Below are 72,089 nucleotides of genomic sequence, written 5' to 3'. Positions count from 1 at the left end.
AATAGTGAGTTAAACGAAGTTAAATCTGAATTACAATCTACCTCATTAAGCTCAACCAAACTGTTACAAATGCATAGCGCAATATTACAAGTTGCCAATGATCTTCGAATTTTATTGTTAAACCCTCACATTATCTTAAGACTCATACAGTCACTGGGTTTTAATCTCACGGGAGAGTATTGCTATATTCGTAATTCCCGCCTATTCCAAACACAACCTAGATGGCGCCCCATCCCCAGATATCGATTGATTGTAACCCCCATTTTCTAAGCATGAGATATAGGAGAGAACATTCCTCACTTCTTTATCCGCACTCATGCGGCATCCTTGCCACCCAATGTAACGAATGACCATAATCATATGGTAGAATAAATCTTGGATACTGATTAGTATATCTCGCCTAATTAATCCGCCAAGACTTGAACACTACAGTTTATTACTTATTTAATTAAACTGTAAACCAAATTCTTACTAGATTGGTTTTATTCATAATCGGAATGCTATTTTATAAACAATGGAAAAAAACCTGAAAATTTTAAATTTGTCGGGGTCAATGAATTTAGTAATACTAATTCTTGTCACTAGAAGGCGCGAAAAGTGTAATCTGGCCGGGGCCATCTTGTTTAGGATAACATAACCCCGATTTACAGCGGCACGAAGTTCATCAATCACCCAAGTGCCGATTAGTTTTCGCTCTTCGTCGGAATGGCGACAGTCTCCTTGGAAACGTTTCAAGGCACACTCCCGGCAAAGAGTGAAAACTAATTTATTGTTTAACCTTGTTGGCAAAACGGGGTGAAAGAGGCTAATTGGCGGTAAAACTTCGCATTTCAGAAATCCATCGAATGTGAAAATGTCGGGAATATTATCCAGTAAAATTTCTGGGTGCCCGACTGGCAGCTTCTTTCTCTTGTTGACGAAAGGATAGAGACTAGTTACGTCAACGTAATGCATTTTCTCGCTGCCGGATACTTTATGGTATAGTTTAAGTACCGACGTTCTTCCACTAAAAAAGGCATCGCGAGGATTTAAAGGTTCGCGTACTTTTTCTTTAATGTTTTCTGCTTCCAGAAAAACACCAATAGCCGGATTATTGGTTTTATCTTTAGTCCAATCACATTCCCACTTCGTTATTACTTTAAAGCCCGCTTTCTCGATTCGTTCCTTCTTTTTTAAAGTTCTGACGTACAAGGTGTTCAAGGTTTGACCAGGATCACCTTGCAAAGATTGGTTACGGTTGACTTTGTAGCATTTGGGGCAACCATGGAAATAACACCCGTTAAACTCTAGAACATCTTTATCACAAAGACCGTCCACTTTCATTTTCAAAACTTTGGCTTCAGAGCCGTTAAACGCAGACTGTATATTTACGCCGTTTTCGTGAGCATACCAGGATAACCATTCTATAGCCACAAGTGACTGATTATCAATCATTCTATAGAGGTTATGAGGAATAATGCCTATAGAATCTTTATCCATAAAGTGTCTCCTGTATACCCAGCTACACAAACCGGCTATAGTACACGCGACCTGGAAAGGTTCCACCTGGGCAATGTCCAAGAAAATTTTTCTAAAAGCTAGACAACCTAACTTTAATATCACAACATCCTTGATGCAATAAAACTTTAATTCCTCCAGAAAATTAAAGCCTTTTTTCTCCTCAATTTGTTTATCGTACCACTCCATAAACTCTTTGAGATTTTTGGAGGTTAAATTTTCCGACCCGTAAGCTTCTGGAGGTGGTATTTGGTTTTCTAAGACATAATTTGTTGCTAATTGATTATTAAGGTCGAAGACGTGATCTTTAACCACGTTAAATAAAAAATGAGGGAAATAACCCTTTGTCGCATCTTCTAAGCCGAAAGTGGCGGCGAATTTAGAGAGTGGTACGGAGATAAAATTGAAAGAGTCAAGGAAATTTAAATTAAAGACAGTTAAATTTATAATTTTAGTGCCGTTAATTATGCAGTGAGGTTTAAATTCTTCGCCTAGAGCCATAATCTCTCGCAATAGAAACTGATTATCGTATCCGCTAGCATTATGAGCCAATAAAGTTACGTTCTTGACAGAAGCTAATGTTCTTAGAAAAGCTAAAAAATTTGAAACAGGGTTTGCTCCTTCAAAAACTCTCTGTCTCGGACCTAGTGACCCACATTTCCCGCAGACGAAACCAGCCTCGGGCACATCGATACAACTTTCGCAGACCATCTCTGATACGCAAAGGAGAGGCTGGTGGACTAACGCCCCTTTTTTTTCCTCAGATTCAAATACCTGAATCGCTTCAAAATCATAAAAAATATAAAGCAAATCAGGGACAACCTTCTGTTTCTTAGCTTGGCGAACTTTAGGAGGTTCTTCTTTAATTACCTGAACGTAACAATAGTGTGGACTGGGAGTGTATCTACTGCACACAGAACAATAGGTCTCACAGCACGTATGGGGCTGATTTTTACGCTTAAATAAATTTATTTGCGTGAAACATTGTTTGCAATGAAATAGTTGCGCGCAAATACTCTTCCCGTCTACACCATCTTGTTTATGATAATTAAAACATTCATCTCCTTTGAAAACCTTGAGACATTTGTCACACGCTCGGTCAGCACCCGTACAAGTTTGATCTCGTAAACAATTGTAACAATAAAGATTGCAACTATGATCTCTCTTGTTTCTAAATCCTACCAGACAATTTTCACAGTAATGGTCCATCCCAAACAAAGGTCTTAAAGACGTGACGACGTTGTAATGTCTATTTTGATTAATTAATATCAAACGAGGTCTATTGTCGTCATTGTCGATTTCCCCCAAAATCAACTCGGGCAAATTATTTTTAAAAATATATATTAATATATTATATTGCGCTAATTCGGCTTTAAATTTTTGTATAGATTCTACTTTACCGCAGTCTTTCGGGTTAACTTTAGCTTTGCGGCAAAGCTCTATAGCGGCATCTCGTTGAGAGGCCGTATCGCCTCTATCCGCTCGTGTGTACGAAATCGACTTAAATTTGTTTTTAAGCGCGATATTAGTCGGGTTTTTCTTATGTTCCGAATGCGCAATTGCCACGGAAATCGCTCTCGCTAGACACAGATTATCATTGTTCACGATCCTGATAATTCCTCGAGAGTCACGAGAAAAGATATCAAAGGACCGCACTCCTTTGGGAGCAGCACGGCCAAACCCTTCCACCGGGATTCTCACCACGTGAAATTTTAAGACGATGGGTCCCAAAAAGAATCTTTCAAACTCATCATCGTATAAAACTGACTCTATCTCATCTAAAACAGATTTAGAGTCCAATTGGTCAGCTCTACGAAATGAGAGTGATATCTCCCCCCTGTTTGGCAAGCTTAAACTTTCGGCCGTTATCTGAATCATATCAGATGGAGCTAACCTATTAAGAACGGCCTGGACAATATTGGCTAAGCCTTCAACCAAATTATTAGTTATTCTTACGGTGATTTCGAGACCCGTTAGGTTAAATCTAGGGTACATTTGCACTCTTTGATCCGTAATTTCACAGTGAGGTAGAGAATCTATTGGCGTCATAACTGCCCCCCCCCCTCGCTCCGCCTCCAGATTGGTCAGGGAAATTACTAAGACCCGAAAAATCTATAGAAGCGAAATCGTTTTGAGAGGCGAAACCCAGCTCTGGATTATTGTTTAAAAAGTCGCGAGCTATACGATCATTCTGGGAAGATTCAAATTCCCGCACAATTGATTCTTCCTTTTCGAAAATGTTTAAAGCTTTAATCATGTTTTCATCTTGCTCATCAACGAGTAGATTTTCAACTTGCATTTCGTCTATATCGCGTTGACCTATGTCAAACGCCCTTTTTTCGAAACGAGCCATATATTGCTCACTACACGTTAAAGGCAGATTATTAAAGAATGTTTCCAACTCTTTAATGTCGCGGCATTGTTCAGGCTCACGCGGTACGCTTATCATATATTTAAATATGTCTGTAAATGTTTCAAGAATAGCGTATCCTCTATTAGATAAAAATGTCGGTAATATTTCCCCGACTGTAGCTGGGTTAAGTTTGAGTACTGTACATAAATTAAAGAAAAAAGCGTAGATTTTCTCAATGGGCCAAGGTCGTGAAACAACCAACGACTCGATCTCTAATAAAATAGATTCTTGAGCGTCTATATCGCGTTGATTTATTTCTAACGCTCTTTGTTCGAAACGGGCCCTATATAGATCACGATACGATAAAGGCACATTATTATAGAGTGTGTCCAACTCTTCCGCGTTGCGGCATTGTTCGGGTTCACGCGGTACGCTTAACATATATTTAAATATGTCGGTAAATGTTTCAAGAATAGCGTATCCTCTATTAGACAAACAAGGCGGTAAAATTTCCCCGACTGTAGCTGGGTTAAGTTTGAGTAATGTACATAAATTAAAGAAAAAAGCGTAAATTTTCTTAATTGGCCATGGTCGTAACGCGGCCAATTCCTCGATCTCGATTAAAATAGATTCTTGATCCATCTTTACGCGTTTTTATAGTAAAAAAAAAAACTTACGTTAAATGCTATCCCCATGAAAAACAAAAAAGAATATAAAAATACGTTACCTTTCAAATCAAGACGTGTCCGGGCAGGTTTTGTAAAACTTTTCTAAAAGCGAGACTATGCTATTCGTCTTTACTTTATAACTCTGAAGTAGAGAATGAGTTTTGCATACTCAACATATCGCCTTATATAGGTCATAACACTCACCTTACCCCCCTCCTCCCCCCACATGTTGTACGTAACGGCTTTTTACGAAGCAAAAACGTAATCTTTTTTAGATACATCCCCCCTCTCTCCCTCTAAAGAGCCCGTACTATAACATGAACCGACCAACACAGTTTCGTCCAGGCCTGTTTACCCTATATGAAAGAGGCCAACCCATAACTAGAACTGCCACCCACCCTTTCTCCCCAAAACTAAACTCTAACTAGAACTCCCCCCCCTCTCTCCCCCAAGCTAAACTCTAACAAGAACAAATCTTTGCCCAGACCTGTTTACCCTATATGAAAGAAGCCAACCTTAAACTAGAACTGCCACCCCCCTCTCTCCCCAAAACTAAACTCTAACTAGAACTCCCCCCTCTCTCTCTACCCCCAAGCTAAACTCTAACTAGAACAAATCTTTGCCCAGACATGTTTACCCTATATGAAAGAAGCCAACCTTTAACTAGAACTAACCCCCTTTCTCCCCCCTCTAAAGAATGAAGACATAAGCCATGTTAGGGCTCACTTTGATTTTGACAGTCGAATAAGAAGGTCGCTTGAATTGTAAGTAGAATTTTTGCGTAACAGTTTTGGGCGCTCGCTTGGTATAATAGCAACGGTTGCTTTTTTTAAGATAAGAATGGAAGTTGATAATTTTCGTAAACGAAAACTCCCGTCCAAACCTCGTAAAATCAATTCGAGATTTCATTTGGGAGAAGTATTTCTATCTTTCGGATTCACGTCTGATCTCAATATAGAGATTAGAATATGCCAGAAAGAACCAGATTTGTCCACGTTTCGCTTTGATGTTGACACCTGGCAAGCTTTTGCATCCAAAATTGGTCCGCTTAGCGGATGGACAAGTTGCCAAGAACCCACATCATACGACGCTATTTTAGCCGATACTCCATTATCTTCGACATCAGCACACGCAACCTTTAACAATCTAAAGCTGGAAACGAATATCAGGGGTGGAGACAGTATCGACTTCACATTGAACGCTTCAGAAGCAAGCGAGTTAAATCGATTAATGCCATATATCAATGAACATGTGAAAAAGCTTGTATCGAACGAACAGGTCTATTTATTACTTGGGGATTTGATTTGCGCTGAACTTATTACCATATATAAAATATTACACATAGATTACGGTGAATTCTTTTCTTTCGAAGAAATTGAAGATCATATTAATTTTGACCGTGTACTATCATATTTTGGCTCGTACGTTTCACCGTATAAAATATTAATGGCTTTTGAAAGTAGATTAAAGGAACGCGGAATAAGTTTTGATTTTCAATCGTATAATATATTTAATATATTAATGTCTCAAACTTCTTATTTAAAGAAACGTATAAGCGTTGTCAATCTTTTTGGCCTGGTGTAAATTTGTATTGAAATAAATTTTTTAAAACGTAATTTTTGTCATTTGATCTGGATAGGCATATATATTTATAGGACCATAACAAGACGCTTCTAAAGCATTGTGGACAACAATAACTAGTCTACAAAGAAATCGGCTAGGATTGTGTTATTATCGTTAGGAATCATTTGAACTCGGGGTCAAATTCTGTTTTTTTGTGACAGCGTCTAGACTTGTATTATTTATTAATTTATTGAAAGACACGCGGCTAGGGTACATGGAAATCGGTGTTATTATTATCGTTAGAAATAATTTGAACTCGGGGTCAAAATTCTGTTTTTTTTAGATATGTGAGATGGTCTAGACTTGTATTATTTATTAATTTATTGAAAGACACGCGGCTAGGGTACATGGAAATCGGTGTTATTATTATCGTTAGAAATCATTTGAACTCGGGGTCAAATTCTTGTTTTTTTTTAGATATGTGAGATGGTCTAGACTTGTATTATTTATTAATTTATTGAAAGACATGCGGCTAGGGTACATGGAAATCGGTGTTATTATTATCGTTAGAAATCATTTGAACTCGGGGTCAAATTCTTGTTTTTTTTTAGGAATGTGACAGCGTCTAGACTTGTATTTATTAATGTATTGAAAGCTAGGGTACATGGAAATCGGCTAGGAATGTGTTGTTATTATCGTTAGAAATCATTTGAAGTCTGGGTCAAATTCTTGTTTTTTTTAGGATTGTGAGAGGGTCTAGACTTTTATTATTTTGGGGTCTCGTTTGCTTCAATAACAACTTTTGAATATTGGAAAGATCATAAGGTTTTTGTATTGGGGTATATAGAAAGAGCGTCGGAGACTAAAAGAACCCCCCCCCCCGGTTTCTCCATGGGTTCTATAAATACAGCAATTTACCCAATACAAAAATCACTCTCAGCCTAAACACTGACGAACCACTACTACTAAGACTAAATCCTGCACCAAACTTTCAACATGTGAGTATAATGTTTTTTCTCCTGAAATCATAGAATAAGTTTTTTTGTTATTTAGGGCACCCAATCCTTTACCGTTTGGGGATGAGGTATTTGAATTTCTAAACCCACCTGTCCAAGATGAACCTTTAGAAGAAGAACCTTTTCCTCTAGCTGAACTAGAGGAAGTGGTGGTGGTGGGGGGAGGGGAGGAGGAATGGGAGAATGAATCCAATTCTGATGAGGAATTGGATGAGGATGATGAAGATCCTACGCCATTGGATTGCAACATCCAACGGTAAACATACCATGTTTTCTCCTATTTTTTAGTAGCTATATTTCCTCCATAAAATTTGAGCAGGATCTTAGCCCAGATCCATCAGGCGGCCGAGGAAGAAGAATGGCTTGCCAACAACGAAGTACGCACGGCCGTCGAACAAGTGTACGCGGTCGAGACAAATTATGTTATCGAAGCCCTGGGTCAAACCCTGTTGGGTTTCATGGTATTCCCTGTAGAACCCCTAGAAGAGGCACCCCTAGTCGAGGAACAGCCCTTAAACATAGCTAACTGTTATTCCGGCTTGTAAGTTATATAGTTTTTTTCTTTTTTAAGACCTTTTCTAATTTCTTTTTTCTTTACAGTCTCAATACGGCCATCTTAAAGTTTTTTAAAAGGAGAGCCCGAATATACAGGGAATCCGAAGGGGAGGTTGATGTTGACGGCGTGATTGACGCCGCGTCCGTTCGGACAGCAACCGAGCACGACATACGTCGGGCGAAACTGTTCCTCGACAAAGTCGCCTACGGGGTGCTCGCCCAACAGATGGTAGATCTAGGGCTTTTTCGATAACATAAATATCCGCGTCTCGGGGGTCTATTCAATTTCCCGCCCCTAGCCCCCAAAGGTAAGAAACCGTTTTTGTATATTATAAGGGGGGGGATAAAGAGTGTCTGGGTTTCAACGGTCCCCCTCCATACTATATATACGGAGAGTTTCCCAATACTAAAATCATTCTCGCTTTAGCTTCGGCCAGAACATCATCCACCATTATCATGTGAGCATACTGTTTTTTTTTCTGAAATCGTGGAAAGACTAACTTTTGAACTTAATAGGGCGTACAGTCATATTGACGATGTTCTTTTGTACACGGACGACGAGGAGGACCCGAGACAAAATTTTTACTAGTGGCAACAGCGTCAGCCACCCCCACATCAACAGCGTCAGCCACCCCCACATCAACAGCGTCAGCCACCCCCACATCAACCCCAGGAAAACCCGCCGAGAGTAAATGAACATCCGCCAATTGATTGCAGCCTCTTCAGGTAAAGTCTCTATATTTTTTAAAACTTTAATGGCTATATTCAAACATTTTTTATAGGATCCTTGCTGATGTCCATAAGGACTTAGTGAGGATTCGCGCGGAGAATCTCGGACATGGTTTTGATCTCCGCGAGGACGACGTTGTCTTCCGGGAGTTGAGTTCTCGACTCATACCATTCGTTGATATAACACCCACTCCCGGAAACCCTATGCCGGTTTACGTTAACACGTCTCGCTCGGGCTCGTAAGTTAATTAGCATTATTTTTTTAAAGATGGATCCCTAATATCTTTTCTTTCTATTTTTAGTCTCAATACCGCTATCACCGACTATTTCAAGGGGAGAGCGGGTACCCCCAATGAGGGAGTCCTAGACCGGCTTAGGCAAAAGCGTTTCCTCAGAGCTGTAGCCGATGATGTTCATTTCCAAACAGGCCTTTAATCTTTCAATTTTTTTCTCTTTAAAATTATATATATATACAAATAAAACATGGATAAAATATTTAAAATTATATATATACAAATAAAACATGGATAAAATATTTAAAATTATATACAGACAAATAAAACATGGATAAAATATTGAACGCCTCTTGATTTATACATATCGCAAAAGTAAAAAAAATGCCCCGCTTTAAATAAATTTTATTTTGTTATCTTCAGATTCAGAAGCTCAAACTGGGAAAGAATTAAAAGTGAAGAGAACCTACGGTAAGTTGTTCCCGCTTTGAGGATTCCGTTATATATAGATATGAGAAAATGTGTTATTGTACTTTATATTTCAACAAATAACAACCAAATGTTTTTAAGATTCCACCATGCTTATTGGTGAAAGCCATGAATTTTCGGTAAAAATGGAAAACCAAAGTAAGCAAAGTGTTCTATCGGTGACTTGTCTAGGGGTGATTTTTAAAATTTTATAATTTTGTAAGATTTGATTCCAAGCATTTGGGGTTTCGTGGCTGTGGGCGATGGTGTTGCTCTAGAATTCCTAAAACACGAAGGATATTACGAATGTAATATTATACATTGTATAATTTTTCATGTGATTAAACTTTTCTTTATTATTATTATTTGACAGCTGTCAAGGGATGGCAGAAAATAATTGGGCATACAAGATCACACTCGCAAATAAAAAGTCTTGCGGATTATTTTGAGAAGTACATTTCATTAACTGAACATACAAGCTTCGTAATTTCTATAGGAAATTTTGAACTACAAGAGGTAATTATCATTTTATTTTGTTTCTATTTGTTATGTCCGCAGAAGTACGTTGATTTACTACTGGTGACAAATTTTTTCGAGTTATTGTTAAATTATCATTCAAACATTTCGTTATGTTGTCAATTGGTAATTTATAGCGGTAGTATATTACTGTGCTGTGCCTACGGTTCGAAAAAGAAGCACTTCTGGTCAATTGTTGAATGAGTTCAAATTTATTTCAGTTAAGAAAAACTAACAACGACAAACATTTCACTGACTTAAAGACGTACACTGTTAAGTTACTGGAGTTATTAAAGGGGAAAGAGGTTATTTTTTTAACTCCTCTTGAAAAATTGGCATCAAAAGTTGAAGAATTCGTTAGTTTCGTTAAAGGGTACATGGTTTGCGAGAAAGGTGTGTTTTCAAGAATGGAAAAATATTTTCTGTTGAAGTTTTAATATAATATATATAAGTATAAAATAAATTATTTTGTATAGATTTCAACGTAATTCACTTAAAAGGAGAGCTGGTAGACGGGTAAGTTTGATAATTAAATCCGTCTGTATGACGTAACTACTTCAGGCTCAATTTAGAGCAGGCGCACATGCCCTGGCTTTTAGACAATGTTCGGATCCCTAATACTTAGTATTCGCGCAGGCCCTTCAATTAATAATATAGAATTGAATAGAAATAATGTCTTCCAATTTTAACCTTGGTTTTTAATATGGTATAGGAGAGGCATCCCAATTTATCATTTGATAAAAGAGGAAATAAGAAAAATAATGATCCAGAAGACGGGTGGTAAAATAAAGAGGGGTAAAGAGTACTGCAAAGCTGCGCAGTATTTAGAAACTTCAAAATGGATGGACAGGCTTCTACCACCCAAAAACAAAATTATAAACGATAAAGAAGAAGCAATAGCTGTGGGGGAAAAAACCATCAGAAGTAGACAAAAAATTAAACGAGGAAAATGAAGAGAACGAGAATTCGATGGATGATGGAGAAGAATCTATTAGGAATTCCGATTACGATGACCATGATGACGAGGAGTTTGAAGAAAATTATCAAGTTTGTAAAATTTAAATGTTTAAAGAAATGCTAATAATTATTCTTAAAACACTTTCTGCCATTTTATACAGAGATATCATAACTTGAACAACAGGTTCACCCACTACCGCTTTGCTGCTCTTAAAAAAAACATGATAAAGAAAAGAAAAATGTTTTTGAGGGAAGAAAAAAAATTAAGTGAAAGCAGTAAAATTTTCACTAATTTAAAGGAAAAATATTTCTTCGAATTTAAAGCAAAAAAAAGAAAAAAATTGGAAATTGAAGATGTTTTTTTTAGGGAAAGAAAAAAATGTTTAAGCGTAGAATTTCTTTTCTATTTTTTCGTTTCGTTAAACAACTTCTTTTGAACGGGATATGTTTTTTTATTTCTACTAATATTAAAAAAAAAATAAAAAAAATTGTTTCTGGAAGAGAGGGAAGAAAAATAACACTTCAATTGAAAGGAATAAGGAAAAAAAATTAAGTGAATGCAATACAAAAAGGAAAGAACAATTTTTTGGAATTTAAAGAAAAAAAAATATATTTCAATTAAATTTAATAGAACGGAAAAAAAATAAAATTGAAAACGCAAATAAATAATATATGTGATAACTCAGATACCTCTAGGGGCCAAAGAACTTTTAAGAAAAAAGAAATTTCTTATAAGGTGATATATTCAGTATTATAAAAAATGGCTTGTAAATGATATTTTATTATTTCCCTTGAATATTACATGAATAATAATTAAACAGTATTATGAAAAATGTATATTTTGTGTTAAAAATTTAAATTACTTACACCCTTGAAATAATTTTTGTTGTAGTATAACCTTCAAATTTAAAAATGGTTTGTTCAAAAAGGAAATTTTTTAGGGGAGGTCACTTGGTCATTATATCAAAAAGGTAATAATTAGTAATACAATTTAATTAATTTCAGACACTAATTAGTACCATTTCCATGGAGAAAAACTCATTTCTGGAGAAGTTTGTAAAAATTTAAAAGTATCTGCAAAATCATTTTCTTGATTTTTTTCCCATTAAATCCTATGATAATGGTAAAAAATAATTATATATAATTGTTAATTAATTTTAGACACTAACTAGTACCATTTCCATGGAGGAAAACTGATTTATGGAGACAGCCCCCATTTTGCCTGGCAACGGATCGACAGCCCCCATTTTGCCTGGCACCGGATCGACAGCCCCCATTTTGCCTGGCACCGGGTCGACAGCCCCCATTTTGCCTGCCAAAGCATCGCCAGCACCCATTTTGCCTGCCACCGCATTGCCAACATCCTCTTCGACTGGCAACGCATCGCCAGCACCCATTTCGCCTGCCACCGGATCGCCCGCACCCATTTTGCCTGCCACCAGTTCGCCAACATCTTCTCGCCTGCCACCGGATCGTCAGCACCCATTTTGCCTGCCACCGGATCGTCAGCACCAATTTTGCCTGCCACCGCATCGCCAGCACCCATTTTGCCTGCCACCAGATCGCCAACATCTTCTCGCCTGCCACCGGATCATCAGCACCCATTTTGCCTGCCACCGCATCGCCACCACCCATTTCGCCTGCCACCGCATCGCCACCACCCATTTCGCCTGCCACCGCATCGCCACCACCCATTTCGCCTGCCCCCGCATCGCCAGCACCCATTTCGCCTGCCACCGGATCGCCACCACCCATTTCGCCTGCCACCGCATTGCTAACATCCTCTTCGACTGCCACCGCATTGCCAGCACCCATTTTGCCTGCCACCGCATTGCCAACATCCTCTTCGACTGCCAACGCATCGCCAGCACCCATTTCGCCTGCCACCGGATCAACAGCCCCCATTTTGCCTGCCACCGGATCAACAGCCCGCATTTTGCCTGCCACCGGATCCATTGTTGTTTGCAAACCAACATTGTGGTCAAGTTTGGCGTAGAAATTATATTGGGTACTTCGGTTTTTCGGCTTTTGCGCTGAAAGCGCTAACTGTTCTGGTGTTTTCTTTCGAGGCATTTCAATAATAAAAGCAAAAACGAAGTCTCGGAAACAATATCAAAATTCAACTTAACGAAACTTGAAAATTCCACGACGATTGAAACGAAAGAGCGCTAAAGAACAACCGTTAAGCCTAGTTAAGCAGACGATTTTTCAATAGTATTCCAAACTATCTCCATGAGCCGCTACCATCGCGAACTACTTTCCGCTTGTCACGTGACATTAACGATGACCTAATATATCTCTGATTCGATTGGTAGTCGAAAACGAGGCTCACCAACCACCCATTTGTGTCCCCCCTTGCTTCTCATTTTACACGAATACCGTTGCTAAAGGCTCTAAAGGTTTAATGTTCTTCACTTTCTGATCTATGCGCTTTTTTTCATACCAGATCTCCACCTAGAGAGAACTTGAGAGAAAACTTCTTACATGCAGAACTATACCCCTTTAAGCGAGGGTATTTGTCGCATGCAGTGTGAAACTGCATTTAAAGCTGGCCACTTGATCGACTTGTAACCGTAAATTTAAAATGTAGAAAAGGGGGCTTAATTTCACGGCTCACAAAGAATGTAAATTAAAACTAGAAAAACTAAGAAGTTTCCAGGTTCCCGTTTAAAGGACTTATTGTCCATGACTAGCAATATTTACCAGGTTATCCTTTGTAGGAGAAAACGCAGTGTGATAGAATTAAACTCGTATTTATTTTGAAACGAAAAATGCGTCTCAACAGGAGCGCGAGTACAAACGAACTAACAACTGACCCCGTTACAGACGGAGGCGGGGGTTTTTATTCCCGCGAAAACGTTTCTAAGTAAGTTTGAAAGCAGTGGCGCCACATCAGGACAATTTAACATTATACAAAAATAAATGTAAAAAATGAAAAATGAACAAAGCAGACGACGCGGTTTTGTCCCCGGGAAGGAGGTGCTTGGTGTGGACTGTTACATCTCCCCCCCAAAGAAGAGTTGTCTGCTGCAAGGCGAGTTGGACCCGTGTGTGTCAGGCGGCGCAGATTCGGCGCCATCTTGATTTGGCCTGTGTCTTCGGCGGAGCTTGTACGCCTCGCAGTGTACCTTTCATCAGGGACCATGTGCGGTGGAGTAGTCTTGGGCCTCACCGAGAGTTCCACGAGAAACGGCGTTGCCGATGCAAAATTCCCTTGCATAGATACTTGTCAATGAGCGTCCCGTACAGTCTCCGATGGTTCTCGCGAGATTGCTTGACGCGAAAAGTTAAAATCACGAGAAGTCTCATCTGTGATTGCATGCACGTGCAAATATTGTTCTACATACGCGCGAGACCGAAGAGTCTTATGAGGAAAGTTCGCTGGAGGGTGATAATTTATGTCCAGTTCAGGACCTCCAGGCTTTGGATACTTCCTCGTGACTATCTCACGTTTCCATCCTTTGCGGAAAGGATTGACAAATCTCATAGGATTTACGGGAATGGGACTGGACAATTCATTGGCGTCTTCCTCAGAACTGGAATTGTCAGGGTGAGATAGAGGAAAGGGTTGAGGGAGAGACCTCTCCCTCGAGCTCCTATCAGGAGCAGAAGGAGGAGTAAGGTCTGGCGGTATCCGATTCACTCGGAAAACCGCTGAAGGATCTGAGAATTAGGCGAATGCGTCTGGCTCAGATTCCTCAGGTAGATCAGAGACTTCTGGGAAGGACTCTGGTACTTCTTCCGACGGGGAATAAGAGGATCCATTAGAGGCTGAAGATGAGGTTTGCTTGCTCCTCGTTTCTTCTCCAGACGACTCGGTCTGCGCTTCTTGGTCTCTCAACAGTCGTTGTCTTCGTTCTCGTCGAGTCTCACGACGTTCGTCACCAGTACTGACTCCAGCGTCCTGAAGTATAGGTACGAACTGTGACGTTGTAGAACTAGAAGCGGAACTGCTTGAAGTTGAGGATGACTGGCTTCCGTCCGGTTGGCAGACATCTTTATTCGACCAATACAGCTTTAAATGAGCAATATTCTCGATCCCTTTCTTTTCTCCAGTCTCTGGGTCTTCTAGTTGATATCGCAATCGGTCTAGTTTCTTTGCGATTTTGTAGAAACCATCCCATTTGGGACATAACTTAGCGGTGACATTACGTGCCGCTTGAGACAAGGGATGCGTCTCTTTCCAGACAAGAGCACCAACGGGAAATTCAATCCCTTCCCGCCTTTGATCGTAGTAGCGTTTCTGGTGTGCTTGCGCTTTCTTGGCGAGTTCTTTAGACAAAGCAAGTTGCTTCGCTAAAGCTGAGAGCGATGCGGACCTTTCAACAAAGTCCGCCACTGGCATACCCACGTCCAAGTCCCAGGGAAATCTTGGTTCCCTACCCATGTTCAGGTAGAAAGGAGTTCTTCCTGTTGTGGTATGTGTAGTCGAGTTGATGGCAAACTGAATAAATGGCAAGTTACCGTCCCGTCCTCGGTGAATTCGACCAACGAACATCGAAATAATTTCGCCCTGAACTCTGTGCCCTCCACAATGTTACTCTGAGGATGATACGGAGTGATGTATCGTGGTTTTACTTTGAACATCTTGAGAATGTCCTTCCAAAGTTGAGAAACGAATTGTGTCCCGTTATCGCTTACGATGGCTTTCGGGCATCCGTGGCGAACTATCATGGAAATTAGTTTCTTCGCGAACAATCTGGCTGTGATGTTTTTCATCGCGTACAGTTCGACAAATTTGGTGGCATAGTCCGTAAAACCAGGAGGTATTTGTGATGGTGACGGCTTCTTGGTAGAGGTCCTATTATGTCCACTCCCAGCAAATGAAATAAATCAGTAATGGCCGTAGGCTGCATGAGACCTGGACGTTTTCTATCGCGGGCCTTGTGCATTTGACACAAAGGACATCCACGGACGTACTGGGTAACGTCCTGCCTTAACGATGGCCATCAGTATCTGGCCCGTACTTTCTCAAAGGTACGATCCCGACCTCAATGTCCAGATAGAGGGTGGTCGTGAAATAAGCGGATGGCGTCCCGCCGGAACCGCTGTGGCAAATAGATTTTCGCTGGTTATCTACCATAAGGCTTTCGATATAGGACATCGTTCTTCATCTCGTAGTACCGATGTCCTTGAGGATTATCTCCTGATAACTGGACTGTGATGTCATTGGTGGCTTTTTCATCTTGTTGGGCATTTCGGACTTCGTCCAGTGTGAAAGAGTGGTACTATGCGTGATTGGCGGGAGGAGCTAATCCGCTAGTGGTTGAGGACGAAGTCGACGTCATTGAAGATAATTCCGCTGGACTGGAATCTTCTGACAAGGACGTTGAAGTCATGTCTTCCAAAAACATGGCTAATAGAGACACAGGCGCTCTTGATAATGCGTCCGCAACCTTGTTCTTAACTCGCTTTTTGTGTATGATCTTGAAGTCATACGTCTGCTGGTACATTGCTCAACGAAAAAGTCAAGAATTGGGTTCTTTCAAAGTGAACAACCACTGGAGTGCTTTGTGATCAGTGATCACAGTGAACGGAATGTTTTCTAAGTATGGCCGGAACTATACAGCTCCCCAATAGATGGCCAGACATTCCTTTTCCGTAGTTGTATATCTTCTCTGGACGTCGGTCAGTTGTTTACTGGCATAGGCAATAGGTACCTCGACGTCATCTTGGATTTGTGACAGGATAGCTCCATGTCCGGCGTCACTAGCATCCGTTTCAGGATACACGGAAGCTTAGGGTTGTAAGCCGCTAAAGGAAGCGCCATTCAGATCGCATCCTTGATGGCCTGGAACACTTCCTGCTGTTCTTTCTTCCACTTGAACGGAACATCTTTCTTCTTCAGATGATTTAACGGGGCAACGATCTTGGAATACTGCGGGATGAATCGTGAGTGCCATCCCGCCAAATCCAGAAATCTTTGGATTTCTTTCACGTTCTTTGGGACTGGAAAGTTTACTATTCTATGAGAGCGGTAGCTCTCTTAGATAAGACTTCATACTGACTTTAATGTATAAGGAAGGTTATTTTGTTTTGATTTAACGTTTTTTGTATTGTTTGAACTGTTTTTAAAAATTTCCACAGAACTACAATTCGGGTCTTCAATATGTGGTTAAAATTTCAAAAAGATCCACCAATTAGTTTATTTTATAAAAAATAAAGTTGCTAAGGGTGGTTTTCATTTCCATAAAATTAATCAGCCCTTTTTAGGAACAACACGATATTTCCCATAGAAATAACTTGGGTTTTTTTTCCAAAACATCCTTTTTGTCCAGTATCTTATAGACTTAACTATACGTTTGTCAGACTTGAAAAGGGTTTTAAATGAAAGGTACAACAGTTTACTAGGCGCTACGTGATTTTCATTGACTATAATTATGTCCAAGTATGTTTAATTTAAATTTTTTAAAACCATTCCAATCTGCGTAGTTTTAGCATTGTAAAGAGTCAGTTTATGATGACAGCATGTTTTAACCTATTTTTTCCAATTTTCGTGGTGGTGAAAAACAATGGTAAATGGCCTTGTGCGAGCTAACAAGTTAAATTGGAAAAGGACCCCCACACTAATATATTAATTACCAACGGCCTTTGGGACAGTAAAAATAAAAGTGATTTCAGATGATTACTGACTACTGCTAAATAAGCTAGATTACCGACTACTGGTAATTAAACTAGATTACCGGCTACTGGTAATTAAGCTAGATTACCGGCTACTGGTAAATAAGCTAGATTACCGACTATTGGAAATTAAGCTAGATTACCGACTACTGGTAATTAAGCTAGGTTACCGACTATTGGAAATTAAGCTAGGTTACCGACTATTGGAAATTAAGCTAGATTACCGACTACTGGTAATTAAGCTAGATTACCGACTACTGGTAATTAAGCTAGATTACCGACTACTGGTAATTAAGCTAGATTACCGACTACTGGTAATTAAGCTAGATTACCGACTACTGGTAATTAAGCTAGATTACCGACTACTGGTAATTAAGCTAGATTACCGACTACTGGTAATTAAGCTAGATTACCGACAACTGGTAATTAAGTTAGATTACCGACAACTGGTAATTAAGTTAGATTACCGACTACTGGTAATTAAGCTAGATTACCGACTACTGGTAATTAAGCTAGATTACCGACAACTGGTAATTAAGCTAGATTACCGACAACTGGTAATTAAGCTAGATTACCGACTACTGGTAATTAAGCTAGATTACCGACTACTGGTAATTAAGCTAGATTACCGATTACTGGTAATTAAGCTAGATTACCGACTACTGGTAATTAAGCTAGATTACCGACTACTGGTAATTAAGCTAGATTACCGACTACTGGTAATTAAGCTAGATTACCGACTACTGGTAATTAAGCTAGATTACCGACTACTGGTAATTAAGCTAGATTACCGACTACTGGTAATTAAGCTAGATTACCGACTACTGGTAATTAAGCTAGATTACCGACTACTGGTAATTAAGCTAGATTACCGACTACTGGTAATTAAGCTAGATTACCGACTACTGGTAATTAAGCTAGATTACCGACTACTGGTAATTAAGCTAGATTACCGACTATAAGTAATTAGGCTAGATTACCGACTATTGGTAATTAAGCTATATTACCGACTATTGGTAATTAAGCTATATTACCGACTATTGGTAATTAAGCTATATTACCGACTATTGGTAATTAAGCTAGATTACCGACTATTGGTAATTAAGCTAGATTACCGACTATTGGCAATTAAGCTAGATTACCGACTATTGGTAATTAAGCTAGATTACCGACTATTGGTAATTAAGCTAGATTACCGACTACTGGCAATTAAGCTAGATTACCGACTAGTGGCATTTAAGCTAGATTACCGACTACTGGTAATTAAGCTAGATTACCGACTACTGGCATTTAAGCTAGATTACCGACTACTGGTAATTAAGCTAGATTACCGGCTACTGGTAATTAAGCTAGATTACCGGCTACTGGTAATTAAGTTAGATTACCGACTACTGGCAATTAAGCTAGATTACCGACTACTGGTAATTAAGCTAGATTACCGACTACTGGTAATTAAGTTAGATTACCGACTACTGGTAATTAAGCTAGATTAGGGACTGCAGGCAATTAAGCTAGATTACCGACTGTTGGTAATTAAGCTGGATGACCGCCTGCTGGTAATAATGCTGAAGGACCGACTGCTGGTAATTAACTAAGATTACCGGTAGCTGGTAATTAGGCTAGATAACCGGTGGCTGGTAATTTGGCTAGATAACCGGTGGCTGGTTATTTGGCTAGATAACCGGTGGCTGGTAATTAATCTAAATTGCCGGTTGCTGGTAGTTAAGCTAGATTACCAATGACTAGTAATAAGGCTAGATTACCGCTGGCTGGTAATTAGGCTAGATTACTGGTGGCTTGTAATTAATCTAAATTGCCTTTGATAATTAAGCTATATTATTCTCCTACTGTTTCTGAACAATTTTAATTAATATTAAGACTGAAGTTACAGATATTATAATAATATAATGTAATATATATAATATAATGCTGGAAATCTGGCGAATTTATACCTTCTCTCTGAGATACTAGATATAACTTCTTTGTTTTATTTTTTGACTAGCATTTGCTTTTAGGTTGTTCAAATATTTTAATTTTTTTATACATATATTTTAAAATTGGAAATATTGCGAAGCGGCGGAAAATTGCAAAGACCGTTTGAATGTGACGTAGTTATTAGTGTCGAAAAGATCTTTAGATAGATAGTTATCTTAGCACGATTTGTTAAGTTTTTCATATGGTTATTTTAATCATAAATTTTTTCCCAGAATAAAATCGTTTGGAAGTGAGGGCACCACGTGAAATTTCTGCGGTAGTTTTAATTGTCCTAAGCGGAAGTCTATTCGCGCGCGTCCCTTCGTGAAGGTATAACGTCCATCGTCTAACACTATGCATTGAGTCTCTTCTTCTTCCGGAAGTACTAAGTCTGGTTTTAAAGTTCTGACTAAATTTCGCCACTGATATAAGCTGATAAATCATGCATCAGCGCAGAATCTAGTCTGGTTGCGAAAGTCCCATGCGAATACACGGCTTCTATGGCCACGGGAGGATCAACCTCACAGCGATGCACATCCATAGAGCCAATTTCCATAAGGGGTTTTACTTTCTTCGCGCGGCGGGAAGACGATCCCCTTTTTGTCTTCCCGCGTTCGCGTTTTCCGAAGCCTGTCTTTGCGCGACTTCTTGTTTGTCCGGACAGGTTGTGGCATAATGCCCTAAGAGTCCGCACTTATAGCATTCTGGCTTAACCTGCGTAGGAGTCTTTGGTCTATTGGTATTTCTTGCATTTGATGTCGCACCTCCACCCAGCGGTTTAGTAAAAACCGCGGCTGCGGGAGAATTTCTTCTCCCACTGGATTCACGCGGGGTAAACTTTGCCCTTTCGGTAGGATACAATGATTTAGAAGGGGTCGCTCGTAAGATTTCTTCTGTCACGCGGCCTTTTTCTATAAAACTGCGCATTATCCTTATGTTGTCGTTAAAGACATGGATGCGTATTTCGGGGAGGATATTTTTCTTGCAAATACCAACAAGTTCGGAGTCAGTGTACGGAACGCGTAGGTTCTGATTCATCGCGGTAATACTCGCGATGTGCGCGTCAAAAGACACACCGGCGGGTTGTATAAACTGCGCTATTTCGAGGCGGAGGGATTCCTCCGCTCTAACAGAGAAGAAATAGTCTCTAAACGCGCCTTTCACTGTACGCCACGTAATTGTTTGATTAGGCTTATTCATGTCTCTAAACCAAATTAATGCACGACCCCTTAATACTTGGGGGAGAAGCGCGATAATGTCATTGTCTATCATGCTGTGATATTCAGCGAATTCCGTCAAAGTCCGAAGGAATTCCGGCGCGATTTCACCTTCAACACCACTAAATATTAAGTGAGGGGGTGGTTTTGGCCTATTTTTTGCGGCTGGTCTAGTTCCTATGGTCGCTAACGTAGTCGCAAGTGTTTGAATCAAAACATTTGACGCTGCACCTTGCGGTGGCGGTGGCGGCGGCGGAGGTGGGATTCCTCCTGCCGCTTGTCCTTGTCCATGGGTAGGACTAATACCAGGGCTTGGAGGAGGAGTGTTCCTCCTCGGGGGAGTATAGGATCCCGGTAACTGCGCGTTGAGCGCCGCGAACAAAGCTTGCGGGTCGGCGGGATTCATGACGCGACAGTTAATGAGTTCAAGCAATGGCACAAGTAATGTTCACTAGTACGCGTTAAATACAAATGGTAATGTCAGTCTTAACGAGTCCTGGCAAGCTCGCCACTTTATGTAACCGTAAAATTTAAATGTAGGAAAGGGGGGCCTAATTTCACGGCTCACAAAGAAATTAAATTAAAACTAGAAAAATAAGAAGTTACGAGGTTCCCGTTTAAAGGACTTATTGTCCATGACTAACTATATTTACCAGGTAGAATAACAACGTAGTGTGTTATAGAAATAATACTTGATTATTGACAAAAATAAACGCGTCCAGACAGGAGCGCGAATACAAATGAACTTTCCGCAACTGACTACTGACTCCCGATAGACTACCGTTACAGATTGTAGGCGGGGGTTTTTATCCCCGCAAAAAATGTTTTTTAACAAGGTTGACAGCAGTGGCGCTTAAGGCGCCACTTCGGGACAATTTAACATTATACAAAAATAATTGTAAAAAATGAAAAATGAGTAAAGCAGACAACGCGGTTTTTCCCCGGGAAGGAGGTTCTGGCTGTGGACGGTTACAAAGTTTTAACTAATTATCAATAAAGATATTAAAAGTTATCGAAAAATTCTTTAAACCGGCACGCTTTCTTTCCTTCATAATAAAATTCTTAAAACACAATATTCCCTATTATGTCAATCACTTCCTAACTGACTTTATCACGCCATAGGTAATTTTAGAAAAACATCTTGGTTTGGACCATGACTGAAAAAACTAACGATATGAGTGAGGTTTATCAATTGACTGAAGTTCAGATATTGCAGTTTTTCTTCAATTATTTTTATTAGTTTAGTCCTTAATCACTATTTGATTCAATCAACTGGTTTTACTGTTAAGCGATCTATTCCCTCCAAATTTATTAAAAAATTGCATATCTCCGCTTTTTCAAGAACAATTCAATCTTATCGGTATCCTCCCTATGGACCGAATTCCCAATGAACCGAAATCCCATTCAACCGTAATACGCCAACTAGATAAGAAACTAGCGGAACGGCGGGTTTTCAAACCACTGGGATTTGCGTAAGATAAGGAGATCCCATTGATTCGAATGCAACCGGGTGACGTAGATTTAGGACAGGTTAGGTTAGGGTCGGTGTAGTTTAGGTTAGTTATATTTTATAAATAATTTAACAATGCTACGCCTTTTCCAAAATATTGTTGGTAAGCTTCTTTGACTTCTCAAATAATATACCGAGGGGCTAGTCACTTGAGTAATCAGGTGTACAAAACCGCGGAAATCGATTACTTGATTTCTAGAATTCTAGGGAAATCATAAGTAATCATCGGTAATCATAATCAATTTTGTGAGTAATCAGAAATCTCCGATAATCACTGGAAATCACATGGAATATTGAGAGAATCAGAAATAATCACATGATTTCCTAGTAATCATTTGTAATCATCTCGGTAATCACACATTTCGTCAAATAATCACGCATAATCACTCGAGGAATTCGAAAATCCAAAATAAAAATCGTAATCACTTGAAATGGAAGTAATCACTCTATAATCACTGCATTCATAGTAATTCACGAAGAATCTAGTGGTAATCAAGGCATTCACTTAAAAATAACCGGAATTCATTGGAATTCATAGAGTAATGTCAGTTCTACTATGCAAACGTCATACCATAGAGTAGTGTCGGTAGAGGGGGGAGTAGACTGTGTATCCCTCCCTCTAGGCGCGCTTTTGTAAGAGGGGATACTCGGGGATACTGTACGCGCCTAGTAGGGGGATGACACTTAACTAAGAGATAGAAGGGTATGACGTTTGCATACGTAGAACTGACATCTAGCTCTAGCTCAGTGTCATCCCCCCCTACCAGGCGCGTACAGTATCCCCTCTTACAAAAGCGCGCCTAGAGGGAGGTATAAACAGTCTACTCCCCTTTCTGCCGACACTACTCCATATTCCATTTGTGGAAAGCAGACGAAACGCGGACGTTTTTCGAAGAGTTGGCATTCGCTGGGAAAGTACCGTGGGAAAATGCGATTTTTAACACTTTTATTGCTTGGTTTTTTATCCTATACACATTTTTCAGGACAATGTCACTTGTCTACATAAGAAATGTAAAACACATGGATAGCGCTTTTAGCAAAATGGACATGTGACATTGTTTGTAGTTAATTTTGACGATGGTAGTTCCTGAAACTATTTGAATGAGTTCTTGGCATATAGCCTTAGCGTGAACACCAAGCGCTTGGAAGGGGAGGGGGCTCCTTTTGACAGTAATGGCGAAAGGCTAGCCATAATCGTGTCGTTTACGATATATTCGTCGTTGTAACATGTTTTTTTTTTAATTTTGCGTCATCTATTGATTGTATAAACATTTATAAAATTCTCATAATTTTCAATACCGAAATAATGCGCGATTCTAGGCGATTCCATCCACTTGTACCAGAAGTGAGATGAGACCAGAAGTACTGAGCTAACCAAATTCTTCACTCGGCGAAAGTGAATATTCTTGATAACACTCTCAAAAATTAGTCAAACCACGAGCCCTAACCACCTTTCGGCAGACCCATGTTTCTAATACTGTAATTAATGACTGGAACTCCTTGCCCCCTAGCATTATTGCCATTACCAACAAATCTCTGTTTCGTATTAAACTCTCTGAACATTTTAACAACATGATTTAAACCCTGATGCATCCCCGTGTTCAGTTATTTTTTTCAATTATCTTTACTTTAGTATTTTCATTGGTATTTTAGACCTCTGTGTTAACAATATCCTAATCATTATATACTTTTCTTGTCACGGCTCCCTCGCTATAACCGCCGTCTGCTCATAAGACATCAAGCGTTCTTTGCGGATGTTGTATCAAATAAATAAATAAATAAATAAATAAACGTTTGGCCCTCTGGTAGCGGTTTCTGAATTTTCCCTCCAAAACGTGAGACGCTCGTGGCGGTAGACGGCCGAACTAGATTCCAGCACCCGCGTCAGTGTTTCGCGGCTTTAGGTTGAGGGGAGGGGGGTAGGAAATGTTTTTGGAACTCGGCCAATTTTTTTCTCTCTTGTTTTTAGAGCCCTTCACTTCTAGTCTCATCTCACTTCTGCTTTACGTGTAAGCGCGCCGAAGCGCGCTTAAGAGTTTATCACAGAGATTTCTGTTGATATCGTAACAGATCGGTAGTCTGTTGTTTTTAAATCTCAATATGAATGATCAAACTAATTCCACGACTAAATCTGATTCTTGCAATGTAAGTGTTGATTTAATTTACGAATTCATAAACGTTCAGAGTTCTCGAGATCTAGCCTTAATTTCGGAATTTTGAAATCTGTTTAAACGAGGTTATTATTAACCACAGATAATCGTAATTTTCGATTTAGTGTTTTCTCGCTTGAAAGGGTTTTCGGGAAGAAATACAGATACCACAAAAGATTCAAATTGGCGGATTTTTCACTGAAACTTGAGGGATAGAAAACAAATTCACCCAATCTGATGCGAGAGAGATTAGATCGGATTAGATATAGAGTGGTTTTTTGAGATTATCAAACTGTCTTAGGTATTCGTATATCTTCCTGGTGTTTTGTATGAATAACCAGCCTGAGGCTACAGTCACGCCTTAATTTGCATTTAAAGCGAGATCTAATGGGAACCATTAATATGTTCACAATCTTAGCTTTTGAGCGTATGTTCATTATAAGTCCTTTTTGTTTCTTCGCCTCCGTTGTAGCAATCCAGATTTTGGTCCATTGTTGAAAATGGAGTAGGCTCTGAAATACCCAAATATTTGAAAAATTTACTAAAATTTGTTGGGTTTGATAACCCAATATCCCTTAAAAACATGAAAGAAGATAGTGTCGCTCTGGAAACTTTCGCCAGAGAAAAGCTGAAGCATTTTTTAGAGCCTGATGATGACCCACGTGATTATTTTGGCGTGTACCACAAGAAACCAGAACTCTTCGAAATATTAGAAGGACATCGATGTTTATTGAAAGGTGTCCAAGAATTTGTTGAAAGCAAACCAAACGGGTATTTTCTAAAATACGACGAACTATTTAGTAATAAAAATCAACTCGCTGGACATTCGCAAAGAAAGGTGGTTACAAAATATCAAAATAAGACCTTAACGGGAGATCATTGCGTAAAACAGATGAAACAGGTTGGTGAAATAGTGAAAACAGAGGAGAAAGAAGTTTTGGATTTACTAAATAATTACGTAAACAATTGTAACGATGAAACAATGGCGGAAATTATTGAGAAAATCAAGGGGATGGATTTTCAAGTAACGATTTCAATAGATGGCAGCGTTGTGAAGGAAGATGCTTCAAACATTTCCGGAAAAGTTACTTGTCCTGTATGTGATTCACAGGTCAGGATCGCTTATTCCACTTCGGCAACGGGAAAACTCAAACGTGTCATTTCTAACTTTCCAAGACATCTCAAAACGCATTGTAGAAAAATTACGAAAAGAGGTTCGATCCTAACTCATTTTCGGCCATCGTTAAGCACTAACGCTCCCATGGAAGAGCCAGTAATATTGCATATCAATGAAGAACCACGAACGAGTTTACCAAATTATTCTACTAAGATGATAAACTATGGGGAGACTTTGGTGACTACACCATCTCTTAAACCCAAGGAAATTTCAGAGGCTACCACAAACAAATTAGTAGATAAATCATACTCTTGCGATCAAAAGGACACTACTTTGGGTGCATCGAATAGTACGGTTGATGTAAAGAGACCTAAAATTGCTGATAACTTGATGCACACACTTGATACATCGGGGGAAGACCGAAATGGCACGATGTAGGGACAGTTCGTGTCATTAAGGACCTTGCTCAAGAGGATGTCCCAACAACTAGTAAATGGAAAAACGAAAAGTATAGCCGGTCGGAAAGATGCAAGCGAAAATTTAAAGAGCCTATAGAGAACCAAACGCGTATAACTTCTTATTTTACCGTTCTAAATAAAGTTCAAATAATTTTAAAAGAAAACCAACAGTTGAGCGATTGTCTCAAAACATTCATTAACCACAATGTCATGAAATCGCATGACAAGTTAAGCTTTTCGACTGAAGACAACGATAATTTTCTTGCTGGACTCATGAAGACGGCAGAGGAAAATTGTAGAAAAGAGAAAGAAGGAAAGCGCTATAACGAAACTATAAAATTATTTTCAACCTATTTGTTTTTAGTCGGTGGACGATTCTTATATGAAACCCTTCTAGCAAATATTCCTCTTCCTTCAGTTAGCACAGTTCTACGTTGCCTCCGAGATAAAGGACCTGACGTGGTCGAGGGAAAAGTACGCATGGATGAATTAAAGTCATTCCTGATTAATAGAAAATTGCCTTTAAAAGTATGGCTTAGTGAAGATGCTACACGTATAACCGGAAAGATTGAATACGATTCGAGATCTAACCAAATAGTTGGCCTAGTTCTACCCACCAACGATCTTACTGGTTTACCTGTTGTCTTAGCTTACCCAGCTAATTATGCTAAGGAAATAGAAAGCCACATATCTAATAATAAAACAGCTTCTATGGCTTATGTAATCATGGCTCAGCCATTAATGGAATACGCCCCTTCATTTTGCTTGACAATATTTGGTACTGACAATCGATTTACAGCGGAAAATGTGTTGTCTAGATGGCAAATAATAAAGAATTCTGCTGTAGAGAATGGTATTGACGTAATTGGGGTTTCTTCTGATGGTGACAGCCGCTTACTGAAGGCAATGAGATCCATTATTGAACTACCTAAAAACGTCACCGATAAAAACCGTCCGTGGTACCAAGCTAATACAAACCCTTCATTAATTCCCATACAAGACACTGTTCATATTGGTGGAAAGCTACGGTCAAGAGCGATTAAAGCGTCCATTGTTTTACCCTTGGGAAACAAACTGGTGTCATCTAGTCATCTTCACATGCTGGTTGATCAATACCCTAAAGACGAACACGGTCTTTCCAAAACCGATATCGACCCTAAAGATAAAATGAACTTCAAATCAGTTGAAAAGATTTCGCAACAAAAAGTTTTGAACCTGTTGAAAAATATACCCGAAAGCGAAGGGACAGTTCAGTATCTCAGGCTCATACAACGATCTCTGTCACCCTTTTTAGATAAAAAATTAACACCACTGGAACGTGTTCATAAAATATGGTACGTTGTGTTCTTTTTAAGGATATGGAGATTTTGGATACTTAAACACCCAAGTTACACTTTAAAGGATAATTTCACAACGTACAACGCGTACGTTTGCCTAGAAATAAATGCGCATGCCCTTGTTACAGTAATTGAAAAGCTTCGGGATGAAGGCGAACATTCGATTTTTCTTCCTTGGATGTACAGTAGCCAAACATGTGAAAGTTACTTTCGTGCCATTCGATCGATGACATCCACGTTCTCCACTGTAGTGAACTTCAGCCTTTTAGACATATTACACCGGTCAAATAGGATTCAATTGCAAAGTGATATCGTAAATCAGTGCAGCAGTGGCAGTAGAATAAATAAATTTGTTTGCCAGTTTCCAAGGGCGAAGGAAACTGGTGATGATAGGTTACGCATTGCAAATCTTCAGCAAACACAGTTACCAAGTTATGATGAAATAACTCAACAAGTAATGAAGGCACAAGAAGAAGCGTTAAGTGATGCATTGAATTTGGGTTTATCTATGCCAAATGACACTTTAAGCATATTTGACTGTCAGCTGCCATCGCCTAAAGGACACAATATTAGAGGACCAACACCATATTTAGAGCAAGATTTGGAAGTTACAGATGATGAAGGTGATTTTGAAGATAAAATAGAACAAGGTCCGAATGAGATACAAGCCTTGAATGACGATAGTAAAGATGATATTGAAGAAGACCTTACATTGATGTATTCTATGGGAGGTTCGAACTTAAAAGATTATTCTTATGAATATAAGGAATCAGACCCTCTGAAAACTAGCAAATTTGTTGCTTTAACAACAAAAACAGGGAAGAAAATTGTTGTAAGGAAATCATCTTTATGCTGGCTCCTAACAACTGGAAATCACAGCTTGAGTAGTGATCGCCTACAAAGGGTGGCACAAAAACCCGTCTCCAACTCAAACTGCAGTTACGGGATCTTGAAGAAAAGAACAAAAGCTTGCACTTACGAAGAACAATTAAATATTTCGGACTGGGCAGTCTTCAAAACGGAAGATGGTATAGGTCAGTTAGTAGGGATGATTTTGAGTTTTTCGTACTTGACTGGACAAGGGCGTTCAAGGGAATATTCATTAAATTCGGTCCCAACTAAAACACCATCAAAATCATCTAAAGGAATTGGCGTTCTATGTAATTGGTTTTCTTGGGACGCTAGTGGTTTCCTTTCTCCTATGGAAATGCATAGTCACGGATACTATAATCTCAGATACTACGTTTGTACCCTAAATCGTCCCGAAATTGTCGATGGTAAACTAAAACTAACGCACGAAGATCTGAGCAAAATATCGCAATCAAAGAAACGCACAAGGAAGGAAGTTTAATCTACTATTAGTAGTTTTAATTATTTAGTGTAGATATTTGAAAATTAAACGTAATGACCTTATACAGTCTTATTTATTTCATAAAACCGAACTTAAGGGTGCTATGTAAGGCTTATTACTCGTTATTTTGTTTTCATAAAGCTTTACCAAATTGCAGTCGAATAGATTTAAAACCGTTTTTAATAAAACTACCCTTCGCTTAGCACTATCTGCTAATCATTAATTACAGCTACCTTTTGTCTAAATATCAGTTATTTCTTTATACAATAGAGCTTATTGACATATCACGAAAATATTTTCTTAGTAAGAAAAATCTGTGAAACTCAAACTGTAATTACTAGAATTGAATAATTATGTATCCTAACGTAGCCAGTGACAAGTAATCGGTATCATTCAAATAGTAATCAGTGGAATTCAGATAGTAATCACGAGTAATCAGTGGAATTCAAATAGTAATCACGATTAATCAGTGGAATTCAAAAAGTAATCACGAGTAATCAGTGGAATTCAAATAGTAATCACGAGTAATCAGTGGAATTCAAATAGTAATCACGAGTAATCAGTGGAATTCAAATAGTAATCACGAGTAATCAGTGGAATTCAAATAGAAATCACGAGTAATCAGTGGAATTCAAATAGTAATCACGAGTAATCAGTGGAATTCAAATAGTAATCACGAGTAATCAGTGGAATTCAAATAGTAATCACGAGTAATCAGTGGAATTCAAATAGTAATCACGAGTAATCAGTGGAATTCAAATAGTAATCACGAGTAATCAGTGGAATTCAAATAGTAATCACGAGTAATCAGTGGAATTCAAGTAGTAATCTCGAGTAATCTGCGGCAATAACGGGAAATCATTGTAAAGATTATGGAAATCACCTAAAATAATCGTAATCACGGAAATCAAGAAATTCATTCAGTAATCAACGGAATTCACATAAAAATTCAGAAATCAGAAATCAGGTGTACAAAATTTTGGCGAATGACTAACCCCTCGTAATATACCTTTTCCAAAACATTTCTGTTATGTTAGGTTAGGTTTGGTTAAGTTAGGTTAGTAATATTTTATAAATCATTTAACAATGTTACGCCTTTTCCAAAATATTGATGTTTAGCTTCGTTGACTTCTCCAACAAATCGCCTTTTCCAAAACATTACTGTTATGTTAGGTTAGGTTTGGTTAAGTTAGGTTAGTAATAGTTTATAAATCATTTAACAATGTTACGCCTTTTCCAAAATATTGATGTTTAGCTTCGTTGACTTCTCCAATAATATGCCTTTTCCAAAACATTGAAATTGAAATTGAAGTTTATTGTGCATGTAAAAAGTTGCAGAACAACTCACGAGAATATACACAGAAATGGAAGTAGAGCAAAATATACAAGAACAAATCATTCAGTATTATACAAAATTAAGCAGAATCATACAAAATTATTTAGAATTATACGAATTAATACAAAAAATAGAAAAGCCACGTAATTACATCGATTTAAGGAAAAACTGATTAAAGTAGTAAAGTTAAATAATATCAAATTTAGTAATTTTTTTTGGTTTGTTTCTAGCTTATAAGTTTTAAAAAATTAGTAACCATCTATAAGATGCTGTCGGATTCGTTTTTGTACATGAATTAAACTGTCAGAAAAGAGATCAATAATACTAACAAAGGAATTGCAAGTTGATTGCATTCTATTTAGAGGATTAATTGTCAATTTAGGATTATAAAATGTGCACTGATTACGAAAATGTATGGGGACCGAAAAATTAAGACCATTTACTAGAGGCGAGAGTGGGATGATATTGTCAATTAATTTGTGAATAAAAGTTTTATGATTTAAACTTATACAATCGGTAATTTTAAGGAGATCGAGGATAGTTAGTAAAAGTTCATAATTATACTGGGCCTTTGGTAAAGAGTGACTATGGCAGAATTCTATAAATTTACGCTGAACTCCTTCCACTTTGTTTAGGAGGTATTGGGTACATCCACCCCAGGCAACCCATCCAAACAGCAATCTGGAACGAACGAGGCTTAAATATAGTATGCGAAAATGACGCAGAGATTTAATCTGGCGACTTAGCTTAAGCGAAATCGCTAAGGAACGTCGACACAAGCTAATAGTCTTGGTGACGTGACTAGAAAAATGTAATTTAGCGTCGAATAACGTACCAAGATCTTTAGTCTCAGTTGCCGTGTGGATGAGTTTTGAGTCAATTAGGTAAGAGTTTAACAACATTCGACAGACTCGCCTAGTATAGCTAACGTGTATGGACTTAGTAGGGTTTATCGGAATATTTTTTATTAAACACCAATTGGAGACTATGTCTATATCCTCCTGCAAAAAGGAGCGATCAAGGTCAGAGTTTATAATCTTGCATAATTTGTTGTCATCAGCAAATTGTAGTATAAGAGAATGCTTAATTTTATACTGCAGGCCATAAATATAAATGTTGAAAAGCAAAGGCCCTAAGGAAGAACCTTGCGGAACACCACAATAAAGATTGTATTCAACCGAGGTGAGTGACCCATTGCATTTGAGGACATAAATACGCTCCTTCAAATAATCAGAAATCCATTTAAGCAATACGCCATCAACGCCCATAGCGCAAAGCTTGTCTCTCAAAAGATTATGAGAGACACGGTCAAAACGCTTTTGCTAAGTCCAAGTAGATGACATCTCCTTGACCACGACTCTCTACAACTGGCGCTACATAGTTCATAAAAACAGCATGGTTAGTGTCAACTGATTTACCAGGGGAGAAACCGTGTTGACAATCATTAGGGAATAAGTTGAACCAGGTTTGTAAATGCTTGTGCATGACCATATCGAAAACTTTAGCGAATACACAAAGTAGCGAAATGGGTCTATAATTCCCCGGATCATATTAGACTCCCGATTTAAATACCGGAGAGACAACGGCTTTTTTCCATAGGGTAGGGAAGGTGCAACTAGTAATGGACAAATTATAAATATGTTCCAACAATGGTAAAAGAATGCCCTCGCAGCCCTTTAAAATAAAGGCTGGAATGCCATCAACTCCTGTCGAGAACTTGTTAGGAAATCGAACAATAGTCTTATGGATGTCTGAGGGCGAAATAACCTGAGAGAGATAGGGTGTAGTGACACTCATAGGAGCTTCAAAAAGAAAGCCTTCAGCAGGGTTGGTATTGTCAACAGAAACACGAGAAAAATGATCAGCAAAGCTGCCAGCCAGACGCTCAGGATCAGAAACCATAACGTTATCAAGTTTTAAAGTTATAGCTCTGGAATCAGTTCGAAGGTTACCCTTGACCAAGTTCCAAAACTTTTTGGGGTGCGTAAAAGCATCTTGGCAAACACTGGCAACATGAGTTGTTTTATTGCGTGCAATTAACCGTTTAACAACCGCTCGAAGGCGTTTAAATTCAATGAGATCGGCTAAAGCTCCTGTACGCTTTTTTGCGAAAGAAATACTTTTTCTGTTTAATAGCAGCGCGAAGGGCCTGAGAATACCATAAGGGAAATACGGGAGAACCACGACGACCCTTACGCGGAATAGCCAATTCCATCGCAGCCCTTACGTGATCCGTAAGAATAGCCACACAATGATTAACATCACGCGATTCGAGGAGTATAGCCCAATCAACATCCCTAAGTGTGGAGTAAAGGCGGTCATAATCTCCTTTTCGGTAAACGTAAGTAGAGTCAGGTGGTGGAGGTGGTGCGAAAGTTTCCTCCGGTAAGGTAAGCAAAAAATGGGGGATGATATGCATCGATGGAAACTAGAGGATCCTCTAGGCCATTAATACACAAATTATTAAAATTTGTAAGACATAAATCCAATAGATTACCAGTATTATGGGGAGCAATAATCTGCTTGAGATTAAAATTAAAACAGAGTTCAAATATAGGGGTAGCCTTAGAACGAGTGTGAGCACTACAGCCTCGTGTGCTGTATTTCTTCCAGTCGACCCCAGGAAGATTAAAATCACCCAGGAGAATAATGTCAGCAGCAGCGCCATCCAAACCCCGTATTAAGCTATCTGAATATAGCCCATAATCGACGTCAGTGAGGGTAGGGCGAAAGTAAGTAGTGCCCAGGACTAAAGATTGAGAGGACGAACAGCGAATTTAAATAAAAACACTCTCCGAAGTACCCTCAAGGTCGCGACGCCTACAGCAGTGGATGGATTTCCGCACGGCAATTAATGAGCCACCACCGCGGACATTATCAAATTGGGGATCCAAGCGATCAGCACGGAAAACATTGTATGAATCGGGAAAATAATCAATTGTAAAATGAGAGTCATTTAACCAAGTTTCAGTTAAACAGATAATATCATAGTCTAATGTAGCAGTGTTTCTAAAAAATTCAATTGCTTTAGTCCGTAAACCACGAACATTCTGGTAGGCTAGTAGTAGTTCTTTCATTGTGAGGGAATGACGGGTGGAGCACAAGTTCAATACTATGCTTGTGAATATCACGGGGGACACCATTAAATTCAGTTATGATACAGTTAACTTGCCAATTAGATGGACCAGCTAACGTATCAAAATCACTGTCATTGTCACAAGTTAGGTTAGGTTTGGTTAAGTTAGATTAGTAGTATTTTGTAAATCAATTAATAATGTTACGTCTTTTCCAAAATATTGATGTATAGCTTCATTGACTTCTCAAAGAATATGCCTTTTCCAAAACATTACTGTTATGTTAGGTTAAGTTAGGTTAGTAATATTTTATAAATCATGTTAGGTTAAGTTAGGTTAGTAATATTTTATAAATCATTTAACAATGTTACACCTTTTCCAAAATATTGATGTTTAGCTTCATTGACTTCTCCAATAATATGCCTTTGACAAAACGTTACTGTTATGTTAGGTTAGGTTTGGTTAAGTTAGTTTAGTAATATTTTCTAAATCATTTAACAAAGTTACGCCTTTTCCAAAATATTTTTTCGCTTCATTGACTTCTCAAATAATATGCCTCTTCCAAAACATTACTGTTATATTAGGTTTGGTTTGGTTTGGAGGACGTCTCTTCCTCGATTCTGTTGCTGAAAACTTGTTTTACAAGTAAAACATAAAATAAAATTTTAGAATCAACAATATAGTGTAATATGTATATTCACCTTGATATAAAAATAAATCTCTCGTTTTAAGTACCATTTTAAAGTAACATTAAAGAAAATGTTACGGTTTACGGCTTATTTTAGCTTTCCCTTTAATTTACATAAGCCTTTAAAACCGTTAACTCATTGCTACTTCGTTTTATCGTAGATAACTAGGCAGTGTACACTAACGTTAAGTGCAGCCATTCATGGCTATCTCCACTTTTCGTAAACCGCCCAAGGTGCGGGATTTCGGTCCAATGGGACCTCCCTTCTTTGCTTTCAGTTGAATGGGATTTCGGTCCAATGGGACCTCCCTTCTTTGCTTTCAGTTGAATGGGATTTCGGTCCAATGGGAGGGAATCATTTTATCATGAAATTAATTATTTTGAAGGGATTTCGTATCGATGTTCGTTAACTTGTAAGCACCTTGACGGACATTGGTCTAAATTCTAGTGGCTTGACAAATTTTCAAGTTTGCACAAAAAAAGTTTTTTCAACGGTTACAATTTGTTGAGGAGACTGATAAGAGAAATTATTTTGCTCGGACCAATAAAATAATGTCGTTTACTTAATAGACCAAGAGCCAGTATCCTAGATCTTACCTCATAAAGTACAAAAGGTCTGACCATTGGAATGAGTTCAGTTTTAATGCTCATTAATAGATTTGGCCGTCTTACGCGTCACAGCTGGGGCAATTGAGGGGGGCGGGGTCATGTTTGACCCTTATGAGGTATGATTTCTTACCTCATGAGGTACATGAATAAAGAAGGTGGCAAATGATAGAACTGGAAATGGCGATTCCAAATATAAGAAATCTGACGTCATCAAAGGGGGCCATCAATAAATCAGACGGGGGTTAAAATGGTCGAATGAAGTATGAATTCCTAACTCATGAGGTACATGTATGAATCCGGTGTTGTTTGATAGATCTGGTCGTGCTAAATAACAGAATATAAAATCTGACTGGAAAATACGCGGCTTAGGTTTAATCTGACGGCCTGATTCTTGCGTCAGACTATGACAACTTCGTGCCTCATAAAGCTAGATTCCCACTCGACCGAAAAAAACCGGCGCAAATCACGCAGCATACGGTAGAAATTTTACCTTACGCCGTCGTCCGGCTGTAGACTGTTCACACTACGACTGAATTTTGAGTTTGGCGGTAGATATTTTTGGGTCACGTGACAGATTAGAGTGGTTTCCATAACATTTATTTCGAACTCTGAATTGGTATCTCTGTCCCATTGTCGCTTAGATCGTACAAGAAAGTATATTTTCTATTTTCCTCAATAAAGACTTCCTTACTAACATCTTACCTCTATATACTTCCATTAGATACATTTTTCTTTCTTCGTGGCATGTTTCCGACCAAAAAAAATACATGGCGGCTATCAATCTGTCTAGCGTATGCGTGCACTCTTGAAATTTATGACGTGGTCAGTGGAATAATTTCATTGGCTGAGACACCGGCGTAACGCCGAACACGACCGAAAAATAGAACACAACTTGCGCCCGGCCGAGCGGAAATTCCGTCGGGCTCGGCGTAAAGAGTTTTCGGTCGAACCCCTTTCTGCCGGGTGATTTGAATGACAATCGTGATTTGAATGGGTCATTCGAATCACGATTGTCATTCAAATGACCCATTCAAATCACGATTGTCATTCAAATGACCCATTCAAATCACGATTGTCATTCAAATGACCCATTCAAATCACGATTGTCATTCAAATGACCCATTCAAATCACGATTGTCATTCAAATGACCCATTCAAATCACGATTGTCATTCAAATGACCCATTCAAATCACGATTGTCATTCAAATGACCCATTCAAATCACGATTGTCATTCAAATGACCCATTCAAATCACGATTGTCATTCAAATGACCCATTCAAATCACGATTGTCATTCAAATGACCCATTCAAATCACGATTGTCATTCAAATCAAATATCTACATAGTCATTCAAATCAAATATCTACATAGTCATTCAAATCAAATATCTTCATAGGCATTCAAATCAAATATCTACATAGTCATTCAAATCAAATATCTACATAGTCATTCAAATCAAATATCTACATAGTCATTCAAATCAAATATCTACATAGTCATTCAAATCAAATATCTACATAGTCATTCAAATCAAATATCTACATAGTCATTCAAATCAAATATCTACATAGTCATTCAAAGTCATTTAAACCATCTTAATCAACAATATAATTCAAATAAACGAAGTAAAAAAAATAATTCATATCACCCCAGTTCCAAATCACTTAAATAAGCTAACTCACAAGCTTTCTCATGTCGTACGTTATAACGCTAAGTGACGACTCCGTCGTTAGAGATTCTTTCTTACTCAAACACCTCCATCTAGTAGATTTACTAAACCAGATTTTCCCAATTCCCAGTAAAAATTTCATGATAAAAGAGGACTTTACTCGCTCTCTAAAAATCACTTTCAAACTAATATAATTTTCATTCTCTGAGTGAGAGTGAGTGAAGTTCTCGAATTTTTTATATTTAAAAGTCCTTAAGAGTGATTTTGTCTCGACTCAAGAAAGTCACTCCCGACAATAGAAAGAGGCATTGGTGAAAGAAACCATATCACTCTTTTGGAAAAACATTACTTTGCGAGAGTGAGATATTATAATTCGCGTGTATGAAACTCTCAAGCCACGAGTGCTAACAAGTCACTCATTCTTGTCTCACTCTTTCGGCGCGAGAGACTTCTTTAAGAGAGACGAAAAATCTTTCGCAATGCGAGTGACATTCGCGATTTGCCCACCACTGTGGCAGGCGAAGAAACAAATGATTCTGCAAGCTCAAATAAAACAGTATCGAGTAAAAAATAAGACGATATTTCAAAACAAAAATCATTAAGAGTGCCGTTACGAATGAGCTTAACAAAAGCCGTGAAAGCATTAGAAGCCCTAGTGAACGACGCGAATTCGGACGTAGAAAATATTGAAGACCAGTTAACTTTAGTGATAAAAAGAGAAGACGCGATTAACAATTGTGACCAAGCTATCTTAGCATTAATCCATGACGAAACTAGACTAGAAACGGAAGGCGCGGAAATGCTCGCGTACCTGGAAAAAATCAGCCTAACAACCTTGAAAAGCAAAGCCAGCCGCAGGATACGTAAGGCTGCGGAACTCTCTTCGGGAGCCTCCGCGAACGGTTGTACGAGTGGAGCCTCAAACCACGGTAGCGGACCCAACGTAGTTACCACAATCACCAGAGAAGAAGGAACACGTCTGCCAACACTAACCATCCCTAAATTCAGCGAGGACATCACGGAATTCGCCGGATTCTGGAGCAGGTTCGAGTCAACAATAGAGGAGAAAACCAACATCACCAAGGTAGAAAAGTTCAATTATCTAGCATCATATTTGGACGGCGACGCAAAAAGCGTCTTAGCCGGGATGAAACCATCCAAAGCCAATTATGATGAAGCCATTTTTTTGTTAAAATCGCGATTCGGCCGTACCGACCTAGTAATTCATACCCATGGTAAACAATTGATGAATTTAGAACCAGTTAGTGATTCAAGCGATATTAGAGCGTTGCGTAATCTTTGTGACAAAATCCAATTAAATATAAGATGCCTAATGGCTTTTGGGGTAGACGCCACCTTAAGTGGTACATTTATATGTCCAGTATTAGTGTCTTGTTTGCCACGTGATATCCGATTAGAATATAGTAAAGGGCATATAAAAGATGCGGAATGGAACTTGACCGCATTTGTCGAATTCTTAAAAAGTGAAGTAGAAGGTCGTGAAACTTGTGCCTTACTAGGCGAATCAGCAAAACGTGGAAACTTAAATCCCCACGTGAAAACAGCACCCCGCGCGCAAGAAAAAACCGAGCATTATTACGCAAGACCTCCGCGTTATGAAAACCGCTCAAATCGTTACGTCCCAACGGCAACCGCGCTACAAACCAGCGTCGAGCATAGATCAGTTTACTGTATTTTCTGCCAAAATTCCGAGCACGGGTCAAACCATTGTGAAAACTTCACTATTGAGCAAAAGAAGAAACTAATTAGCGATCAAAGAAGGTGTTTTATTTGTTTAAAACTAAATCACGACTCGAGGAGGTGCGATTCGAGATATCGCACGTGCAAAACATGCAACGGTAGGCACAACTCGGTAGTTTGTTACCAAAACCCCTCCCACAAGAAAGCCCAGCAGGGAAACCAAGCAGAAGCTAGCGTAGAAATAGCAACCAACACCATAGTAGACCAGAGCAGGCAAAATGTACTGTTACAAACGGCCCAATTAACAATCAGAAACCCAGAAAACGGAGAAATGAACCCAGCTAGATGCGTCCTTGACAACGGCAGTCAGGGAACCTTCGTCCTAGAAGAAGTTTCGAAAAAGCTTAGCCTCCCAGTAATCGGAGAAAAATCGGTTTTGGTTACCGAGTTTGGATACGAAAACCCGGTAGAGAGAAAGAGGAAAATAGTTAAATTAACCCTTCATAACACGCGCGAGCCCCAGAAGAAAATACAAATAGAAGCCGTTGAGGTCCCGTATATTTGCCGCGCCCAAATCACCAACTGCGAAGAAATCCAAAAATTCGTAGAGAGAACCGGAGCCCAACTCGCGGACGACCCTAGCAACGCGAATCCTAGCGACTCCAAAATAAGCATTCAAATAGGCGGAGACTACTATTGGGACGTAGTGAAAGGAAATCATGAACGGCTAAGAAACAAATTAGTAGCTTTAGGCCCCATGAGCACTCCGATCAAAAATGTAGGATGCGTAGAAATCAAAACCAACCTAATAAATGTTATGACATCAAGGCTAGAAGAAAATAGTCTCAGACACTCCTTAGATCATTTTGGGAATTAGAAGCTATTGGTATTGAATCTAAACCAAATCAAATCACAGAGGACACGGAAGTTTTCGAAAATTTTCAAAATGACGTCAAATTTGACGAGGAACAGGGTCGCTACTTAGTAAAATTTCCCTGGAAAATAAACCGCGAAGCCATGCCTGACAACCAAACAATAGCAACTAAGCGAATGAATGGCCTCATCAGGAAGTTTAAGCAAGATCCGAAATATTACGAATCGTACAGAAAAGTAGTGACAGAGCAATTAGAAAACGGAATAGCCGAGAAGGTCCCCGAGAACGAAAAAACAAGCAGGCCTGGCACATATTATGTACCGCACCAAGGCGTAACCAGAGAGGCAAGCTCCACCACCAAATTTCGAGTAGTCCTCGACGCCTCATCTCATGTCAACGGGGCGCCATCGTTAAACGATTGTTTGGCCAGCGGGCCAAATCTCAACCCAGACCTATTATTGTTATTACTACGATTCAGGCTAAACCGCGTTGCCATCTGCGCGGATATCGAGAAAGCATTTCTACAAGTCGGGTTGGCGGAAGAAGATAAAGACTCAGTCCGAATACTTTGGCCAACAGAAGTCGACGGAAAACTAGAAGAGAATCGCTTCACAATCCTCCGTATGACACGCGTACCCTTTGGGGTTACTTCGAGCCCGTACTTGTTAGCCGCGACCGTAAAACACCACCTAAACTCTTACAAAGAAACTGACCCCGAAACGGTGAAAATCCTAAACCGAGACCTATACGTAGACGATCTCGTCAGCGGAAAACAAATAGCAACAGATGCTTATGAGCTGTCAAAACGGTCTTCCGAAATTTTGAAAGACGCCAACATGAACCTTAGAAAGTGGCAGACGAATTCGCAAGAATTACGCGAGATGTGGGGAAAGGAAGCCCAGGACCCGAATATCAAGGTCAAATTCGAGATACAAGAACCCAAAAGCCAAAAAATATTAGGTTTATTATGGGACCCACCTACGGATACATTTTCCTTTGATCTATCCAATCTGATCGACATTCTAAAGGAAGTCAAACCCACCAAAAGATACATCCTCAGCGCGGCCTCCCAAATCTTTGACCCCGTCGGAATTTTAGCACCCTTCACAATCAGGGCTAAATTTGTTTTCCAAACCCTTTGGGAACACGGATTCAAATGGGATGAAGAGCTACCGCAAGAGATAGGAAACGATTTCAAACAATGGTGCTTGGAGTTGTCACTCTTGAGACTCGTAAAATTACCAAGGTGTTACTTCCAAGACCACCCCGATAAAATCCAAAACCTACAAATCCATTGCTTTTGCGACGCGTCCATCAAAGCGTACGCAGCCACTGTTTATTTGCGCTACGAAACAGAAGACAACACCATAGTCGTCTCCCTAATCACTTCAAAAGCTAGAGTAGCACCACTAAAGAAATTAACATTACCGCGTCTCGAACTCATGGGTTGTTTGCTCGGCGCGAGATTAGCCAAAAACGTAGAAACCATCTTTGAAACCGAAACTATCGAAAAATACATGTGGTCTGACTCGACAATCGCGCTTCATTGGTTGAAAGGTTCAACTAAAACATGGAAACCTTTCGTCCAGAATAGAGCAACGGAAATTCAAGCGCTCTCAGACCCTAGAAACTGGCTTCATTGCCCAGGGACCCAAAACCCCGCGGATATACCAACAAGAGGAGCGAAAGCCGAAGACCTAATAAAAAGCGAGCTCTGGTGGACTGGATCCACCTGGCTGAAAGAAGACAAGTCCGCTTGGCCCTTAGAAACAGTAACGGAAATAGATACTTCACAAATCGAAGAAGAAAAAAGAAAAACAATTCTAGTAACCTTAAAACCCCAACGGACGGGAATTAGTCAAGCCTTAGACATATCGAAATTTAGCAGCTTAGAGAAGGTTTTAAGAATCACCGCATATATTTATCGGGTAGCAGACATAGCTAGGAAATCCAAAAAATAGGACCAATCAGTGCGAAAGAAATGCATAGAGCAGAAAACGAGTGGATTAAATGTACCCAAATAGATGATTACCCAGAAGAAATGTCAGCCCTAAGAAATAAATTTGAAATCAAACGATCATCAAGCATCGCTAAACTAAAACCAATCTTAAATCCAGAAAATTTAATGTGCGTCGGAGGTCGATTAACAGAATCAGAGTTGCCCTTCGAAATCAAACACCCTGTCATTCCAAATAAAGAATCCCATCTAGCAAAATTAGTCATGGATAGAAGTCATAAACTGATAAGCCACGGAGGGATCCAAAGCACCCTCACCCAAGCTCGTGAAACATTCTGGATCACCTCAGGTAGACAATTGGCAATAAAAACATTAAATAACTGCTTGACATGCAGAAGAGCTACAGCGGGTTCAGGACCAGGAGAAGCAGAAACAGCCCCCCTGCCTCAAGATAGAATAAACAAAGCCGAGCCATTCGAGATTGTAGGAATCGACTTCGCGGGGCCGCTATACGTAAAAATAGGCGAGTCAGTCGAGAAGTCATACATTTGCCTATTTACCTGCGGCGCCGTCACTAGAGCGCTGCACTTAGAGTTAGTGACCTCCCTCACCAGTCATGAGTTCTTACTAGCACTAAAGAGAATGATTGCGAGAAGAGGCGTGCCTAGAAAAATATACAGTGACAACGCCAAAACTTTCAATCGGGCAAACAAGGACTTGGACAAAATTTGGAATAGTTTAAATAGCAGAGAAGTTATGAACTTTTACGGAAAAAGAGGAATAACATGGCAATTTATTGTAAAAAGGGCCGCCTGGTATGGCGGCTGGTGGGAAATTATGGTTAAAAGCACCAAACAAGTGTTAAAGAAAGTTTTAGGAAGAGCTTTATTAAGCTTTGTAGAAATGGAAACCACGTTAGTTCAAGCGGAAGCTGCAATCAACTCTAGACCCTTAACGTACGTCAGCAGCGATTCAAACGACCTAGAACCCCTCACTCCATCCCACTTTCTAATCGGAAAACGCCTTACTACTTTACCATCGTATTCAGACAAATCAGTAAATGTTCCCAAAACACAAATCGAATTAACAAAAAGGCAAAAATATCGCAACGCAGTTATAGATAGATTCTGGTTAAGGTGGAAAAACGAATACTTGCTGGCACTAAGGTCTGCACATAATGTAAATTTAGCCAAAACCAATTCAAAAATTAAAATCGGCGACGTCATGATGATTCATGAAGATAAAACCCCCAAGCACCTCTGGAAATTAGGAGTAGTAACTGAAATATTTGAGGGGCGGGATTCAAAAATAAGGTCCTGCATGATAAGAACGCCTAATGGAAACATTTTGAGAAGGCCAATCCAGCTATTATATCCCCTAGAAATTGACGCGCTGTCGGTACGAGCTGCTAGTAATGTATAACTGTAAAATCAAAATGAAAACAAATGGCAACTAGATAAAATAGTGAAAAATGAACTTGCAAAAAACTGAATCAAATTGAACAATAGTGCAAAATTTTTGTGTGTTTATAATATTGAATTAACATTCCTCATTTTTTGTTTTTAAATTGAGTGTTTTAAGACACCTTTTCTTACAAGCCCTCATTAAACTTTTTTGAAATACTTAACGTATTTCGGGGCCCAGTGTGAATAATTTAGTTAATGCATTTTTTATTATCATTTTTATTATTATCAGTTCTTTTTTTGTTGTTATGTATTTTTCTTTCCCGCCTTTTTTTGTGTATTTTATTTTTTTCCCTTCCAAACGATCGAAAACATGTTTGTGCAAAATTTGTAAAAAAAACCCCAAGATTATAGAAAAACAACTTGTTTGTTTGAAACTTTCCACCAGAAAAGGGGAAAGTATTAGAATTTCCCTCAACCCTTTAGGTTGATCCAAAAGATTTTCGCATTCAATAGGCAGAATTCTCTTAGAGACCCAAGCGAACGGGTTAACTAGAACTTTAGCCAAAAAATAAACCAAGTTTTTTTTAGTATAAAAATGACTTTGACTTTTTCTTAACCTAAACCTTCAACAAAAAATAGAAACCAAACCAGCAAATAGATATCAGCAAAAATAGAAATTAGTAAATAGTGTAAAGAACTAAAATAGTAAAGATTGACTACAGATTTTTCAGTCGGTCGGTAGTTAACTCAAAATAGCTCTCCCAAAATTAAACTAGCTACGAACTTAGTCGTATGGAAAAAACTACACTTGGTGTGTGGTTTACCCATTTTTGAAGCTATATCCCATTGTTTCGACAATTTAACGTCGCGTGGAAATTTACACCCATACACGCTGCAATATTTAACCATTGTTTAATTACGTTTAAATAAACAGCAAAACTGACAAAAAGTTAAGAAATAGCCTAATTATCGTTGAGCAGATAGTTGAGTTGTTGATTTAATTTTATAATTATCTTTGAGCAATTCAATTTAATTAACTTTAATTTAACCATGAGTATGTTGATTGCGTTTGTCATTAATGGTATCGCCGGGATTAAGTTACATTTAAACACCTGATTAAACTATCTAATCATCGATCATCCTTTAAGCCTTGGACCTTGCAATATAGGAGGCAGAGAGACTACAAAAAACGAACTAGTATTTATTTCATCTCATGTTGCCCTCTATTGAATCTCTCAACAACTATCGTTAAATTTATTACTTAAATAATATAATTTTTTTAAATATAATAATAATATTAGCTAATTATAATTATTTAACTCTAAATGAGTATGTTTCATTGATTTAAATCACATTGCTAAAAATTATTGGTGGGCGATAGGCAGTCATTCTCTCTACTCTCTCCTCTCCCACTTTCAAAATCCAGCTGCAGCTGGTTGGCGCGCGTCGGGAAGGGGAGGGTGGGTGGGTGGGGGATCCACATACTTCTACCACTCTCTACTCTACAGTCTAACATAACTCGGGTTTTGTACTAAGCGAGCGCGGGTCGATTGGTAGAGTATCCGGCGTCTTCACTGGCGTCTAGTATGGACCGGCAGGTTCGAGGACCCGCACCGACAGAAAAATAATTTCAATTGAAATAAAATACGTTACGCCACCTATGAGGTGTAACGTGGACTACGGGTGAATTTCAAGTTGAAAATTCGCGGGAAATTTAAAATTCGAAATGTTCATTTATGACACAACATTTCCAGCCAGCCGACCAGCAGAGGTCGGAACAATCGTTTTCCAGCTCTAAAGAGCGGCAAAACGAAAAATGTTTGTAATATCTTCTTAAATTCGATGTCTCGAAAGTTATTACTGAATTGTCTCAAACTTTATAAGACGACCGCTTTAAAGACATTCAAGGTTACAAGCTCGGGACCGTTAGCTAATATTTCTTTTCGAGACATCGTTGAACAATGGGGATTTAGTCGGTGGTCAGATTAAGCTGGGAAAGAAAAACAGATAGGGATCTTTTTATAGCCAGAATTGCTTTAAATTCCTTAAGAGCTTAAGCCTTAAATGCTTCAACTGTCTTTGATTATTGGTATAAGTTTCCAGACTTACTATTATTAAATCTTTTACATCAGATAGAAAATGCTTTTCAAGTGTGTCTTTGTCATTCTGATGCTGGTAAAGCTTAACTATTGCGATGAAAACCGGTACAGTAAGTATATCGAACTGGACTTCGTTAGACTCGGAGAGTTATTATTTTAGCTTCCCCAACTTGTTTCATTTATGATTTACTCTAACGCAGTTTGCCCCGAAGACAGATGGAAACTGTGTAAATGTTCAAGTTAACAAAATGGAAATGAAAACTGAGTTAGACGCGTGTAACCAGTTTATCAAAATAGCATTTCTTTTATTGAGAATATATCTAGACACGCAAATTTGTTACGTCTGCTAGAAGGGAGCAAACGTTTATGCATATTCGGGACGCGTTCGCAGTTCCATTATCGTCGTTAGGATTTAGAAGTGCGCGGCGATCGGCTAGGGTTACCGTACGAGAAACGTCTAACCTCAAAATGGCAGGGCTTCCACCGTAAATAATTCTGTGTATTTTTTATAATTATTATTTTTAAAATTGATGAAAATTGTATGACTATCTCTTTAAAATTTTGTAATACTATCCCTTTGACTCATCAAGATGGATCAGTCTTAAAAATGAACTTATTCCTAGCAATCACTCGAGTTTAATAAATCAAGGAGAAATTTTAGGTTAGTTTTGGAACATTAACTTTCGTCACTGTTCCTTTAAACCATACTTGTCATTGTCTAGCAATGTCTATCAGCTTCCCCTGTTTTATTTCAAAACGAATCATATAAAACCGTGTGTAGGCGAAGCCATTGCCAACTGCACAAGTCAACTAACCAACGAAAAACTCTCACCGATACTGGCCATCGTCATCGCTTCTCTAGGCTGATAAGTACGTGGAACTATAAGAAAAGTTCTCTTTACTGCTAAGTACCGAAAACTATAAGGCTTAGCTTCAAGAGCAATTATTCAATCTTCAATAGAGAATGCAGTTCAAGTTGGTCTTTCTCATTCTGGTTCTGATCAAACTTAACTACTGCAATGCAAACTTCAACGGTAAGTATATCGAACTGGAATTTGTTAGACGATCATTCATTTTGGCAAGCATTTTTTTGTAGTCGAATTTAAGATTTACAATTATTGTACAAGCACGCTTGATTAACTCTGCGAGTGACGTGTCACCTAGAGGTACTGTTCTGGACGTTTATGTCCATGTGTCTGTCTGTTTTTACAATAGTAGTAGATTGAGTATTAATATTGCTACTAAAGCTCGGCATTATACCGGTATACACATTATCTTCAAATTAGTGATTAACCGAATATTTTTAAAATAAAGTTGCGGATACAATAAATTTAACGCGCAATTTCAGTGGATAATTATCGAAGGCGGATAAAAATAAAATTATGTAGATAATACTGTACTCGCTAGAAATGGTTTCTAGGTTAAGAAAAATAGTTCAGATTATGTCTTTGTCTCGACTGGGAGAGAAATTATTTTGGCTTTCCCAACCTGTTTCATTTATGATTTACTTGATCGCAGTATGTCCCGAGGACAGGTGGAAACTCTGTAACCAGACGTTGAAATACCCGAAGGACACGAAGTTGGAATGCGTCGTACAGATACCAGAACCGCGTCATCACATGACTACTGGTAAATTCGAAGAAACAAAATAACTTCCAGTGGCGCATTCCTGTCTTTGTATGTGCAAAGACGGTCATCAGTGCAAGGGCTTCCCTTGCCCCAACAAAGGTGCCCCTTACACTTATTGCACTTTTAGGCGCTCGATGTATATGTATAGGTTAGGTTACACGGAAAATGATGGAACCTGCGCGTGTAGATCTAGCAATGGGTAGCTTAAAGCTCTTTCGCTACCTACCAAATGTGCATTCAATCTTCACCTTGCTAGCTTAGTCGATTATTTAAATGGAGCGATGTCTTGAAAAATAACCCTTCACATTTCTTGTTTAATACTTACCTTTGAATTCAGTTTGATTTAACGCACTATAACAATTACGTTTCCCCCTAATTATTTTATATGGGGAAAGCACTAAATGATAGTAGAATAATATTGCAACCCCTTTGAAATGTGTGAACTGAATTATATAAAAATTGAAAAGGTGCACATTCTTAATATTAATCAATTGGTTTTTGACTTGATTGAAGTGTGATTAACTCGCACTCTTTGTAAATTCATTCTTATATAATAAACTGTCTCGTGGTAAATTCATGGTGTGAAGTATTTTTCTAATTGACATGAAAAGGCCAAGAAAAGATATGGAACGTAATATAATGTGTTAAAAACAGTGCCTTAATGATGACGTCATTCGTGGCTATGTTTTAGACGTTGGGTTGGTACTTGGGTCGCTACAAATGGCGGGAAAATTGAAACAATCTCATTGGTCCCGTATATTCTACCCATGGAAAAGACAAATGGCGCGAACCAACCCCACTTAAATTATGAATTCCAGAAGAGACAAAGACACTATATAAGTGGGGCTCCGTCTGACGTTCCCTCTTGGCGCGAGGGAAATAACCGAAGAGGGCAGCCTCCCACCCCTGTTATGTTTTCAATGCAAATAATTTATGGAATGGTCTATTGGAGTCCGAATTATCTTTGTCCAACGAAACTGAAGGTGCATGGAAGCCTATTTTAGGTATATGCGTGTACAGAGTGGGGTAGTCATTACGACGAATGATTTCTGTGGTTGGACTCCACTTTCCTTTTGACCTAGTTATGATCCACTGTTACGGAGGAAGTGGAAGATGAGAGTCATAACAATTGGATTTATTTCTTGACCAATCAGGAGCAAATTTAATTTAATTTCTTTTGAACATGTCAATCACCTCTATATAGAATATAAATCTAATTTAAGTTAATATTGACTTTCCCACCGAAAAAGAGATGAGCTTATTGAATCTAGCTACTAAATTCTGTAGTTTGATTCGTCATGGGAATTTTTGAAGAGTAACGTATAGTGATTAAAAAATTAAGAACCAATCTCACTTGGGCGACTGGAAGAAACATAAGAAACACTGGCGTAATAATACAACAAAGTTAAATCCTCCATTGGCTGGACAACTACAGTCAAAAAGGCGCCAAGTTCACGTTAATGTGAAACGAGCCTATTGTTTCAGACATTTGAGATAGTCACGCGTCACATTCGCATTATTATTTAAGTACCATTTCCAAAAAATTCATCTCCTAAATAATAGGCGATGAAAAATATTATTTAAATTATGTTTTACGACATCCGTCAAAGGCGTCGTGAAAGAGTCTCAATGCTGTTTCATCATTCCGGGAGAACATTTTGTTTCATATAACTGTTTCATGAAGTTTTCGTTTGTTAAAGATGGATGCAGTCTTAAAAATGAACATATCCCTACAATCATTCGAATTTAGTAAATTAGGGAGGAATTTAAGGTTAGTTTTGGAACATTTACTTTCGTCACTGTTCCTTTAAACCTATACTTGTCATTGTCTAGTAATGTCTTTTAGCTTCCAATGTTTTATTTCAAAATGAATAATATAACACCGCGTGTAGGCGAAGCCATTGCCAATTGTACAAGTTCCTAGTCAACTAATCAACGACAAACTCTCGCAGATACTGTTCATCATCGCTTCTCTAGGCTGGTAAGAACAACTATAAGAGAAGTTCTCTTTACTGGTAAGTACCTAAGGCTCATCTTGAAGAGGAATTCTTTTTTAGCCACATCGTTTAATGTGGAATTATTTGAAACTCCATTGCCAATTAATATCTATTTAACTTCGACGTTATTGCTGAATTATCTGTAAAACTTTACAAGAAAAGCGCTTTTTTGGCTTTGGAAGTTTCGCTAATATTTATTTTCGATAAATCGTTGAACAATGTCCACCTTTTAAGCCAGCATTGCTTTTAACCACTTAAGCGTTTTAGTCTTAAATGCTCCTGCGGTCTTTGATCATTGGTATAAATATTTAGTCATTCAATCTTTTACATCAGATAGAAAATGCTCTTTAAATGTGCCTTTTTCATTCTGGTGCTGTTCAAGCTTTGCAAGTGCAACTGCTATAAAAACCCGTACAGTAAGTACATCTTATTGAAATTACTTAGACGATCATTCATTTTGCCCAAAAAAATATTTTTGTAACCGAAATTTAGGTTTAAAATTTTTGTACAAGCTCTCCGAGTGACGAACGTCATGGAGAGGCATTTTTCTGGACGTATCTGTCTGTCTATTTTCACAATAATCGCACTTTTGCTACTAGAGCTTGACATTATCTTTTAATTAGTGATTTTAACATACAACTTCGGTGGACAATAATAGTTTTTATGTTAAGAAATGTTAGTTAAGGCTAGGTCTTTGGAGACAGTCGTCTCGACTCGGAGAGGAATTATTTTGGCTTTCCCAACCTGTTACATTTATGATTTACTCTAACGCAGTTTGCCCCGAAGACAGATGGAAACTGTGTACAAATGAGACGATGCAATGCCCGAAGGAAAGCAAGTTGGAATGCGTCATGCACGTACCAAGAATGACCCCATCTGAATACGAAAAACTTAAAAAACTTCCAATGGAGCATTCCTGTCATTGCATGTGCAAAGAGGGCCAACAGTGCAAGGGGTTCCCATGCCCCTACAAAAAAGTAACTTACAGCTTTTGCACTTTTTTGTTGCGCTCGAGTTATCTGCGTGGTTTAGGTTACACTAAAAATGATGGAACCTGCGCGTGTAGATCTAGCAATGGGTAGCTAAAAGCTCTTTCGCTAACTACCGAAATACGAAAATGAAAATAACCCGGTTCACATTTCTTGTTTAATAATAATCTTTCAATACAGTTGATTTGATGCACTATAATAACAATTAAGTTTCCCCCTAATTATATTATAAGGGGAAAACACTAAATGATAGTAGAATAATACTACAAGCCTCTTGCACTGTTTGATCTGAATTATATGTATACTAATGGACATTATGCACATTCTTAGTAATAATTATATTGTTTTTTTATTAGATTGATTTGTGCTACACTCGCAATATTTGTACATTCATGTATCTTTCTATATAATAAACTGTCATGTGGTAAAAATCATGGTCTGAATAATTTTTCAAGTTAACATGAAAAGGCAATCTCGAACGAATTAAAATATTCTTAAAAAAATAGTACCTTAATGATCACGTCATTCATGGTTGTGCTATAGACGTACGTTTGGTACGTGGGTACCTACAAATGGCGGGGAGATTCAAACAATAACCTATGTCCCTCTGGAGTTGCTTCTTTTCAAATGATTAATGGAATAGTCTATTGGAGTCCGAAATATCTCGCCCAAAGATTTTGAAGGTGGGACTCCGTTTTTCTTTAGGCCTACTTGCGATCTACTGTTACGGAGGAAGTGGAAGATGCCAGCCATAACAATAGGATTTACTTCTTGAGCAATCTGGAGCAAATTAAATTTGATTTAATTTCCTTTGAACATGTCAATCACCTCTATATGGAATATAAATCTAATTTAGATTAAAATTGACTTTTTCGCCGAAAAAGAGATGAGCTTATTGAATCTAGCTACTAAATTCTGTAGCCTGATTGGTCAAGGGAATTTTTTAAGACTACACATTCAAAAATTAAGAACCAATCTCACTGGGGCGCTTGGAAGAAACATAAGAAGCACTGGCGCAATAATTCCACAAAGTTAAATCCCCCATTGGCTGGACAACTACAGAATAAAAGGCGCCAAGTTCACGATAATGTGAAACGAGCTTAATGTTTCAGACATTTGAGATAGTCATGCGTCACATTCGCAATATTATTTAAGTACCATTAGAAAAAATTCATCTCCTAAACAATAGGAGAAGAAAAATATTATTTAAATTATGTTTTACGTGTCTCGTTAAAGGTATCGTGAAAGACTTTCTAGTTATTATTCAATGTTAATTCATCATTCCGTGAAAAAACCTTATGTTTTAGATAACAGTTTTTCATGAGTTTTCGTTTATTCAACATGGCTGAAACCTTAAAGGAACATTCCACAATAATTTTTTCTTTGCTTTAAACCGTTCATTTAAACTTAAAACTCAAAGATCTATTATTATTCTGTCAAAAAGAATCTCAATTAGTTAGTAATTAGCATTTAATCATCTTAACTAAGACGGTGCCATTTTTAAAAAGCTAGAGGCAAAAATTGGGGGTAACTTTCTATTCGTTGATGTCTAGGCCAATGAGCTACGGGAAATCATGTTGTCTGCTTACCCTTCCAAGATCAAAGTTCCCAGCTGCAGCCCGCGCATTTAGGCTTCCAGAATGTCGAAGTGTATTATTGAAGGGTGTGAGGTTTATTCGAAAAAACAAAGAGTTAGTTGTTTTAGAATTCCGGATGTTGAATCCAATTTAGAAATGGCAAGAATGTGGGTTAAATTTGCTAAAATACCGGTGAGAGAGGAATTCGAAGCGCTCGTAACGTCATTAGAGACTAAGCCTTTGCCAGAAAGACGTACCGCAATCAGGAAATTTAGGGAAGCTACTAGAGTATGCCAGTTACATTTTGCTCCTGAATGTTTAAACATTAACGTTTCGTATGGCCGTAATTTGTCGAAAGAAGTAGTAAGATTGAAACCGTTATCCGTACCAACAATAAACCTACCAAGTACAGAAGAAACGATGGAAATATTTCCAATAGAAGCAATTGAAATTCCAAGTAACGAAGAGGTAAGACTGGAATATTTTTAGACAGTGTCACATTGCTTCCTTTTCTAGGATTATAATATGAAATTTTATTTGTTACATTGTTATAGGTTCCAACTGTAACTGAGATCTATAATATAACAAAAGTAAATACAACGGAAATTGGAACTCAAACTGATCCAGAGTTAAGCATTGAAGCCCTCCGAGCTACAATTCCTATTCAAACGGATTTTTGCAAGATTGATTGCGCTACTGAAGCATGTACTGAAGAGGAAATTACTTCAGAAGTCTTAGCTTTGTTTCAAGATACAATTACTGCAGTGTCAAAAGATCACGCATACTTCGCTCACAGTTTAGATTACGAAACAGAATCGACACCAAAGAAATGCACACATGATAGCGACAAAACAATACTTTTGAATTGCGCAAAATCCGATTTAGAAAATTTGAAGGATATGGCATCTCCCGTATCTGTAAGCATGATTTTTGATGAGACCCCTGAAAATTCTCCCAGTGTCTCAATGTACGAGCCTAGTATACCCAGTTCAGCGTCAACAACGAACTATTCACCTCCCCCTAAAAATATTTCTGATCAATTTATTGAGGAAAAAAAGTATATTGTTTTTGAGAGCCAACTGAACCAACTCTTAGCAAGACTAAGGTGTGATAAGGCTGGCTGTGATAGTGCCATTGATATTACTGAAAATTTCAAGTCTGAAACTTGTGGATCTCAATTATCTGTCAAGATGACCTGTCTAAGTGGCCACGAATTTATTTGGCGCTCACAGCCTGTGCTGGGAAGAATGCCAGTGGGGAATTTACTGCTAGCTTCAAGTATTTTGCTCTCAGGGGCCACATTTCAACGAATCAACACTATTTTTCAATTTATGGGATTATGTGGAATTCAAAAATCAGCTTTCTACAACATTCAAAAAAAATATATCATTCCAGAAATTAGGGTCAGCTGGAGAAATGAACAAAGCAATATTTTAGAGAAATTAAAATGTTCTTCAGAAGTCACGATTTCTGGTGATGGACGATATGACTCGCCAGGGCATTCGGCCAAATATTGCGGATACACATTCATTGACCAGGAAAGTGACAAATGTGTCCATTTTGAAATCGTAAAGAAAAATGAGGTTCAATACAAGTCTAGCAATATGGAGTTAGAAAGTTTGAAAAGATGTCTGACAAAAATGGAAAAATTTGGAGTTAATATATTTAGAATCACAACTGACAGACACATACAGATTAGGGCCTTTTTAAGGGATAATTATCCGAATATAGACCATCAATTCGATGTTTGGCATTTTTCAAAAAGCGTTTCCAAAAAAATTACGGCTATAAGTAAAAAAAAGGATAATAAGGATCTTGAACCCTGGGTGAAATCTCTCAGCCGCCACTTGTGGTTTGCCGCAGAAAACTGTGATGGGAACCCTGATATCCTAATTGAAATGTGGAAATCAGTTCTTTTTCACGTCACAAATGTCCATTCATTTCCTAGTTTTAATCAACATAAACGGTGTATCCACGATCGTCTTTCAGTCGAAACAGCAAGAAAAAAAAAATGGCTCACACCTGATACCCCCCCTTATGACGCTCTAAATGAAATTGTCAACAAAAAAAGTACTTTACGAGATTTAAAGCAAGTTTGCGCATTTAGTCACACTTCTAAGTTGGAATCGTACCACAGTCTTCTGCTTAAATATTGCCCAAAACGACTAGATTTTGACCAAGATGTCATGGAAGCCCGTACTATGTTGGCAGCTTTGGACCATAATTTTAATGTAGACAGAAAATTCTATTTTGAACTAGAAACAGAATCAACAACCCAAGATGGGAATAAGGAAGATTTTGAATTTTATTTTTCTAAAGCCACTGCTGAGTGGTACGCTAGACCTCGAAAGGAGCCAAAATCGTACACATTTGTTTATGAAATAATGAAAAACATAATAAAGCGTAAACAAATTGACGAAGATGAAATTCCACTAGCGAATTTAATGACAAGCTATCGTAAGAGAGGTAATATAGCTCCAACTCCACGGCCTGACAAGCAAGTTTTAATTCAAGCAGCGAAAAGGAGGAGGTTATTTTAATTGAAAACTCTAAACATGGATTTAATACTGAAATTAATAAACATGGATTTAATACTGAAATTTATAAACATGGATTTAATACTGAAATTTCTTGACTAGGTCATAATAAACCAGAAAATATACAAAATTTGTACTTCAAATGTAAATAAACTGTGACCGTAGTAACTTACGAACATAATTTTTTTGTTACACCTTAATAGCAGGTCTGTTAATTATATTTACTTAGTATTCAACTCTGTTTTTTATGACCAGAAGTTACGACTAATATGACCATTTTAGTAACTTGTTTAAGTATCCATTTAATATTCGAAGGCTTTTAATTATGACTAATAATATCACACTGTTAGGAACCTTGGCAATCACAATTATTTAAAAAAAAATGAATATCAATCCTTACTCTAAGTGGATTCAATAATTTTTATATCTCATAAGAGTAATATAATAATTATGAATTTTAATTTAGGTTAGCTAATTTTTATGTAAATTTTATGCTTTAATTTTAAAACTTAATCTGGTCATTTTAAACTAAAAAATTTAGGATGGCTTTTTTGTAAGCAAATATATCACAATACTTTCGTGACTTCAAGGTTATTCATTCAACTCGGTTAATTGGCTCTAAATCCTTCTATTTCAACACCTGGTTTGTAGCTTATGTATGAATTTACATCATTTTCTGGGAAAAGCTTTCGTATATCAAGCAGGACACAATGGGGAACTGCTCTTCTATTAGCTCTTCCAAGTTTATGGTAAATTAAATGGGTGTACGTGCGATATGCTATATAGCGATAGGTTCTACAATAAAACAATATTAGCTTACATAAAAAATTATATTTCATAGAGGCTGTTCCCTTACGATTAATTAAAAATTTACCTATTCGAAACATTAATGGGCAATGGCCTTCTACGTGTTTGCAAATAACCCCTGTACGTTGCGATTAAAGCTCGCTTTCTTTGGCACATAGATTTGTAGTCAATATCACAAGTGACACATGGCGCAACACCTTGTGGATCATCTGTATCGTTTAAAAATTCAACGACATCTTCTATTTGTTTACAACAAATAAATCCTGCCCTTAAATCCTTCCAATTTAGATAGTTTTTCATGTTTACAATTTTTTCTTCGTCATTGCTAAGGCCTAACCAATCGGGAATGCAGTGGCCACAAGTACAGTTGTTTTTTATTTCCTCTAGGTTAATGATAACTTCTTGATTCGCTATTTCTAACTCATTCTCTCGCTGCAATTGTCGTTCCCTTAATTCTTCTTCTGTAAATTCCGGTTCTACTTCAAAGGGATTAATACGAGGCATCGCTAATAGAGTTTAAGGGAGCCAGCGAGGGATTAAACAAGCAGACGATATAAGGCTGCAGAGGGCAGTTTCTTGTTGGTCCATTGCTATGGAAAGCCGGCCAATGAAAAGTTACCCCCTCTAGAAAATCGAGCCAGTTACAAGCACTGCGGAATTTTTAAATATCAGAAATGGCGGCGTTCAATTTCCTTCTAGTGGCCAGCTAATTTGAGCTTAAATATTAATTAATAAGAGCTAATCTCCATTTCTAATTTTTTTTGTATATATATAAGCGTAAGGAACCATTTTAAACCAAGAAAATATTATTGTGGCTTTTTCCTTTAAAAATTAAGTTATTCCTACTCATGACTCGAAATTTTATGAATTAAGGAGAAATTTTAGGTTAGTTTTGGTATATTTACTTTCGTCACTGTTCCTTTAAACAGTACTTGTCATTGTGTAGTGATGTCTACTAGCTTAAAATGCTTTATTTCAAAACGAATCATACAAAACCACGTATAGGCGAAGCTATCGCCAACTGTACAAGTTCCTCGCCAACTAACCAACGACAAACTCTCTCCGAAACTGTTCATCGTCATCACTTCTCTCTACTGGTAAGTACCTAAAACTATAAGGCTCAGCTTGAAAAGGAATTCTTTTTAGCAACATCTAAAGGATGGGCGATTATTTAATAGTGTATTGAAAAAAACGTTTGTAATATCTTCTTAAATTCGATGTCTCGAAAGTTATTACTGAATTGTCTCAAACTTTATAAGACGACCGCTTTAAAGACATTCAAGGTTACAAGCTCGGGACCGTTAGCTAATATTTCTTTTCGAGACATCGTTGAACAATGGGGATTTAGTCGGTGGTCAGATTAAGCTGGGAAAGAAAAACAGATAGGGATCTTTTAATAGCCAGAATTGCTTTAAATTCCTTAAGAGCTTAAGCCTTAAATGCTTCAACTGTCTTTGATTATTGGTATAAGTTTCCAGACTTACTATTATTAAATCTTTTACATCAGATAGAAAATGCTTTTCGAGTGTGTCTTTGTCATTCTGATGCTGGTAAAGCTTAACTATTGCGATGAAAACCGGTACGGTAAGTATATCGAACTGGACTTCGTTAGACTCGGAGAGTTATTATTTTAGCTTCCCCAACTTGTTTCATTTATGATTTACTCTAACGCAGTTTGCCCCGAAGACAGATGGAAACTGTGTACAAATGAGACGATGCAATGCCCGAAGGAAACCAAGTTGGAATGCGTCATGCACGTACCAGAAATGACTCCTAGTATGACTCTGGCTGAATTCGAAAAAATTATAAAACTTCCAGTGGAGCATTCTTGTCATTGTATGTGCAAAGACGGTCATCAGTGCAAGGGGTTCCCGTGCCCCGACAAAAATGACCCTTACAGCTTTTGCACTTTTTTTTCTCCTCGAGGTATCTGCGTGGTTTAGGTTACACTGAAAAGGATGGAACCTGCGCGTGTAGGGATTACGAATAGTAGGTCTCGCGTTTAATCTTCACCTTGCTAGCTTAGTCGATTATTTTAAAAGAAAGATTTCTTGAAAAATAACCATTCACATTTCTTGTTTAATACTTACCTTTGAATTCAGTTTGATTTAACGCACTATAACAATTAAGTATCTCCCTAATTATAATATAGGGGGAAAATCTCCAAATGATAGTAGAATAATACTACAACCCTCTTGCACTGTGTGAGCTGGATTATGTACCAATAGACAGGTTGCACATTCTTAATAATAATTATACTGATTTTGAACTTGATTGAAGTGTGATTAACTCGCAGTTTTTGTAAATTCATGTATCTTCCTATATAATAAACTGTCAAGAGGTAAAAATCGTGGCGTGAATTATTTTTCAATTTGACATGAAAAGGCCATGAAGCGATATGGAACGTATGCTGAAAAACAGTGCCTTAATGATGACGTCATTCGTGGTTACGCTACAAACGTCGGGTTGGTACGTGGCTCACTAAAAATGGCGGGGAGATTCAAACAATCTCATTGGCCCCGTTCATTCCACCCGGAGTTGCGATGGAAAAGACAAATGGCGCGAACCTAACGCCATTTAAATGATTTCAATAGACCATTCCATTAATTCCAGAAGAGACGAAGACACTATAGGGTAATGAATGGTCGCCTTCTTGGGTTATTCTCCGTGGCGCCAAGTAGCACCGATAGAGTTAGTGCAAGACAACTAGACTCTCTCCGCGTGTTTTGAAGTCGGGCTCCGTCTGGAGTTCCCTCTTGGCGCGAGAGAAGTAACCCAAGAGGGCAGCCTCAAAACCCTGTTATATTTCAATGCAAATAATTTATGGAATGGTCTATTGGAGTCTAAATTTTCTCTGTCCAACGATTCTGACGGTGGGAAGACTTTTTAAGTTTATGCGTGTACAGAGTGGGGTAGTTATTATGACGAATGATTTCTGTGGTTCTCAAACTGTGGTTGGACTCCGCTTTCCTTTTGACCTACTGTTACGGAGGAAGTGTAAGATGCCAGCCATAAGAATTGGATTTATTTCTTGACCAATCTGGAGCAAATTTGATTTCATTTATTTTGAACATATGAACCACCCCTATAACTAATATAAATCTAATTTAAATTAAAATTGATTTTCAAATATGATTTTTCCACCGCCAAAGAGATGAGCTTAATGAGTCTAGGTACTTAATGCTGTAGTCTGATTGGTCAAGGGAATCTTTGAAGAGTACCCTATAAAGATTCAAAAATCAAGAAAAAATCTCACTTGGGCGACTGGAAGAAACATAAGAAACACAACAACGTTAAAACCTCCATTGGCTGGACAACTACAGTCTAAAAGGCGACTCTTTCACGTTAATGTGAAACGAGCCTATTGTTTCAAATATTTGATATAGTCACGCGTCACATTCGCAATATTTATCAGTCAGGGCTGTCTCATCATTCCGTGAAAACATTTTGTTTCGGATCACCGTGTCTTGAAGTTTTCGTTTATTCAAGATGGATATAGTCTTAAAAATGAAATCATTCGAATTTAATAAATCAAGGAGAAATTTTAGGTTAGTTTTGGAACATCAACTTTCGTCACTGTTCCTTTAAACCGTACTTGTCATTGTCTAGTAATGTCTACCTGCTTCTCCTGTTTTATTTCAAGCTGAATCATATAAAACCGCGTGTAGGCGAAGCCATTGCCAACTGCACTAGTCAACTAACCAACGAAAAACTCTCACCGATACTGTTCATCGTCATCGCTTCTCTAGGCTGGTAAGTACCTAAAACTCTAAGGCTAAGCTTGAAGAGGAATTCGTTACTAGCAAGATCGTTTGATGGGCATCTAAAGGATTAGCGATTATTTTATAGTGTATTGATAGAAATCGTTTGTGAATATTCGATGTCTCGAGAATTATTACTGAATTGTCTCTATAACTTTGCAAAACGATCGCTTTGAAGACATTCAGGGCTACGTTAACATTTCTTTTGAGGCATCGATGAACAATGGGGATTTAGTCGGTAGTACGATTCAGATGGGAGAGATTGGGGATCTGAAGAGCTTTAGTCTTAAATGCTTCAACTGTCTTTGATTATTGGTTATAGTTTGCAGACTTAAAATTATTCAATCTTTTACAGAGAGAAAATGCTTTTCAACTTGGTATTTGTCATTCTGATGCTGGTCAAGCTTAGCTACTGCGATGAAAACTCGCACGATAATTATATCAAACTGGAATTCTTTAGACGATCGTTCATTTTGGCAAAACATTTTCTGTAGTCGAACATAGAATTTACAATTATTGCACAAACAGGCTTAATTAACTCTCCCAGTGACATACGTCACGTAGAGGAACTGTACTAGACGTTTCTGTCCATGTGTCAGTCAGTCTCTCTGTTTTTAAAATAGTCGTAGATTGCGTATAAATCAAACTAGTAACGCTCGGCATTATCTACCCACTATATTCAAATTAGTGATTAACCGATTATTTTTAAATTAAAGTTGTGGATACAATAAATTTTAGCATACAACTTCAGTGAATAAAAAAATTAGATATTACAAAGCTGTACTTGATAGCAATAATATTTATGTTAAGAAATGAAAAGTCAGGTTAGGTCTTTGGAGACAGTCGTCTCGACTCGGAGAGGAATTATTTTGGCCTTCCCAACATGTCTCTTTTTTGATTTACTCAATGCAGATAGGTGGAAACTTTGTAATCAGGCGATGCAATGCCCGAAGAAAACGAAGTTGGAATGCGTCATGCACGTACCAGAAATGACTCCTAGAATGACTTCAGCTGAATACGAAGAAATAAAAAACGTCCAGTGGAGCATTCCTGTCATTGTATGTGCAAAGAAAGTTATCAGTGCAAGGGCTTCCCTTGCCCCAAAAAGAGTGCCCCTTAAACCCATTGCTCTTATTGGCGTTCGAATGATCTGAATTATTTAGGTTACAAAAAAAATGATGGAACCTGCAGTTGTAGGTCTTACGAGTAGTAGCCACTAGCTCATTCGCTATCTACCGAAATACGAAAATGAAAATAACCCGGTTCACATTTTTTGTTTAATATTGATCTTTCGAATCAGTAGATTTAATGCACCATAACAATTAAGTGTTCCCCTAATTATTTTATAGGGGGAAAAAAACTAAATTATAGTAGAATAATACTACAAGCCCCTTGCACTGTTTGATCTGAATTATATACTTGTACTTATTATTATTATTAATGAATAGGGGGCTCGCGCCCTAGCACCGATGCCATAGGCATATTGTGCACCCTAGTATTCAGGCCTTGAATAGACCCGTGGCCACAGCGTAGCGAAGAATTCGCTCCACCGTAATAGAGGAGACCCGCGAGGGTTCCAAAATGTGTGAATCAAAATATTCTAGTCTAAGCGAGGCGAATTAGTCGCACTCGCAAAGTACGTGAGCGGATGTTTCTTCCTTCTCTTGACACGACCTACAGAGAGGGCCGCCGGCAAAACCCATCAGATAGAGGTGCCTATTAAGCCGACAGTGCCCGGTCAGAAGACCGGTGGCCAGCCTAATATCCCATCTGCTGAGCGAAATTAGGTCTCTAGCACGAGACCTGCAGGGACCATTGACTAACAGTTTTGTCTGTCTCTGGCCCTCCATGTTATGCCAGAGCTGGTTTTGTATGACAGTCAACCTGTCATGCATACACCGTTTGACGTGCCTGTAGGGGATGGGGACGGCCGGCTCCGGCCCCAAGAGCTTGGCCTCCGCACCCCTTTTCGCAAATCTATCGGCTTGCTCATTGCCATGATATCCGCTATGCCCTGGCACCCAGTACAACAGAACCCTGTTGCAGGATGCCAGTCGCGCTAGCAGATCAAGGCAGCTGCGCACCAGTTGAGAGGTAATCTGACACTGGTTCAGCGCGTTCAGGGCGACCTGACTGTCAGAATAAATTCTCACAGTCCGTCCGGTATACCCTTTGTTAATACAGTAATCTGCGCAATAACAGATCGCGGCAATTTCCGCCTGGAACACACTAGCAAAGGTGCCCAGGCAAGCAGAAAAGCCGACCCTTGTGGTTTGGCAGTAATAGCCGGCGCCAGCGCCGGAATCAGTCTTGGAACCATCGGTGAACCAAATAGTTTCACCCCCAGTGCCAAGAGGCAGCAGGTTAGTCCACTCTGCTCGACTGGGGAAGTGGATGCTGAATGGCTTAGTGAAATCAAAACTGGTAACGGTTTTGTCAGAGCACATCTTTAGCGACGGCTCAAGTGCGGCGTACTCCCGAAAAAGCTTCGTATGGCTGTAATCCCAAAGTCTTGGAACCCAGCAGCCACTAATGTTGAGCCTGTAGGCCCCCATGACAGCCTCCTCCTCAATGAAGAGATGAAGAGGAAGCATGTCAAGGAGCACCTCCAGGGAAGCAGTTGGGGTCGATCTCATGGCCCCCGTAACACCAATGCAGGCAAGCTTTTGAAGCTTGCGCAGGGCAGCCTGCACCGTCTTAAGCAGGACCCTTGTCCACCAGACAAGTGCCCCGTAAGATAGTATGGGTCTGATGATCCCAGTAAAGAGCCAGTGTACAGCCTTGGGGTTGAGGCCCCAAGTCTGGCCGACAGAGCTCCTGGTCCTCCAGAAAAGCATCTTGGCCTTCTTAATACACGGATCAAGATGCGGCTTCCATGTGAGTCTGCAATCAAAGGTCACCCCTAGGTATTTCACCTCGGAGGACTTTGTCAGGACCTGGCCAAAGAAAGAGATATCATTGAACAGATCCTTAGTATTCTTCCTCGTAAAAGGAACAAGGACAGTTTTATCAGGATTAACAGTGAGGTTAACCGCCTGACACCATTGCTCCACGTTAGAGAGAGCAGATCTCATAAGCGCGGTGACAGTAGCCGGGAACTTCCCGGTAAAGACTCACCACATCGTCCACATACCCGAAGCAGTGACAGCCCCCAGAACCCCCGAGCCTCTCCAAGAGTTCGTCCACCACCAGGCACCACAACAGGGGGGAGAGCACTCCACCCTGAGGACAGCCCCTACTGGTAGTCACCCCTAGAGAGTCCCCAAGGAGAGACGCCGTCACCTCTCGGTCGGTCAGCATGGACTTGATCCAGCGGCCAAGAGTGTCGCTGATGCCAAATCTCTTGACAGCTTCAGTAATAACCGAGCTAGAGACCTTGTCAAAGGCCCCCTCAATATCGAGGAAGACGGCCAGTGAAATTTCCTGAAACTCGAATGCCCTATCCAGGCAATTCGTAAGGCCGTGAAGGGCCGTCTCAGTGGATTTGCCTTTTTGGTAAGCGAATTGTGAAGAAGAGAGAGGAGTTACCGAAAGTACCTCGTCTCTAATGTACCTGTCCACCAGCTTCTCCAGAATTTTGAGGAAGAAGGAGGTCAGGCATATGGGCGTAAATGCCTTCGCCTCGAGATAGGAAGCCTTCCCGGGCTTGGGAATAAAGATGACCCTAGAGCGTTTCCAGTCACGAGGTATGTGACCGAGAGCAATGCAGAGTCTGTAGATCTTGCATAGCGAAGAGGCGATGTGGTCTAAGCCCTCCTGCAAAAGCAGAGGGAAGACCCCATCGGGTCCCGGAGACTTGTAGGGCTCAAAACAGTTGACAGCCCACCGAAGCTTGGGAATCGTGACAACCTGTCTGGCTACAAGCCAGTCTTCCCTCTTAGCCCTGTGCAGGACAGGGTAGAGAGAGTCAGGGTTTGTTGGATTGATGAAAGTAAAGTCAGGAAAATGGACCTCCAGCATGTGCTTGAGAGTCTCAGCCCCAGACTTAGTGTACACACCCTCCCGCAGCTTAATAGCATTAAGTCGATGTGTGCTGTCGTGCGCTAGAATCTTCATGACCCTAGCCGTAGCAGGGACATTGGAGACTTGCTCACAGAAGGTCCGCCAGGAGTCCTTCTTAGCAGCTCTAATGGCCCTGTTGTAGGTGTTAACGGACTGCCTGTATCCAGCCCAGTCACCCGTGCGCTTGGCTTTGTTAAAGAGCCTGCGCGTGTGTTTACGAAGCCGGCTGAGATCCGCGTTCCACCAAGAGACAAGCCTCGAGCGGTCGACGGTCTTAAGTGGGCAGTTCCGGTGGAACGACTCCATGATGGAGCACTGTAAATCACCAGCAGCCCTATCAAGACCCTTAGGTGAAGTAAGTTTAGGAGTGTGACCCCCTCCGTAGCGTAGGATTAGGTCTTCCCTATAGCCGGCCCAATTGGTCCGTTTTGGATTGCGTATCTCCGTCCCCGCCGGGACAGAGGTAGTCGCGACAGTGAAGCAGATGTGCCTATGATCCGACAGAGACGGCTCATTAGACACATGCCAGTTAGACACGGAGGAGACGAGGTTTTCCGTGGCTAGCGTGAGGTCAATGACCTCCCTTCTATTAGAAGTAACAAAAGTAGGTACATTGTTTTGATTAAGAATATAGAGTTTACTACCAACTAAATATTCTAGTAAATCATCACCTCTCCTGTTGCAGCCAGAACTGCCCCACGTGATGTGATGAGCATTGGCGTCACAGACAATGATTAGTTTGTCCCCTCTCTTTTCACATTGATTGACCAAATTGATCACCTCAATTGTCGGGAGAGAGTCCGCTTCGTGGGCAAAGTATGCAGAGGCAGCCATGATAGTCAACTTGGCATGCCCAGTGGCCAGGACTAGCTTCACGGCCGCCGTGTCCAGGGACGTGTACAGCGGTAGAGAGATACAACAAAGATCCTTCCGAACCAGAATACACGCCCTAGGTCTAGCAGCAGTATGGTCATAAAATAGTGACCCCGCCGCGTCAAGACCGAGGATTTTGCCATGGCAAATCCACGGTTCTTGTATGAGGGCCAGATCAAGACCCTCTATAGCAAACCTCCTGCAGAGTACCGCAGAGGCCGCCTTACTATGGTGCAGATTGATTTGAATTGCACGTAGCGTCCCCATGGTCTTTAAGAGGGGTTCACAAGGGACCTAGCTACACCTTATCGGTCCCGAGAGGGCTAATGGCACCTCCCCCCCCGACAGGCAAGCTCCCAGTCCCAAGATCCTCCCCCTCATCAGGACCACTAGAACGCACATCGGCTGGATCCCATCCGATTCTTCCAGTAGCCTAAAGCGACACCAGCGAGCTCCACAGCGAGATCCCCCATCTCGCTAGTCCCACCCCTTGCCGTAGACTCGGCTGCAGTGGTTTTGGTGGTTTCCGTGTGCTGTAGGAGTTTGAAGGAACCCTTGTTCACTCCAGTGAAGCCCACGAAACCAGCATTCTTAATGACGTCCAGCGAGGAGCCATCGATGGACAGTACCCAGTACCGCACGGTCCTGTCCACGTATGTCCGAATGCATTTCCAATATTCGGTTGCAAAGCCATCGTTAAGGGCCTTTAGGCAACGGAACAGCACCGCCGGCTCTTTAGTGATCTGGTCCCTGGTGCGGAACATTACCTTAAACTGCTTAGGGAGTTCGGTAGCTCTCGTTACTGAGAGCACCGCATCCCCCACCACCGAGTAGGCTATGTTCTCTATCAGCCATTGACCAGTGAACGTATCCTCACAGGAGTATACCAGGGCCCCGGCCGTCAGGTTTAAATATGCAAGGCGCGGTAGACGGCTCCCCAAAGGTATCCCATCCAGCGCCACTAGAATCACCTTCTGGATTGGGCCCACGTCTTCCTCCGTGATGACCGCCTTCGGATACCCTTTTTTAACAATGGCCATCTTTTCTGCGCTGGCGGCGTCACTATAGGACTTAGCCTTTTTCGCCGCCGCCTGCGAGGTACTGGGTGAGGGAGTCGAGTCCTGCGTTCTAGGCCTCTTCAATTAGGTGTCACGCGCCGCCGCACCCCCAGCGGGGGTGGAGACCGTTCCAGACCCCGATTTGGCCTTTTCCTAAGCAATCTGTCGTTTAGGACGACGTCGCACGGTACGTTTCGAGGCCTTACCAGTCACACGCACCGATAAATCGGCACGAGTATCGCTGGATACAGGCCCTAGCGATCCGGTGGCAGGCAAAATGGGTGCTGGCGATCCGTTGGCAGGCAAAATGAGTGCTGGCGATCAGGTGGGAGGCAAAATGGGTGCTGGCGATCCGGTGGCAGGCAAAATGGGTGCTGGCAATCCCGTGGCAGGCAAAATGGGTGCTGGCGATCCGGTGGCAGGCAAATGGGTGCTGACGATCCGGTGGCAGGCAAAATGGGGGCTGTCGATCCGGTGGCAGTCGATGAAGATGTTGGCGATCCGGTGGCAGGCGAAATTGGTGTTGGTGATCCGGTGGCAGGCAAAATAGGTGCTGGCGATCCGGTGGCAGGCAAAATGGGGGCTGTCGATCCGGTGGCAGTCGATGAAGATGTTGGCGATCCGGTGGCAGGCGAAATGGGTGTTGGCGATCCGTTGGCAGGCGAAATTGGTGTTGGCGATCCGGTGGCAGGCAAAATGGGGGCTGTCATTCCGGTGACGACGAAAAAGATGTTGGCAATGCGGTGGCCGGCGAAATAGGTGCTGGCGATCCGGTGGCAGGCGTAGTGGGTGCTGGCTATCCACTGGCAGGCGAAACGGGTGTTGGCGATGCGATACGGTGGCGGGCTAAGAAGATGGTGGCGATCCAGTGGCAGACCAAATCGGTGTTGGCGATCCGGTGGCAGGCGAAATGGGTGTTGGTGATCCGGTGGCAGGCAAAATGGGTGCTGACGATCCGGTGGCAGGCGAAATGGGTGTTGGTGATCCGGTGGCAGGCGAAATGTGTGTTGGTGATCCGGTGGCAGGCGAAATGTGTGTTGGTGATCCGGTGGCAGGCGAAATGGGTGGTGGCGATCCGGTGGCAGGCAAAATGTGTGTTGGTGATCCGGTGGCAGGCGATATGTGTGTTGGTGATCCGGTGGCAGGCGAAATGGGTGGTGGCGATCCGGTGGCAGGCAAAATGGGGGCTGTCGATCCGCGACCTTTCTTCTATTTCGAAAAGGGTGGTCAAGATGTTAACCCTCCCCTTCCTTTTAATTCTGTTCAAATATAAAAACGGTTTTACCCCCATTTCGGACCATTAGTTCGAAGCTGAAACCCAAAAGACAAAGTCTTAAATTTAAAAATCCTAGCACCCCAGAAATAAATGAGCAAAATCCCCGATTGGTAAGCGAAGATGTTTTTTTCTTTACCAATTTTTAATAAATAGTATCAATTAATATTAGAAATAATAAGATTCCCTTTGACATGATATATTTATTTTCGGTTTATTGAGAGTTTTCGCATTGTAATTGCGTTTGGCGCGTACTCCCTAAAAATTTACATTTATTTACTTGACGCATTGCTACTTCTAATCCGCTTTTTATTTCGTCAACGGGATCTAGTCGTAGTTATCTTTCTAGGGCATTTTTATTTACACTCTTGTAATTTGAAGCTGGGATGGTGGGGGTTTGGCTATCTTTAGTTATTTGCAAGGTGTCGATACGCCCATTTCTCCCAAGATGGATTCACCGCCAGCGCACTCGCCTTCTCCCGTGCCTTTGCCTCCTTCATACATTTTCAGAGCCTGGCACGTATTTTCGTCCTCGGATTCATCGAATCCCCCTTCACCGCCAGCGCCTTCGCCTCCTCCATTCGTATTTAGACCCTGGCACGTATTTCAGGCCCAAAATCTCGAAACTTTAAATTGCAACGCTGCCGTGTAGGTGTTATTTTCTTAGCACTTAACCTTTTATCTTAACTTACCCTAAATACCCGACGTGTTTTGTTAGGATTAAAGCGGGATTCGACATTTTACTTGGACAGAAGAGGGCTTATTTTAATGATGAGTTCTACTTTAACGAACTGCTGAATCAATTAACCACAATAGTTGATCAGCACACGGTCACTGTTTTCGAGCCAAAGTGAGAAATTATTTCTAGAGGGCCGGGAGGCCCTTCTAGATAAGATCCCACACCCTCCCGTAATGTTAAATGAAAATTCACTGATTTTCGCTTATTTTCCCATAGGAATAACATGGGGTTTTTGGTACTCCTGCACATCGAATCATTTAAAAACTACATTGAAGTTAGCTTTCGGAATACTTTCGAATTAACAAGCAACTATTATAGGTGTGCCTTTTAAAAAGTTTTATCAAACACAATTAAGTCTAAATATGTTAATTACATTAAAAATGGAAGTATCTCAAAAAGTAACTCTACAGCAGACGACGCTAATTTGCTATTACTCTACAGGAGACGAAGCTAATTTGCCATTTCACCGCCTTAAAACTTTTGCTTAGTGTTTTTCAATTAATATAACATTTTTTCTAATAAAAACTTACTGGCGGGACTAATTTTTGTTTAATTAAGTGCCCAAGGTGAAATTCTTTACTTAAGATACCTTTTTAAATTTTTTAACAGTTGCTAGTTTCGACCAAGGCTTAAGTTGCCATTTGCGACTGTCAAAGATATATATGTTTATCACCTTTCCCTTGAGAAGTCGTTAGGAACAGGACAAAGTTGTTATACCGCCACTTTTAAAACCTTTTTATGGTTTTTTCTAGATTGTAATTCATGAAAAGCATTAAAAATATATCGGTTCCTTACCTTTGTATCCTTATATGTTAGTTTGAACATCGAAGGGAAATTTTTATTAGCGAATATACAATATTTGCTGCATCTCACCGTTTATCGCGCTTTTTTGGACTACGTTCAGCGAGACCTATCGAAAACAAACGTGGTTAAATGGCAGGTCAGCGGTACCATAGTGAGAAAATAATGTGGTAGTTAACCGATTGGTGATCGTAGATCGTTGCTGAACGGGTGTTGGCAAAATTCGTGAACTTTTCGATCACTCCCCCCGCTTGCTAGTACAACGTCTCTCGCGTCGCGATCATTTTTATATCAGGACTAGCAAGAAGAAGTAAGTAAGCTTCTCATTTTCTTTACCTACGATTTTTAATTCAAAATTTAGTATCAAATTATAAAATTTTATGTCTAGAATATCCTATTTTACTGTTTTACACTCATAGTATACATATCGACTTTCAAATCGATTAAAACGTTTTTTTGAAAATAAAAATCTGAAGCCTTGGTTAATGAGCTCTACGATTTTAAATTCAAAATTTAATAACAAATTATAAAATCTTATGTGGACAATATCCTATGTTACTGTTATTCTCCCCCTCATAGTTTATATTTCATACAAGGTTTAGCATACCAGCTTTTTTAACCTCGTCTGAAGAGGGTATTAGGAAAAATATTTTTTAAGAAACTAAGTTTGTTTCAGTTCAAAATGGACCGATATTTCACCGTCACTGGTGCAAATTGCACCATAAATTTGAATGTGAACGAAAGGGGACGCGGGCCGAGAAGGGGGCATGGGCCCAGTAGGGGCCGCGGTCCGGAAGGGGCCGTGAGGCCGGCTGTCTTACCCGGGGCAACGGATACGCCCAAAATCGTGGCCATAGCGGCGGCATCGGCAAAAGACGCCGGTGCAACAACTGCAACCGCTACGGTCACTTTGAACGCCAGTGCTGGGCTCGACGTGGTATAGTACTTTATTCGTTGCTTAAGGCAGAAGTTTATATGTTCCATAAGTATGACGCTACCTATACTTCGTGATGCTATAGACTTACTGAGAGCAATTTCGAGAACGACCACACTCGGTTTTGTAGTCCATCTTCCCATTTAGTCTGTACTTAGCCTTTGACATCGCCTCACCACGTGTCGCTTTACGAGAATCTATGACGTTTCACCTACTACGTAACTTAATGACAAGCTCTCTTTAACCAGTGACAAACGTATGGAGCATATCCCATGAACTTTTAAATTTTCAAATGCTAAACGTACTCTAAAATTTCATTATTAATAACAGGCCCACGGAGCCAACTAGCAGTGGAGGCCGCGGTGCCGCAGGTCGTGGTGGAGGTCGCGGGGCCGCAGGTCGTGGTGGAGGTCGCGGGGCCGCAGGTCGTGGTGGAGGTCGCGGGGCCGCAGGTGCCGGAGGAGGCCGCAGAAGAGGAGATGCTCCTCCATCAAGTGGAGGAGGAAATGGATGCGTAAGTTACTTAAACTACAGTTTCTACCAGAGGGATTCTCTCAACATTTTATGACTAGTATTAGCTGGGCATAAAAGTTATTAAATTATTCCAAAATAATTCTTAAAAGTATTGTTGGGCACTAAAAGATAAGGTCGGTATCGGGAATTTGGTTTAAGTTGCATAGATTATTTTGATTACATTTAAACAATATAAATAAAAAATTGATACGTAGCCATTTCATTCTCCCTTTAACAACCTTTTAAGAATTATTCACTGAATTTTCAAACAGATGTGTGCATAATTGTTTGATAATTCAGCTTTAGACTATGGCAATCTTTAATAAAATCCTGATTTTCCTGCAGGGTGGATATCCAAGAGTGATTTTTTTCTCAATGATAATTATTTATTTTTCTTTCTTTTCATTATAATTTTTTAAATCAATAAAAGAACTGGTAATTGACAAAACAAAGGAATAATTAATACACTTATTTACATTTTACACCTTATCATATTCGAAATTAATGAAATAGAAGTTTATATCCAGTGAGAAGCATTCTTTGGCACCTATTATCCCTTGGTACTGACCAAAATCTAGAGGAAAAAGGGTTTTAAAGTCAAGTAAATAAAATTAATTACTTCAACGTTAAGTTGATGAAGGAAAATATGATGAAGCACTCTATGCTGGCTTCAATTTGAGTAAATAAATCAATGGTCGGCCCTAATTAATCTGATAAACAAATACCAACATGGAAACGTTGCAAAATGGCTGCGGTAACTTAAACACAATCTGGAAAATATCTTAACGAATGATGATGTCCCCTAGTTTGGCTTTAATTTCAAGAATTAAAGAATTAAATTAAATACCGACAGTATTCACAACAATTTAGGTGCATTAGCACACACCAACGTGAATATAGCAAAAATGTAACCCTGTGTATTCCAATTGCCAAAGTTGTTTAACGTTGTCAATTCTGCGCACATGTAAACATGGTCGTCAAACTGTTTTAATGAACACTTTGGTTACTCATCGACAATGCTTTAGTATTATCGCCACTATCCTTGATTTTCAAAGACTCAAATCGGGTAGTAGTGGAAATTATGGAATTATTATGACTTTTTTTTATGCTTCAAACTATAAGCATAACACGGAGCAACCGATCGACCGAAAAAGTAGTGACGTCTTCTTGCCATAGAGTATAGAGACGAGCTTGGAGGAGTACGCTAGAATTTAGTCTAAAACACCAGTGACCATATAGCTGATTGACCAGTGACCTTTTCGATGGAATAATTATACAGGGGGGAAAATTCCTTAAATGGAATGCATCCAGTTCCCAAAATGCCTCTATGAAAACAGATTGCTTGCATCCCGTGGGAACCTACATTATATTAGCCACGGAAAAGTGATGCCTCAAAAAAACTGAACTGAACTACATACGAAGCTCGAATCTTAACGAGACTAACACGTGGAAGATTTAGCTGCGCCCAATTATTTCTTGAAGTGACGATTTCTGTTTCAGGATCCGTCAATTTTTCAAGACTGTTTGGGTACCTTTTCTTGATTTTCGCATTGTTTTTAAGCGGCATTTTCGGTTAGTTTGAGCTTAACGCTTTTTTAAAAGCGGACTAAGCTATACCTTGCTGTTTATTAGCAAATTTCATTAGGTAAACACGATTTTATATTTTTCATTGTGTGTGACGTGTTCGATATTTTTAAGTGCCTTCCTGGCGTGCCTTCTTTTGGTTCAAAAGAGAGAGACCTGTTGTGGCTCAAAGAGAGACCTAATTGCCTCTTAGAGAGAGTTTAGAATGGTTTCTCGACAACGTAGAAAGAAGGAGCAAGAACGCTTAAGATTTAGAAACCAAAGGGCTCTAAAAGCCCAAGTTGTGAAAACATCACAAGCAACCAAATTATCTTGTAAACGGTATTATTCCAAAAAAAAGCATCGCTCACAAAGTAAAAACTCGACGTATAGAGTCAAGCGTGATGCAAAAAATCCCCTTAAAAAAGTTTACTTTAATAGAGGTATTTTTAAAACCAAAAACAAAACAATGATTGCGGAAAGTTTTAAGCGCTTTTAAGTTACGCGACTAACTGAACGATTGATGTCGTCCAAAACTTTAGCTAATGCATGTGGCAAACAAAGTTCCAAATTTACATCGCACAAACAACAATGCCAATTACTATGTGGAAAAATTTTTCATTTGAAAAGGCAGATCTACTCAGCTTGCCATGCAAAGCGCGCTATCCTTATTGAACAATTCAAAAGCTTTGCCGAGAAAATGCAAGAAATTGGATTGGTAAATAGTCACAATTTTGTCGAAATCATTGGCGGAAAAAGGCTTCACACCAGTCTTACCGAAGAGTTTTCGAGAAACTTCGTACTTTCCTTTGGGGAATCATGGCAAAATAAGGAAAAATGATGACAGTGAAACGCGATATGGAAAAATATTACAATTTGACGAAAATGGAACTTTCAAAATGGTTTTAAGAGAAAAGTGCCATAGTGTGGAACAAAGTAATGAATGGGTTGATGAAAATGGCAACTTCCTCGACATAAATGGACCAGACGGTGCCTTTGTCATTGAACGTTGCTTACAAGTGAATCAATTGGGCGTTGTCACAAATATTTTCAACGAAGTAGAAGACGTTTCCAAAGAGAAACGTCAAAAGGCGAACATCGTCATTAACGAATCTGGATTAATTGAAACGAAGGGAAAATGTTCGTATTGGGAATGCAGCAACATTTGCAACGTTAGAGAACGTGCCATTTTTGACGTCATAGCTTTCATCAACATGGCAGCAAATGCGAGCGAGAGCGCTTTAAGTAACCTTTTTGGGTCTGATTTTGATGTTTGCTCCTTTAAAAATAAATTTTACTAAAAACTAATGTAGCGTTGCCGTCGGATGATTCAGATTTGGAGGTTAAACTCTTCCCGTATCTTGGGCATTTCGCATATTGCTCCGAGAGCGAGGAATGCCACAGTTACTTGAGAGCCTTCAGAGAATTGGCTCCGCATTTCTCGGGGATTAGGAATATTATGAGCAAAATTTACTCTATTAGAGCGTTGCAAAACGCTTTATCGACGTTGACCGACGAGTGATCATGGAGATTATGAATCTCTCAGGAAAATTATAACAGAATTGAGAAAAATTGTTGGTACCCGTGGCTTAAAAAATTCGAATGCTGATAACGAGGCGACGAAAGGCACCGAAAACCATGTAAGGCCTAGGCTCGACGAGAGTGAAATCTTGGCTTTCTACACTAAACAATTTGCTAGAGCTGAGAGAGATACAAATGAATTTCACGACACTCCTTACGATTTTTGCGCTAGATTATTAAGAAAATCTGATTTAAGGTCCGTAGAAAAACTGGCAAACACCTCAGTTTTTGAAAACCCTGCTTATCTCATTTTAAGAGCTGTATTGCTGTTGAAACATCCAACCTTTAAAGAAATGGACATGGTCTTATGTCCTTACTGTTCTAAAGAATTGGGGAAAGGAAAAGTTCCAAATAGGTGTTTCCTTAACGGTTTGGGAGTTGACTTTCCTCCAGTGGAAATCGCTGGATTGAACATGTTTGAAAAAGCTCTAATCCAACTTGTGAAGTCATTTCTTACTGTCGTCCGGCTAGGAACCAAATCAAACTCCAACATTCACTTTGGTGCGGTGATAGCTTGGAAAGGTAAAATCATATACCTCCCAATTCCAGTTCAAAAAAATATCGACATGATACCGACGTCATTGCCTAAAAATCACGAATTGCACATATTGGTTAATGGCCTCCCCACCTGCGACAGAAAAATTTGGCAAAGAATAGTGCGTCTAGAAGCCTTGAAAAAAAGCCATCACTGTACTGAAAAATATTAATCCCTTGTACAAACTCATCGATGCCACTCAGATCAATGAGGATTATATTTGCAGCACCGAAGGGATTGTCGATGAGCGTGATAATTTATCAACCCCAGATGAATTGCTTAGAAGAAATGATACCCTCGCCTTAGCGAACGACAGTCATGATGCAGTGGTTTCAAGCGAGAACGCTTCGGCCATAGATAATCAGCAGGCGGAAACAAATCAAAACGCTTTTAATAACTGCGTTGGCGCTGTAGTTGATGGGTCTAATCTCTCACGAGACGACGCCTACAGAATTGTAACGCAACCAGAAGCATTGTTATGAAAGCCTTCAAAAGATGAAGTTGAAGATCTTTACGATCACTATACAATCCATCCGGTGAATGTTCAACCCCCGAAGGATTTGTTAGCTTCTTTCCAAATGAAACGTGTTGAAGCCGAACCAGCTAGCTATTGGGACAAAAATCTAGAGTATATGACTTTTGTGCACTTGTTTTCAAAGGTTCGCTTCGGTAAAAGCGACGAAAGACCTTTTGGGAAAATAACAGAAACTGACTACCGCCTTTCTCGTCTCTTGAACGAAAATGCAATGTTTAGGCGAGATTATTCGTATCTGTTCCATTTGTACCAAGAATGCGCGATGAAAGCGATAAACAGTAGTATTAATTTTGTTTTGCGCGTCAAAAAAAATATCAATGTATCAGTCGAGAACTTGATGAATCAAGTCGAATTACTCGATAAAGAGCTCGAAAGCAATTTGGCGACTTTCATGGGCCACATACGAGGAAAAAAGGATTAATGATATAAGTTTCAAAAACGTGTTCTAGCTATGGTTAGAGAGTATGGACCCCCAACATTTATTTGTTTTTTCTTGAAAATTGTACTGTTTGATATTGAAACTCAATTCTACAAAATCTATCAATTTAATTTTTAATATAAATTGCTACAGGATTTTAGGGGTATACGAGTAATTTTTGGTAGGGTTTACGGATTACTTTGAGGGGGCTAAGTTTGAATTTTGGGGGTCTATAACACCCCAATTAAGGCCTAGCGACGCC

At 39.5% G+C, this 72,089-nt stretch overlaps 6 protein-coding genes across 6 annotated transcripts; 5 read left to right on the top strand and 1 right to left on the bottom strand.

The window, feature by feature from the left end:
• Positions 1-5,217: 5,217 nt before the first annotated feature.
• Positions 5,218-6,134, top strand: LOC149622731 (uncharacterized). The gene is made up of 2 exons (XM_089853496.1): positions 5,218-5,282; positions 5,353-6,134. Exon 2 carries the CDS (start codon positions 5,359-5,361, stop codon positions 6,100-6,102), a length of 744 nt encoding a protein of 247 aa, XP_089709622.1. The 5' UTR covers positions 5,218-5,282; positions 5,353-5,358; the 3' UTR covers positions 6,103-6,134.
• A 30,150-nt stretch (positions 6,135-36,284) lies between these two features.
• LOC149622730 (uncharacterized) lies at positions 36,285-38,246 on the top strand. The gene has a single exon (XM_089853513.1). It carries the CDS (start codon positions 36,285-36,287, stop codon positions 38,244-38,246), a length of 1,962 nt encoding a protein of 653 aa, XP_089709639.1.
• A 140-nt stretch (positions 38,247-38,386) lies between these two features.
• Positions 38,387-40,204, top strand: LOC149622729 (uncharacterized). Its single transcript, XM_089853512.1, has one exon. It carries the CDS (start codon positions 38,387-38,389, stop codon positions 40,202-40,204), a length of 1,818 nt encoding a protein of 605 aa, XP_089709638.1.
• A 20-nt stretch (positions 40,205-40,224) lies between these two features.
• LOC149622728 (uncharacterized) lies at positions 40,225-41,622 on the top strand. Its single transcript, XM_089853511.1, has one exon. It carries the CDS (start codon positions 40,225-40,227, stop codon positions 41,620-41,622), a length of 1,398 nt encoding a protein of 465 aa, XP_089709637.1.
• Positions 41,623-49,686: 8,064 nt separating this feature from the next.
• LOC149622727 (uncharacterized) lies at positions 49,687-52,606 on the top strand. The gene is made up of 2 exons (XM_089853493.1): positions 49,687-50,365; positions 50,452-52,606. The coding sequence occupies exons 1-2, from the start codon at positions 49,961-49,963 to the stop codon at positions 52,435-52,437; spliced, it is 2,391 nt and encodes a 796-aa protein (XP_089709619.1). The 5' UTR covers positions 49,687-49,960; the 3' UTR covers positions 52,438-52,606.
• LOC149622726 (uncharacterized) lies at positions 52,485-54,009 on the bottom strand. Its single transcript, XM_089853494.1, has 2 exons — positions 53,309-54,009; positions 52,485-53,229 (listed from the first exon to the last, which is right to left on the bottom strand). Exons 1-2 carry the CDS (start codon positions 53,743-53,745, stop codon positions 53,043-53,045), a joined length of 624 nt encoding a protein of 207 aa, XP_089709620.1. The 5' UTR covers positions 53,746-54,009; the 3' UTR covers positions 52,485-53,042.
• Between the last annotated feature and the right edge of the window lie 18,080 nt (positions 54,010-72,089).

The sequence above is a fragment of the Phalangium opilio genome, unplaced genomic scaffold, assembly GCF_054372755.1.
Source record: "Phalangium opilio isolate 3A_F unplaced genomic scaffold, DU_Popi_V2 ptg000118l_1, whole genome shotgun sequence".
Classification (NCBI taxonomy): Eukaryota; Metazoa; Arthropoda; class Arachnida; order Opiliones; family Phalangiidae; genus Phalangium; species Phalangium opilio.
This window is presented reverse-complemented; position numbering and strand designations above follow the sequence as displayed.

What these genes read in the sequence shown, in the direction of transcription:
- LOC149622731 (XM_089853496.1), top strand. Translation starts at nt 5,359, where the DNA reads ATGGAAGTTGATAATTTTCGTAAACGAAAACTCCCGTCCAAACCTCGT.
- LOC149622730 (XM_089853513.1), top strand. Translation starts at nt 36,285, where the DNA reads ATGAGCTTAACAAAAGCCGTGAAAGCATTAGAAGCCCTAGTGAACGAC.
- LOC149622729 (XM_089853512.1), top strand. Translation starts at nt 38,387, where the DNA reads ATGCCTGACAACCAAACAATAGCAACTAAGCGAATGAATGGCCTCATC.
- LOC149622728 (XM_089853511.1), top strand. Translation starts at nt 40,225, where the DNA reads ATGCATAGAGCAGAAAACGAGTGGATTAAATGTACCCAAATAGATGAT.
- LOC149622727 (XM_089853493.1), top strand. Translation starts at nt 49,961, where the DNA reads ATGTCGAAGTGTATTATTGAAGGGTGTGAGGTTTATTCGAAAAAACAA. An exon ending in AAATTCCAAGTAACGAAGAG is followed by an intron (nt 50,366 to 50,451) that starts GTAAGACTGGAA and finishes ACATTGTTATAG; the next exon opens with GTTCCAACTGTAACTGAGAT.
- LOC149622726 (XM_089853494.1), bottom strand. Translation starts at nt 53,745, where the DNA reads ATGCCTCGTATTAATCCCTTTGAAGTAGAACCGGAATTTACAGAAGAA. An exon ending in CCCATTAATGTTTCGAATAG is followed by an intron (nt 53,230 to 53,308) that starts GTAAATTTTTAA and finishes GTTTTATTGTAG; the next exon opens with AACCTATCGCTATATAGCAT.